The sequence below is a fragment of the Nerophis ophidion genome, linkage group LG18 (genome assembly GCF_033978795.1).
Source record: "Nerophis ophidion isolate RoL-2023_Sa linkage group LG18, RoL_Noph_v1.0, whole genome shotgun sequence".
NCBI classification, from domain to species: Eukaryota; Metazoa; Chordata; class Actinopteri; order Syngnathiformes; family Syngnathidae; genus Nerophis; species Nerophis ophidion.
Window position 1 is genome coordinate 961,782 of NC_084628.1, and position 62,409 is coordinate 1,024,190.

Sequence of the window (62,409 nt, forward strand, 5' to 3'; positions counted from 1 at the left end):
ACATATATATGTATATATATATATATATACATATATATATATATATGTATATATATATATATGTTATTAATGTTTCCCACTTACATTAAAAAAATATATATATACACGCACACACACATATATGAACATATATGTGTGTATATATCTATGTAAATATATATATTTATACATTTGTGTGCGTACATACTGTATAAATAAGTGGGAAACATATATATATATACAAGCATATATGTGTGTATATATATTTATACATATGTGTGCATATATACTGCACAAACAAGTGGGAAACATATACATATATATATACATACATATATATATATTAATATATAAGTATATATACATATATATATACAAATATATATATGTTATTAATGTTTCCCACTTACATAAAAAAATATATAGACGCACACACATATATGTACATATATGTGTGTGTATATATATATATATGTAAATATATATATAATTATACATATGTGTGCGTACATACTGTATAAACAAGTGGGAAACATATCTATACACATATATACACGCATATATGTGTATATATATTTATACATATGTGTGCATATATACTGCAGAAACAAGTGGGAAACATATACATACATATATATATATATACAGTATATAAATATATATATTAATATAAGTATATATACATAAATATACACACACACACACACACACACACATATATATATATATATGTTATTAATGTTTCCCCCTTCCATAAAAATATATATATATACACGCACACACACATATATGTACATATATGTGTATATATATATATATGTAAATATATATATTTGTACATATGTGTGCGTACATAATGTAAAAACAAGTGGGAAACATATATATGTATATATATATATACACATATATACACGCATATATGTGCGTATATATGTTTATACATATGTGTGCATATGCGCTCACTGCTGTGTACAGTGAGTGACCTTGAAATTGTGTTTTTGTTGTTGTGTGTCTTTGCATGTTGCGTAATCGTATGTGCGTAATATGGAATATTGCAAGTTTTTGTTTTTTTTCCGCCATTTTAACCTTTGTAAAATGGCTGTATGTTGCCGCTGAAGAGACAACTTTTGTTCTTTCATGTCCCTTATGTTCTTTGATGTTCCCAAATTATTTTTTACCTTATTGTTTGTGGAGTTTTTGGAACTGCACAGCAGCCACATCATTTCCCCAATGTGGGATAAATCATGTCTATCCTATCCTAAGATAACAGGCCTTATTTATTGCTCATTTTAGATTTTTTTCTGTTGCTTTACTTTTGTAACTGTATGTAGAAATGGTGCCGCCGAAAAGTTAGCTTGTTGCATCAGCTCTGTGCTCTTTTAATGTCTTTTTTGCTCTTTAATGTTTCCCGCTTGTTTTATACCAAGATGGCGCCACGGTACTGTGCTCTCTTGTAGTTGTTTCCTTTTCTCCTGTTTCTTGTATTGAACGGCGGGCACCGTGTACCAAGTCAAATTCCTTACATGTTAAAAGTACTTGGCCAATAAATACAATTCTGACTCATTCTATAATTAACATTAGTTTTATCTATTTTTATTGTATTTAGTCTCATTCAAATTATGTTAACATCTTAATTTTTGGATAAGTAACACAGTAAGCAACTTTTAAGCAAATTAATTATTGTAAGTGGAACAATGTGAAAGATTAAATGCAAACAAAATATCAGTAATAGACAGTAAATAAGCTCTGCTTCTTCCAACTCCTTTTCACAAATGCAAATTGGTTTTAAAGTGACCACGCAATGTTTCTTTATGCAAATTGTCGGAAACAAATCAATACGAACTTGTACAATAAGACGACGTGAGTGCTTTATTGATAAACCAAAACGTATTTTATTCATCATTCCATCTCAGCTGGCACGCCGAGGCCTGCAGGAAAAGAACAATTCGGCTGCTTTTTTCCTGTGCAGTCTGTTTTGAGGTTGTTGGCGTCCAAATGTGACATCAGCATCGCATCATTTTCTCATTCTTACAACATTTACACCTCCTCCTCCTTGCTAGTTGTGGCGGACATGCGCGGAAAATGACTGCGTTCGCACTTCGTACGCAAAACGTGCGCGGAGAGTCCTAAAAACAACGAAAAAGAAGATAACCTCGATCATGTCCGTGTCAGAAACAAACCGCCACATATTTTTTTGTGTAGAGTTTTAAAAAGTCACAGTGCCGTGAAAGTTTGTTTTAGGCGCTTTTGCTAGCTGGCTAACGTGAGGTGCCTTAGAAATCCATTTTTGAGGGTGTTAGCATAGTTTTTAGACAGCACACAATGTTTGTTTTGTACTCATATGAAGTGAAATGACTGCCAAAACTCCAAATACACCAAAAATTTTTTACTCACGCCCAACGATTTGCAGTTAAAAAAAACTAATTTCTTCACATAAAAATGATTTGCAAGTAATATTTGAAAGTTTGACAGTAATATTTCACAAACTTGCACTCACAGCAGCCATAATTCACACTCTACAACAACTGGTGGTGCTGATAAGTTAATTTAAAGCTGTCAGAGCTATTGTTATTTGCGCATGGTGCCGTCTGCCAAAAATAACAAAGGAGAACAGTTTTTTACTTGGGCATTGTTCTTTTTTAATCAAACAAAAATGTGATTTTTTTTAAACTTGCTAATCATTTGTTTGACTTGCAAATAGTTTTGTGTACTTGAGAATTGTTTTTAATTGAAGAAAATTGTGTTTATACTTGTAAATTCGTTTTTTTACTTGGAGAAAAGTGTATAAATTGTTTTTGTAATTGAATAAAATAGTTGTTTTTTTACTTACGGATCATTTTTTTTTATTGAAGAAAATGGTGTTATACAGGCACATTGTTTTCTACTTGTAGAAATGAGTATACTTGCAATTAGTTTTTATAATTAAATACAAAAATATTTTTTTTTTTTACTTGTGAATCATTTTCTAATGAAACAAAAATGTTTTTTTATACTTGCAAGTATTTTTTTTTTAAATAATTTTTTGTTTTCTACTTGCTAAAGGTTTTTTTAATTGAATAAAATTGAGTTTATACATGGAAATTGTTTTTCACTTGCAGAAATGTGTTTTTATACTTGCGAATCATTTTTTCCTGAAGAAAAGTGTTTGTGTACATGCAAATTGTTCTGTAATTAAAGAACTTTTTTTTTTTTTTTACTTGCAAATCCATTTTTGAATTGACGGAAAATGTTTGTTATACTTCCAAAACATTTTTGCTAGCAGAATTTTTTTTCACTTGCAAATCACGTTTTTTTAACTTCTGAATAGTATTTTTAATTGAATAATTATTTTTAACTTGTGAATAGTTTTTTTACTTGCAGAAATTTATTCGAATACTTGCCAATTGTTTATAATTGAATACAATTGTTTTGTTACTTGTGAATCTTTTTTTTAATTGAACAAAAATGTTTTTTTAATACTTGTAAGTAATTGTTTTGCTTGCAGAAAGTTTTTCTTTCAACTTGCAAATGGTTTTATTTTACTTGTGAATTGTTTTTAATTGAAGAAAAGTATGTTTATTGTTGTGAATTATTTTTTACTTGCAGAAAATCGTTTGTATACTTGCATATAGTTTTTATAATTGAATACAATTACTGTTTTTTTTGTTACTTGTGAGTCATTATTTTAATGGAACAATTGAAAAAATGTTGCTTGCAGAAAATTGTTTTTTTTAACTTGCAAATTGTTTTGTAATTTAAGAAAATATTTTTTCATAATTTGCAAATCATTTTTTTAATTTAAAAAAATGTTCCTACATGCACATTGTTTTTTACTTGCAGATTTTTTTTTTATACTTGCAAAACGTTCTTTTACTTGCAGAAAAGCGTTTGTATACTTGAAAATCTTTTGTGAAGAAAATTGTTTTTCTTTTAGTTGCAAATCTTTTTTTAATTTAACACATTTGTTTTTAGCTTGCAGTAATGTTTTTTCACTTGCAAATCGTTTTTTTTGACTTGGGAATATTGTTTTTTAATTGAAAATTTTTATTTTCTTGCAGAAAATTGTTTGTATACTTGCAAATTGTTAGTTTTTTACCTGTAAATATTTTTTTTAATTGAACAATAATGTTTTTAATACTTGCGAATAATTTTTTTGCTCACAGAAAAGTTTTTTACTTACAAATTGTTTTTTTAATCAAGGAAATTGTTTTTTTTACTTGAAAATATATATTTTTTTAATTGAAGAAAAATGTGTTTATTCATTTATTGTTTTTATTTGCAGAAAATGGTTTGTATATTTTCAAATTTTTTTTACTTGCAGAAAAGCATTTGTATACTAGCGTTTTTTTATAATTGAAGAAAATGTTTTTTTTTAACTTAATCATTTTTTATTGAAGAAAAATTGTGCTTGTCCTTGCAAATCATTTTTTTGTATGCATAAAATTGTATTTATAATTGAAAACATTTTTTTTACTTGAAAATGTTTTTTTAATTAAACACAAATTTTTGTTATACTTGCAAATACTTTTTTTGCTTGCAGAAAATTGTTGTTACTTGCAAATTGTTCGTTTTACTAGCAAACATTGTCACACTTGCAAAAATATTTTTTACTTGCGAATTTTTTTTTTCATTGTTGTAAGGTTTTTTTTACTTGCGAATCGTCGGGCATGAGTAAACGCACTTTTGCGTGTTTGTGGAGTTTTGGCAGTAATTTCCCTCTATATTTATTTCGTGTGACGTTCCAAAAATTCACAGTGCTGTAAAGAAGCCATGTTTGTTCTGGGTGTGTCTTAATTAACACTAAGGGCCCTCGAAATGCGTTTTTGAGGGTGTTAACATCGCACACAATGTTTGTTTTGTATTCATAACTGTTGGCGTACTTCACTCTTGTACAATTAGCACACTCGCCATGTTAGCTTAAAGCAATTTGGGGCCGAGTGGCACGTTTAAAGGCAGGAACCAAAACACTTGGTTCCCCACCCAGTCTGACACGCAACATCATGACAGCTGAAGCAGTCCTGCTTCTGATTGTTGTCTAAATGACTGACCCATTCATCCGTGTTCTCGCTTGCACCCGCTGCCGACACCGGAAGGGGTCGCCGCCCCTCTGCTTCGTGCCTGGAAGACGTTTAGTCACGTGACGCTGACAACAGTGGGAGAAACCTGAGCGCTGTGACGGACACGCACAATCGAGGGTCCCCGTAAGGGAGCCCGTTGAAACGATGCCGCTGATTAGGGGCATGACAAATGAAGAGTGTGTAGAAAAACAAACAGTGCTTGTGATAACAGTCAGACAGGACTAGCATGTTAGCATTCATTCAGTTTGGCATAGTAAGCTTGCTCTACTAACACGTGCGCGCGCACACACACACACACACACACACACACACACACACACACACACACACACTCACACACACACGCAAACGCACGCACGCACGCACACACACACAAATGGGACAGCGCGAGCTACTTCTTGCTAACCTTCCTCCGCACTTCCCTGGATGGCCAGCAGGGGGCGGAGCCTTGTGTTGAGGGCAGGAAGAGAAGAATAAGTCAGTTGAGTTAAAGTTCTTCCTTCCTGCATGTCAGCTTCCGCCCACATTGGAGGGAGGGGGGAAAAAGGAGGCGGAACTTATGACGAGTCGGCAAGTCGGCCATCATTTTTTCTTGCCGCTCTTCTCCGAGCGCTTTGTCTCCGCCTTGCCTGCCCGGTCCGACCTCTCGCCCCTGTCCTTCTCCCGCCCCCTGTCCTTCTCCTTTTCCTTGTCCTTCTCCTTGTCCCGCTCGGCTCGCTCGATGCGGTCGGTGCGGTCCGAGCGCTCGCCGCCGCGCTCCGAGCCGGCCTTGCTGCCGTCGCGACGCGTGCCATCGTCGGTGGATGAGGTAGTTGCTTGGGGCAGTCCGCCCTTGGACAGGTCCTGGTGCTCGCTGATGGTGCTGCTGATGCTGCTCACCCACGTCTTCAGGTCCTCCTGGTCATCCACAGGACAAGCTAGGTCAGAGGTCACAAAGCCCACAAGATGCTTGTGGTGTCAAGAATAACTCACCTCGTCTTTTGCGTGGAACAAGAACTCGCTGCCGTCTTTTGTCCTGTGACCAGAGCAGAGGACCATCATGTCAACTTCACACGACAACAGATGACTTTGGACTCGTTCAAGAGACTTCAGAGACTCATTGGACCAACTGAAGACACCTCAAAGACACTATGAACCGGTCTTTGGGGACCTTGGAATACTTTGAGTCTTTAAAGAATATTTGGATCAACGGAACAGTCTTTTGGACCACAAGCCATTTGAAACTTTAGACCAACTGAAGAGTATTTAAAGACTTTTGTGGACCAAAAAGTCAGTCTTTAGAACCTGTTATGTTCGATTCTACTCAGAACGTGTGGTTGCCGATATAATTATGGGATTATATAATTTGTTTTTGGAACGATATGATCTGAAACAATTCAGTGAGTTGAAATCAGATAAATAACTTTTTAGCAAAAAAAACCTCAACCAGTGTGACTTCGTTAGATAGACAGTCCTGCTTAGTAGCCTTGTGGTTAGAGTGTCCGCCCTGAGATCGGTAGGTTGTGAGTTCAAACCCCAGCTGAGTCATACCAAAGACTAAAAATGGGACCCAGTACCTCCCTGCTTGGCACTCAGTATCAAGGATTGGAATTGGGGGTTAAAATAAAGTTAAAGTACCAATGATTGTCACACACACACTACAGTGGGGCAAAAAAGTATTTAGCCAGCCACTGATTGTGCAAGTTCTCCCACTTAAAATGATGACAGACGTCTGTAACTTTCATTCTTAGGTACACTTCAACTGTGAGAGACAGAATATGAAAAACAATCCAGGAATTCACATTGTAGGAATTTTAAAGAATTTATTTATAAATTATGGTGGAAAATAAGTATTTGGTCACTTCAAACAAGGAAGATCTCTGCCTCTCACAGACCTGTAACTTCTTCTTTAAGAAGCTCTTCTGTACTCCACTCGTTACCTGTATTACTGATACCTGTTTGAACTCGTTATCTGTATAAAAGACACCTGTCCACAGCCTCGAACAGTCAGACTCCAAACTCCACTATGGCCAAAACCAAAGGGCTGTCGAAGGACACCAGGAAAATAATTGTAGACCTGCACCAGACTGGGAAGAGTGAATCTACAATAGGCAAGCAGCTTGGTGTGAAAAAATCAGTTGTGGGAGCAATTATCAGAAAATGGAAGACATACAAGACCACTGATAATCTCCCTCGATCTGGGGCACCACGCAAGATCTCATCCCTTGGGGTCAAAATAATAATGAGAACGGTGAGCAAAAATCCCAGAACCACACTTGGGGACCTGGTGAATGACCTGCAGAGAGCTGGGACCAAAGTAACAAAGGTTACCATCAGTAACACACTACGCCGACAGGGAATCAAATCCTGCAGTGCCAGACGTGTCCCCCTGCTTAAGCCAGTGCATGTCCAGGCCCGCCAGAGAGCACAGGGATGATACAGCGGAGGATTGGGAGAATGTCATGTGGTCAGAGGAAACCAAAATAGAACTTTTTGGTATAAACTCAACTCGTCGTGTTTGGAGGAAGAAGAATACTGAGTTGCATCCCAAGAACACCACACCTACTGTGAAGCATGGTGGTAGAAACATCACGCTTTGGGGCTATTTTTTTGCTAAGGGGACAGGACGATTGATCCGTGTTAAGGAAAGAATGAATGGGGCCATGTATCGTGAGATTTTGAGACAAAACCTCCTTCCATCAGTGATAGCTTTCAATGGTTGACCAAATACTTATTTTCCAGCATAATTTACAAATAAAGTCTTTAAAATTCCTACAATTTGAATTCCTGGATTTTTTTTCACATTCTGTCTCTCACATTTGAAGTGTACCTATGATGAAAATTACAGACCTCTGTCATCATTTTAAGTGGGAGAACTTGCACAATCGGTGGCTGACTAAATACTTTTTTGCCCCACTGTAGGTGTGGTGAAATTTGTCCTCTGCATTTGACCCATCCCCTTGATCACCACCTGGAAAGTGAGTGGAGGGGTGGGCAGCAGCGATGCCGCGCCCGGGAATCATTTATGGTGATTTAACCTCCAATTCCAACCCTTGATGCTGAGTGCCAAGCAGGGAGGTAATGGGTGCCATTTTTATAGTCTTTGGTATGATTCGGCCAGAGTTTGAACTCCCAACATATAGATCTCAGGGGGGACATCGGTAGGTTGGGAGTTCAAATCACCAAAAATGATTACCGGGCAAGAGTATACATTCTCATGCAGTTACTTTTAGCTGCGGGCATTACACTGCATGCGTTTCCCAGTCTTTGTTGTCTCTCCTTCTCACAGAGACTTAAAACAAGCGCACCTTCTAACATAAGTCACATGTGCAACGTCACACGCTCCCGCGGAGCAGACAGGTAGCAACTAAAAAGTATTGAAACTTTTTGTTACAAGTGAAGAGTTTTGAAAAATCTTTTGGACCACTTGAACAGTATTCTAATAGACAAGTTCAAAAGTCTTTTGATACTTTGGGTAACCAGCTGATAAGTATTTCGATACTTTCTGTACCAAGTAGACACTCTTCTGAGACTTTGGACCAATTGAAAAGTACTAAAGAGACCTCGAGATACCAAATGACAATTCTTTAGATGTATTCTTCAGTACCCGTAAAGTCTTTGAATACTTTTTGGTCTAAGTCGATATACTTTAAATACTGTACTTTGTTAGACCAGTTCAACAGCTTTCTAAGATTTTGGACCACTTAGAAAGTATTTAAATATTTATACATCAGACCAAACATCGATCCCTTTTCTACCGGTTATTCCCTTTGGGGTCGCTGGTGCCTATCTCAGCTACAATCACCCTGGACAAGTCACCAACTTATCGCAGGGCCAACACAGATAGACGGACAACATTCACACGACCAGTTGAAAAGTATTTTGGGACTTTGAGGAACCAGCTGAGAAGTCTTTAGATACTTTCAGTACAGACTTAATAGTCTTTGAAGACTTTGTCCACCTAAAGAGTTTTGAAAGGCTTTTTAGACAAGTTGAACAGTCTTCTGAGACTTTGGACCAGTTGAAAAGTTTTTGGAGACATTGGGGAACCAACTGACAAGTCTTTAGATACTTCTTTAAATATGTTTTGTGCCAACTAAATAGTCTTTGGAAACATTTGGTCAACGTAAGGAGTATGGAAAGACTTTTAGATTAGCTCGACACTCTTCTATGACTTTGGATCACTTGGAAAAGTCTCAAGAGAATTTGGGGAATGAACTGAGAAGTCCTTAGATATTTTCTGTAGCAGCTGAATAGTCTTTGAAAAAATATTGGTCATGCAAAGACTCTTGAAATACTTTAGATCAGCTGGACACTCTTCTGAGACCTTAGACCAGATAAAAATAATTGTTGAAATGTTTAAATAATCCAGACTGGGGCAAGCTAGCGCTTTAGCACCTTAGCGAGGACAAGTAGGACGTACTTGAGCGTGAAGACATTCTTCTTTTTCTTGTATCCGTTGGTGACGTCACAGTGACATTGGGCCAGGTTGAGCAGCGGCTCGTTGTTGTACGACGTGGCCGTGTTCTTGGCATCCTTGTAGAAGCCCAACTCCCCCTTGTTCAGCACGCAGTACAAGTTGACCCAGGACCTGCTGAGGTGCGAAAGGACGAGGGAGTAGGGTGCACGGGGGTGGGGTAAGGAGGGAGGAGAAGGGGAGGAGACGCAGCGAGTTAGGGGGCGCTGCAGAGTAGCTGCTGCTAACCTGACACCTCACTCACCTGAGCTTACAGGTAGGTGGGCAAGAAGGACCAACACCAAGAAGGGAGTAGGAGAAAACACACTGCTGTACAAACACGGGACGGACGCCAAGGGGGGTGTGGGAAAACGTGCAGGGGTCTACATACAGCCTGGGGCGGGAGGCGGGTTGAAGTAGTTGGGGCTTAAATAGGACTTACCTTGAGGTGTAGGGGGAGGGCATCAGCCAGCAGCAGCGAGCACGGAAACGAGAGAGCAGAAACATTTGGTTAAAGTACAACTTTTAAAAACTTCCAACATGGTGGAGCTGCGGTAAACACCCTTGCTTCCATGCACATTTCAGGGAATGCACGTGGAAGACATCTGTCCATGCGATAAAGAGGCCATGAGGTGCACGGTGCGAGATGAGCTGCTTTGTGTGCGTGAGGTCAGCCAAGCCACAAGGGGGCAGCGCAGCGCAAGAGTGTTGGTTCTCTCTGGAGGAGGCAGCTAGTGTGTGCGGTCATTATTTGAAGTGCTTGAACACAAAGCATCATGCAAACCCACCTGTTGGTACTCTTCTTCAGGCTCTCGATGTCCAGCTTGCGGAAGAGGAAGCCCTCGTGGTGAGCGCTGTGGCTCGGTGGCTGCGTAACTGCCGGGCCGCTCTGGGCGGGAGCCGACCGGGACCGCCGCGCCGTATCGCCCGACTCTTTTGGCCGCGGTCGGCGCCGCGGTTTGGGTCTGTCCCGAGCACGAGGCCGGTCGGAACGGGAAGACTTCTCTGGTAGGCCGTTGGGTAGGCGGGGCACCTCGCCTCGGGCCTGAAAGGGGCGGGGTCAGAAACATGAATATATTTACATAAAAACACTGCATTTTTAGAACAAGTGATTGCAGAAATCTCTAACCTGGGCTGCTTCTCTTTCCTGAAGCTGCTCCACTATTTCTGCCATGGTGGGTCTTCTCTCTCTGTGCAAAAAAATTACTTTTATTTACACCAACAGATGAATTGTTTGTACCAACCAAGTATTTTTACTTACACCAACTACTTTTATTTGCTCCAACATATTACTTTTATTTACACCACACAATTAGTATTATTTACAACAAGAAACTAATTTTGTTTACACACACCTACATTTATTTATACCAAGAAACTACATTTATTTACAGCAGCAAATCATTTTTATTTAAACAAACAGACTACTTTTTTTTAACATTGACAAAAACTACTTTTAGTTCCACTAACAAAATACTTTCATTCACACCAACATATTACATTTATTTACAACAAAAAACTACCTTTATTTATATCAACAAACAAAATTTAGTTCCAACAGCAAAGTACTTTTATTTACATCAAGAAACACATTTTATTTACACAAAACTACTTTTATTTACAAAGAGATACTACTTGTATTTACATAAACAAACTACTGTTATTTACACCGGCAAACTTGTTTTATTTACACCAAGAAACTACTTTAATTTACATAAACAAACAACTGTTGATTACATTAATAGACATCTGTTATTTACACAAACAAACTACTGTTATTTATGCCAACAAACTACTCTTATGTACACCAACAAACTAATTCTATTCACACCAACAAACTACTGTTATTTAGACCTACAAAGTACTGTTATTTAGACCAACAAACTACTTTTATTTACATAAACAAACTACTGTTATTCACATAAACAAACAAATGTTATTTACACCTACAAACTGCTGTTATTTACACCAACAAACTACTGTTATTTACATCAACAAACTACTGTTATTTAGACCAACAAACTACTTTTATTTCCATAAACAAACTACTGTTATTCACATAAAAAAACAAATGTTATTTACACCAACAAATTAATGGTATTTACCCCAACAAACTACTTTTATTTACATAAATAAACTACTGTTATTTACACCAACAAACTATTGTTACTGTATTTGTACACCACCAAAGTACTATTATTTAGAACAACAAACTACTTTTATTTACATAAACAAACTAATGTTATTTACACAAAAAAATGTATGGTATTTACACTAACAAACTACTTTTATTCACATAAACAAACTAATGTTATTTACACAAAACATTTATGTTATTTACACTAACAAACTACATTTATTCACATAAATAAACTACTGTTATTTACACCAACAAACTACTGTTATTTACACCAAATAAACAACTTGTATTTGTGGTAATCTGAAATTTCCTTGCTCATTCCTGTTTTGTCTGCACACCATATTCACTCTCTCTCTCGTCCACAGTATGGAGTGGCAGCCTAATTAACCTGGCTGCTGACAGCAGGTGAGCGCCGGAACTTTATCCACTGCTTGCAACAGACAGACATGTTGTTGGTCTTGCCAGAGGACTCCCTAGTTCGTCTTGCGCCTTTTTCTCAGGTTTGCCTGTATTTTTCTAGCCTTGTCTAGTGTTCTTATTTTGTACTTTGTTTTTCTGTTTTACTTCTTTTTAGAAGTATTTTTCCTAGTCTTGTCTAGCGCTTTTTGTTTTGTATAGGTTAGTTCTCTTAGTAGTTTTTTACATGGTGTGTTTTTGTCTTTTTCAACATCACCTTTGTTTTGTTACTTTGTGCTTCCTCAAAAATAAAAGGAAGAACTATTGTCCACAAAAAATACGTCTCTGCATCCTTGGGATCCACCTCACCAGATCGTTACAGTATTCACATATACAGACAACTGTTATTTACACCAAGAAACTAAAGTTATTACCCCTCGGAGCACTTTAAAGAAGCGTCAGCGACATTCAAAACAGCTTCAAGATCTCACCCTCCCCCTGAGCGTCGGTCGGAATGTTCCTTCCCGGTGTCGTGCTCGCTGGACTCCTGCCTCTCCAGCCGCTGTCGGTCCCTCCTGCGTCCATCGAGGCTCCCGTGGCCTTCCTGCTCGCTGGATGTTTGTCTCTCCAGAGTCCGCCTCTCCCGCCGTTCGGCGTGTTCCCGCCACACCTCCTGAGGAAGCTCGTCCCTGCGTGCCTGGATCAGCTGCTCGCTGGACAGCTGGCGTTCCAACTTGTGTTCCCTATGAGTCTGCACCTGCGGCTCAGGGTTAGTCCTGGAGGGACGGGACCCTCTGACGGGGTCGCCGTGGAGCCTGTCCCGGTTTGGGTCCTGGAGAACCACTTCGGCCATGACGGCCACCTCGGCTCTCTCCGTCATCATCTCCCGGCCTTTCTCCCTGGTCTTTTCCAGCCTGCTGGCTACTACCAGCGGCGTCACCGCGTCACCCAGGTGTTGGATTTTCGGTCGCCGGAGATAGGGAGACAGTTTTGCATCCACCTCTGCCGCCGGATGAAGAAGAACCTTGCTGGTGCTTTCTCGCGCCTGATTGGCGGAGACAAGCATAGCGGCCGTGGCGACGGATAAAATGGAAGAAGGAGCAGGTTGGCGGAGCCCCATGCCTACCACGCCCCCATGAGGCGCTTCCAGGCCGTGGCGGTAACTGCTGTCGTTCGTCACAGGCATGTAGCCGGCCACTGTGGAACCCAGGCGGCGGGCCGCGGCCGAGGGGGACGGCGTGGGGGTGGCCGGCGAGGGTGATGGTGGAGTGCTGGCCTCGTTCTGTTCATAGATGGTCTGTCTCATGACGGGGGAGAGCGGAAGGCGGGGGAGGGTGGAAGGAACGGGGGAGGCGTCAAGAGGGTCCAGGAAGACTTTACGACCCAGTAGAGGTGTCGCGGGTTGTTTGCTTTGCTCCGCTTTCAGCTTCTCCACCTGCACACACCACCAAAAGATCATCAATTTCAACAACATCTTTCATTTTAGGATGAGATTTAGTCGAGCAGAACTCTTTAATCACGACACTGACATAGCAGAGACTGAAACTGAAACTAAAAATCGCTTACATTGTATTTACACTAAGAAACTACTTTTTTTACATCACAAAACTACTTTTATTTACACTAAGAAACTACTTTTGACACCAAAAAACACATTTTATTTTCACAAACAAATTACTTTTATTTACACCACCGAAGTACTTAAAATGTCACCAACAAAGTACTTTTATTTACACCAAGAAAGTTCTCGTATTTACACCAACAAACTACTTTTATCATACCACAAAACTACTTATATTTACACCAACAAAGTAATTTTATTAACACCAACAAACTACTTTTATTTACACCAACAACCTACTTTAATATACTTCAACAAACTATTTTTATTTATAACAACAAAGTAATTTTATATTTTCCAGAAAATACTTTCATTTACACCAACAACATACTTTTATTTACATAAAGAAACTACTTATATTGACACCAACAAATTACTATATATATATATATATATATATATATATATATCAACTGACTACTGGTGTTTACACCAACAAAATACTTTTATTCACACAAACAAACAATTTACCTTTTAATTACATTAAACTATCTACTTTAATTGACTCAAAAAAAACTATTATTCAAACTAACAAAGAAATTACATTTATTCCAACAAAATACTTTTTTTTACATGACTAAAGTATTATATTCATACCAACAAACTACTTTTATTTATAACACCAAACTACTTTCATCTATACTAAAAAAACTACTTTTATTTACACCACCAAACTACTTTTATCTATACCAACAAACTACTTTTATTTACACCAAAATGTTAAACTAATTTTATTTACAGCAACAAACTTACATTTACTTGGGAAAGAGGAAAAAACACAGATTCTTTCCATTTGTGAATATTTTTATCTGGACGATATTGTAGTTACGGGAGTTCAGTGTTGTGTGTTTCTGAGCTGTGATGCAGGCGTTGGCCTGTAGGATGTGTAGTTGTTGAGCCGCACTGGTTGCATTCCAGTATCTTGCTGTATGGCAGGGGTGTCCAAAGTGTGGACCAGGGGACATTTTACGGCCAAAACTAATTTTTATTGGCCGCTGACATGTTCGGAAAATTAAATGAATTCATTATGAATGAGGTATATCAACTACTGTGAAACCTCTCTATTTGCAAACTTTTAGATTAAGCCAAATATGCCTCTGTGTACGAGCGCTTCTGCCATTCATTTTGTGTGCCGCTTAGGGATGTCACTTCATATGCAGCCATTTTGGAGCGGCCACATCTCAGCATGTTTCTTTTCTCCCCAATTCACCAAGTTTTGTCTAATTTACTTACTCAATATGGGTCCAGAAAAGCCAACAAACAGCCTGGACTTTTGTCGAGGCTAGAACCAATTATTCATGTTTACATTGTTTCTTACAGGGAACTCTGCTTCACTGTACAAACTTTTCGATGTACAAACCATGTTTAAGAACCAATTACATCTGTGAATCGAGGTTCCCCTGTATTTGTTTTGTCACCTAAAACACAAAAGCTAAGATATCGATGTTTGTTTTTCAAATAGCTTAGCATATGGTGATGCACATTGAATTGGTTATAGCATATTTAATGCACAAAATGTGCCAAAGTGGCCTTCCGCGTTCTTTTTTTTTTCAGTATGCGGCCCTCTTTGGAAAAAGTTTAGACACCCCAGCTTTAAGTTACAAAGGGCTGTTTTGTAGACGGTAAAAACAAGTAAATACTTTATACTCTTATTTGCATTACAATGACAATAAAACTTTTATACACACGCAAATCTTTCTTCCGTTGGCTAACCATGGAAAATAAATATTTAAGTTTAGGTTAATACTACCATGCTTTTATTTTGACGTCTATTTTGCACTGAATAGGAAGTCTGTGTTTGTTTCAACTGGACAGTAGTTATGTTGTGGCTGGTTAGCACTTATGAAGAACTGTGTAATACTGAACATGTCAACATAAACGGAACAATAATCTGACACCTTTGTCTCAAAAAGCAGTTGACCGTGTATGTCGACGTCGACTTAAGCGGGCGTTTAAGCAAGGCAATGAACCCCCGACCTTTACAGTCTACATGTACGCGTTTGTCAGTTGTAAATGTCGCCTTCGTCCTTGTATAGTGTAATAAAAATACCGTGGTGAGGCGGCGCAGTGAGCTGAAGCGCTCCTCCCAGGTGGCGGCGGCTTTCCGGAAGGCTTCGTGTCGTCGTATCAGCTGCTCCACTTCGTCGACACTGGCCCCGAGTTCATTGCTGTTGACCAGGGGCTCCTGGGCCGTCAGCCACGCCTCTGCCACCACCGCCTCCTGAGCAAACTGATGGACCTCCAGCACTGACATCACCACCACAAGGACAACACCAGACAACCGGTTAATCGTACACAGCATGACTTGTTAGCCAATGTCTGGGTTTGGGCCCTCACGTTGCTGCAGGACCTCCCAGTGCTTGTCCCACTTCTCAGACAGCTCGTGTTGCTTAGCAACTACCTTGTCCAGCTTCTCCTTGATCTGCAGGCAACATCAACACGGTCACCATCACAGACACGACTTAGCCTAACACACAGGTGTCGATTTGAACTCAAGGCCTGAGGGCCAGATCTGGCCTGCAACATCGTTTAATTTGGCCCGTGACACCAACTAAGGTGGCACACCCACCGTGTAAGGGTCGGCCTCCACATTAATTAAGGTGGTCCGCCACATCGTTAAAGGTGGCCCGCTACATCCTTTGATGTGGGCCGCCTATCATTGAAGTTCGCCCGCAACATTAACTAAAGGCACCCGCCACATCAATTAAAGTGGCTCGGCTATCGTTTAATATTACTCGCAACATCAATTAATGTGGTCCGCCATTACATTTAATGTAGCCTGCTCATCATTTAAGGTTGCCCGTCACATCAATTAGGTCAGGAATATCATACATGCGGCCCATGAGGCCGGATCAGGCCCGCGAGATGAAAGTGCTAAGTATACAATTGAGCTGCATTTTTAAATTAAAGAAAGTGCTGTTCTAAAAGTGTCCATTGGATGTCACAATAGCAATTCTGTTAGGCAAGCAAATGGTTTATATTGGTGAGGGCAATTATACCAAGCAATATGTACACGGTAAAGCGGGGCTTCGACTCCTCCCCCTCGACTCACCGTTAACCAAACAGTAGTAAAATAAACAATTGGAAACCTCACTTAAAATGCTGCAGGAGACACTGCACAATTGGTACAGTTCTGTGAAAATGATTTTCTTACGTGCAAATTTAAAGAAAGTCAACAATGGAAATTACAAATAAAGTAGTTGATACATAAAAGTGTTTTTATTGATGATTAATTTTGTTTTTGTTCAATCATAGATGGGCTGTGACTTAAAGTTGATTTGGTTAGTAGAAACACTGAGATTAAGTCTAATTTCATTGTGTTCTTCATGGTGTTTTTGAACTACACCACTTTTTCCCTCAGAATGTTTTACTAACTTTAAGTTTTTTGTCAAGAGGATTATTTGTGATATGTACATTTTCAGAATGTCCTTGTTCTATTTTGTGCCAATGTAAATCAAAGAAAACAATCTGAAGTTGTCATAGTTGTATTTTTAAGTTATTATGCCATGATTTTACCCGTCCAGCCCACGTGGGAATAGATTTACCTTCATGTGGCCCTGAGCTAAAATGAGTTTGACACCCCTGAATTACGTGATGCCTCTGTTTAGAACATTAATCAAAGTTCCTTGAACACACCACAGTTATGTGCTATAAGATGCAAAAGTGAAATGTAAACATACATTTGTCCGATGCTGCCACAAATAGATTTGTTATATATTTACTTTCCTTCTGGCACCTCATACTTGTTCCCAAATATCGGTGTTGTGAGTAAATGAGGTGAGCTTTGAGTGTGAAAGGAATGAACCATTTTATTTTTTTGCAAGGAGGTATGGGGATTGTTGCACATTCTTATTTTTGATTCCTAGAACAAATTCACAGCAAAAGATTTTTTATCTTAAGTTTTATGATGACTATTTAGAACTGACGGATTTTAATGAAAGAAAAAAATCCTAATAATGTGCCCCTCACCCAGTGTTTTAGATCCACGTACATGCGTTTTAAGTTGTCTGTCTGTCCCTAATCAGAAACAACCCCCGATAAGCTGTCTACTTACCTACATTTAACCAACAATGAAAGACACCACACAATTTAAACCAATCAGAAACAACGTACAGCTGAGGTGTGTAAAAGAGAAACGCCTTACGTTGTTTCTGATTGGTTTAAATTGGGTAGTGTCTTCAGTGGTTGGTTAAATGTAGGCACAGTGATTGATTGCTTGGTCTGGGATTGATAATTTCAAACGATCCATCAGAGTTACCCGCACTACGGCAAGTTGCAAAAAAACTAAGTTTATTACTATGAAAAAAATACAGAGTAGTGAATGGAGTTATATAACCATGAGAAATGTCAAGTGTGGCGCGAGAAAGGGTTACGGTTACGCAATACCATGATGATGGCTGCAAAGGCGCCAACTAGTGGTGCGTATTTGGAAATACAAGGTGGCGTTACAGACAGACAACTTATTTTACACTCTGAAATCGCTGTATAGACAGACAACTCTTCCACGACAGAAGTAGGGCAAAAGTCACGTGTAAAAAAGGCAGCCAATCTCACAAATCATGAGCAGATTGTATTACACGCATGCGCGTCCTCTTGTTGCATTACACGCTCACAAATCTGGATGGCCTTCGCTCAAATCGTACACGGCAGAAGTGTCGCAAAAAGTCACGTGTAAGTAGACAGGCTATCGACAGTTCTTTCTGATTTGGGACAAACAGACAATTTAAAATACACGTACGCGGATCTAAATACACACACTCGGATTGATATAAAGACACACAAATTATTATACACGCTTACAAATTGGATTACACGTTGGCAAATAATTTTGCTACAATATTACTTCCATAATCTCACCTCTTGGGCGGCGGGGTTGCGAGCAGCCAGCAGCGTCTTCCCCATCTCGATACACTCCACCACGCTGTGACTGCGAGCATCCACCTCGCTGTTCAGACTCTGGTGATAGTTCATCAGCACCTCCACGGACGACACGTCCCTGCAGGCGACGAGGACAAACATGGACACTAGATAGCAGAAGGACGTCATTGCGGAGAAGAAGTGACATCTACCTCGGCTTTTCTCCCGTCCCGATCTGACAGATGATCGAGTCCATCCACATGATCTGATCCCGCACCAGGCTGAAGAACCTCAGCTTGTCCGTCTCCGTGGTGATCTGAACCCGACACTCCTCGCAGGACGTCAGCAGCTCCTTCCAGCACTGCATGACCTCGTGCTCGCGGCAGGCTATGGCGTCCGCCTTCTCGCCCGCGTACACTGTCCTGAGCTGGGCGGCGCTCTCCTGCAGCTGCCGCACCTGATGGAGGACAAGGGGAGACGGTTTAGGGAGCACCAGGTCGGCACCAGGAAGATGTTGGAACTTTTAGCCGCTGTACCTGCGTGACCAGCAGCTGGATGTCCTGCTCAAAACCTTGGAGGAGTCTCTGCAGCGTGCTGGTATTGGACGTGCTGCTCTGGCGACCACGGACCTCCGGTAGCCTTCGATGCTTGTCCGCAATCTGGCACAGAACCTACAAAAACAGCATAATGAATCGTGTACCTATCAAAATCATCGCACATCAAATTCATGATCCTCCTTCTCACCTCTCTGCAGTCGGAAAAGAACTTGTGCAGGTGGTGCGAGGCGGCCAGCATCTGCGCCCGGGTCTCCATCAGCTCCAGAAGGTCGGCCCAGGACTCGTTGACGCCGTCCTTCCATTCGGCAATGGTGGCGGCCTCGGCGTGTCCGTAGTCGATGAGCTCGTCTACCATCTGGTTGACAGCCGTCACTCGCTCCTGGCCCACGTTGCCCGTCTCCGACGCAAAGTCCGTGAACTTCTCCTGGAGCAGCTACAGAGGGGGAGAATGCTTCAGATTAGAGTCGATTCGATGGCGAAGTTTCAAATAGCAGCATCAACAAAGGCACTAGAAGACAGGAGTACTAGAGCAGGGGAGTCAGACTCGTTTTTTAAATTGAGGGCCACATCACAGTTATGACTGTCCGCTTGTAACAACTTGCCTATGCATTTTATTATTATGCATCATTTTTAAATACACTGTCAAACATATTTAGATTTTACAGTAAAAAACAACAAAGTCACCATAATTTTACTGTAAAATATGCGTTACTTTTTTATAAAATTAATTAGTTTTCACCAATTGTCCCTTTTGACTCTGTAAATAAAAAAGGTACCACTGTGGGGGTTTTTTTACAGTAAAAAAATGGTAGTTTTGTCGCCCAACTTTTACTGTAGAATGTACAGTGTTTTTCACAACATATTACCGTGAATGGAAAAACAAAGTAGCTAGTTTTTGACAGTGAAAAAACTGTGGTACCATTTTTCCATTTACATTAATACACCGTAAAATATTTTATGTGGAAAACCTGTCTGCTCAGTCACCAGAATTTCACAATAGAAAAAAAAAAACTGTGGTAGAGTTTTTAAATTTACACTAATATGCTGTAAAAACCACTGTAAATGTCACTGTAAAATCTATTTTTACAGTGTACAACTATATAGATAACATCATAGGTCAAGCAGATATTTAAGTATTTATTCTTAGTTTAACATTAACAGTGTGGAAAAGTATGAACATATAATATTTGTTAGAATATTGAATAATATTAAAGTTTAAAATGTATGCAATTTCATGCAGTACATGTATTGTTTCTGTCAAAATGGAAAGAACTACCACATTTAGTAAGAAAATATTAAGTACTTTATTGATGCATAATATTTCCAGGCGTTCAAGGGTCATATAAAATGATGTGGCGTGCTATATCTGGCCCCTGGCTCTTGAGTTTGACACCTATGTACGAGAGTAAGTTCAGTATATATTAAATAGGAAAATAAAAAAACAGTTATAAAAATACAATGAAATTAATGTGCATTGTTAAATTTAAAGAAGTATGTACAATGGTACCTGGGGATGCCAGTTTAATTGGTTCGGTGATGCAGCTCGTACTTCAAAAAACTTGTATTGTAAAAGTGTTATTTGTGAAATTTTACTAAAATCAATTTAATATGTGCTCGCACCCCTCCGAAACAGCACAATTCTAACATGTAGCATGCCTTTTGAAAAAGAATAAACAACTTTTACATCAGGGGTTCTTAACCTTTTTGACACCAACTTTTCCACAACAGAGGAGCTAGGTGCCCACTCAAATATTAACAGTGAATTAGAAAACTTACTCTTGATTTTTTTGTTTATCGTATTCAATAATTATATCTAACCGACTTACAGTTCAACAGGATAAACTTTGTCGAATGATATGTAACCATGTGTTAATCACAAAGATTATCATCAAGGCTTAGGTCAAGCTGATAATAAAACATTTAAATCAAATAAAAAAGACTATCAAATAAAAGTATACTGTAAAAGAAGCAAACCATAAAAACTGATAAATAAATTATAACTAACAGATACTTTTCTTAAATAAATTGTCAATAAAATTTAAATGCAAATGAAAATACAGCTTTACCACTTAAGAAACTTTTCTAACTATGATATTAGCGATGTCATGCGAAACCAATATTTTTGGCAGCCCTCTATTGTTAAGAAACACCATTTTAGATAACAATATTGTATAAAACAATACAATAGAATGTACTACAAACAACTACAGCAGTTTTATGAAGTAATGTTTTTTTTGTACAGCAATTAGCTTGGAGAGCGCACTTCGTGTTTTTCAGTCAAACACGACATCAGCAGCCTCTCCATAGTTTCATGGATAGATGATTGCCATTTAGATATTGTTTTATCACCTTTGGCTGGTGTTTCTGACTCATATTGACTAAACATAAGCTTCATATGGACTTATCGACTGCTTCAGTGTGGTGCAGACCACACTGAAGCATATGCTCTGTCATTTTTTTTAATTGATATATTTTTCTTCTTAGTTTCTTCTCAGCACTGTCCTTCGCATTCCCTTTCTTTGTTCCCATGGCTGGAAAACAAAGTGATGTTGATCTTTAGCTATAATTTAATGCCAGCGAGTGAGACCGGATGTTTTGGTCAGAAATTGGTCTTAGAACAAGTGGTAAGGAAGCTGGTATTTCAAATTTTTTGTAAGATGTGGCACTCGTAAAGCCAATGTCACTCTGAACCCCGCCAGATTTGACCAAATCATTTTGTGTCACGCCATAGCTGACACAACCATGGGAAGAAAGAATGTGGGGGTGAAGGACAAGTGGATGATAATCATTCAATTATTATTATATAATACATATTATTATAATATTAACTGAGTGTGTAGTTGGCTTGGTAAAGCACCATTATGAGGCAGAATGAGTTGATAACATCTGAATGGCGGACATTTATTCATTAAAATATGAAGAAGCTGCTGATCGTGGTTTTGACAGAGAAGCTATTTCGAAAGAAATACTGTAAAAGTCCCTCTCTAAAGTAAATGCTGTATATTGTTAATATATTACCTATTTTTTTTATACAATATTCATTATCTAGATGTTCGCTTCTTTCATTAAAAAGCATGTTACATGTTAAAGTGGTTCGAGGGCCAAGCATGGAATGGAATAATTAGATTTCAGTTCATTTTGATGACAAACGTTTGGAATAAGAGTATTTTGGGTTACTAGCTCCGTCACAGAACCAATTAAAACCGTAAGCCGAGTTACTACTCTAATAGTGGTGCTTCATGTTCAGTGTTAATTATTAGAGGTGACCTTATACAACATTTTCATATCCGATATGTTGCCGATATTGAAGCCGAGAGTATTAACTGATACCGATATTGACCCGATACTATATCAGCACATGCTTTTATTATTTTGTATTGTGGAAGGTACAAACCCCGTTTCCATATGAGTTGGGAAATTTTGTTGGATGTAAATATAAACGGAATACAATGATTTGCAAATCCTTTTCAACCCATATTCAGTTGAATGCACTACAAAGACAAGATATTTGATGCTCAAACTCATAAACTTTATTTTTTCTTGCAAATAATAATTAACTTATAATTTCATGGCTGCAACATTTTGCATTAATGGTGCCTTCACAGATGTGTAATTTACCCATGCCTTGGGCACTAATACACCCCCATACCATCACAGGTGCTGGCTTTTGAACTTTGCGCCTATAACAATCCGGATGGTTATTTTTCTCTTTGTTCCGGAGGACACCACGTCCACAGTTTCCAAATATAATTTGAAATGTGGACTCGTCAGACCACAGAACACTTTTCCACTTTGCATCAGTCCATCTTAGATGAGCTCGGGTCCAGCGAAGCCAGCGGCGTTCCTTGGTGTTGTTGATAAGTGGGTTTTGCTTTGCATAGCAGAGTTTTAACTTGCACTTACAGATGTAGCAGCCAACTGTAGTTACTGACAATGGTTTTATGAAGTGTTCCTGAGCCCATGTGGTGATATCATTTACACACTGATGTCGGTTTTTGATGCAATACCGCCTGAGGGATCAAAGGTCCGTAATTTCATCACTTACGTGCAGTGATTTCTCCAGTTTCTCTGAACCTTTTGATGATTTTACGGACCGTAGATGGTAAAATCCCTAAATTCTTTTCAATAGCTCATTGAGAAATGTTGTTCTAAAACTGTTCGACAATTAGCTTACAAATTGGTGACCCTCGCCCCATCCTTGTTTGTGAATGACTTAGCATTTCATGGAAGCTGCTTTTATACTCAATCATGGCACCCTCCTGTTCCCAACTAGCCTGCACACCTGTGGGATGTTCCAAATAAGTGTTTATTGAGCATTTCTCAACTTTATCAGTATTTATTGCCACCTTTCCCAACTTCTTTTTCACGTGTTGCTGGCATCAAATTCTAAAGTGAATGATTATTTGCAAAAAAAAAGTTTTATCAGTTTGAACATCAAATATGTTGTCTTTGTAGCATATTCAACTGAATATGGGTTGAAAATGATTTGCAAATCATAGTATTTTGTTTGTATTTACATCTAACACAATTTCACAACTCATATGGAAAGGGGGTTTGTAAGAAAAAGGTTTGAACAGAGAACGATGGTAGGTATGAAAAACACTAACCTATGTATTGTTACTGTTTACAATTGTCTTATTTGGTGTGGTAACTTGATTTTAGGCAACCCCCAGTGGTCACAATAATTAGGTAAGTTTAGTTTATGGCCCAGAACATTCAGTGATGCAGACACATTTGTTTTTGAATACTTTCTAATAGGCTTCTGCCTTGGAGACTTGTATGTGTCAGTAATATGCAACTATAATTATTTGATACTTGTTCATATTGACAAATGTGCTGTTTTAGACTGCAATATTGTTCTATTAAAGACACCTGTTATGTATGTCTAACTTGTAGAGGTAAACATAATCGATGTTTAGATGCATCGCAATTCGGACATGGACGATTATAGAATTGATTAGTAAACGTTATTAATTGATTGTTGATTTATTTATTGTAAATAAAGTAATGCAGACAGTTCTAAAATGTGGCTGACTGCAGCGAGCCACCTCACCGAGAGATCCGAACAGCTCCTTTATTTTAGGGCACTTATGGTCCAGTTTTGCACACAATTTTCATTTATTTAATAAATGTGGGAATAAATTTAACTATTTCTTATTACAAATTAATTGCTTTTTAAAAGCTGCAAGTGATTGACACTCTTTTAGGGAAATGAAAAGGAATGCAAAACTGCATCAATATACATTATTTAAATATGCATCAATAATCGATTTTTAATCAAATCGTAGTTTCTGAATCGGAATCGAATCGTGAGGTGGCCACTGATTCTAGTAGCTCGTGTGCTATTGTTTGCTTGCCTGTAGTGTAGCTGCTAGCTTCTCGTAGCCTATAGCCTTCCATGTTTACCTTTGTAAATGAAATGTTAACTGGCTGTTCAGCCTGGCACAAGCAAACACGCTGCTGGACTGCTTGTATCTGAGTTTTTTTTAAATGTACTTGTTTTTTTTCTGATATCAGACCAATATCTGATATCAGAGTAGCATTGGGACACTCCTAGTAATTATTGTTGCTGTACAATGACTCCCATCCTTACTGTGACATGCTCAAAGTCCTGGCCCAGTTCGGGCGAGCTGGCCACCACCTCCCTCTGAGCGATCCACTGTTCCAGCTCGTCCACCTCCCTGTTGAGCTGGTAGAGCCAGTACTGCTGCTCCAGACGACTCTTCCTCTCCTCCACCAGGTCCTTCAGCGACACGTACAGGCGGTCGATCTGCGATTGCCGCTTGCTGATCTGCTCACTGTGGCCGACAGTGCACAGAATGTGAGGATACATATGTAACGTTGTGTGTGTTTGAGCTAACCAATCAGGGTGTCCCATTTCCAGCAGCTGCCGACATTGTTGTGAAAGCAGGCCAATGGTCTCAGCGTAGTCCTCAATGGTCTGTTCCAGGACCAGGTGCTTCTTCAGCAGCTGCAAAGTACTCGGTTCGTCCTGGAAAGACCCGGATGAAGGTTGAACCCAAATATACCTTTTTATGTTCTTAATTCTTTTTACTCACCTTCCCCTTCTCCTCGTTCATCATGTGCAGCTCCTGCTCACTCAGCCAGGCCTCCACCTCGGCCATGTCAAAGTAGTATTGCTGCGCCTGGTACATGGCGTCCAGGACCAGCTGCCTGCGCTCGGTCTCCACCCATAGCAGAGCCCACAGCTGGGCCAGCTGCTCGAGACCCGCCCTCACCATGTTGCCCTCGGGGCTGCGGATGGAGGCGATGATCCCTGCCCTCTCCAGAACCTCCTCTACTCGGCCGTGGTGCCCCTGGAGCTCGATCTGGAGGGTCTGCACAAGAGCGAGGGACGTTTCAGCTCAGTATGCTTTGAGGGCGATCCTGATGGTCTTACCTGGTTCTTCTTCATGAGCTGCTGGACCGACTGCAAAGAAGAGCCGTGCTCTTGACTCATGGCCAGCGGGAGGCGTTCTTGCACCCACAACTGCAACAAAATGCCATGTATGAGAGAGTAGGGATGGGAACTGAATTTGGTACTTTTACAGGCACCGACTGAATTCCGTTGTTACCACTACTATTACTGTGGTACCATATTTTGATACCTTTGCTGCACGTGACGTGAACATAAACGTACGTAAACAATCACTCAAGCAGCACTCAAGACGGACTCAGCCAAACTCCCTTGGAGATTTTAACACAAACGAAGCAAGTCTGCCAAGTAGAAAATGCCCAAACCTAAAGTAAGGCTTCTCTCTTTCAAAGTGCACTTGGTTGATGCTAATTTACATTGGATTTGCCATAGACAGGCTACTCTTAGCATCAGCAATTTTAAAATGCGATTTCAACACCTCCGAATTTGGAAAAGGAAACTATAACTAAGATAAATGTTACAATCAAACAGATAGTGTGTAATAGGCACAATACTTAAAGCATACAGACTTTGTAGGGCACAACATAACACATTCAGTTTCCTGAAAAAAAAGCTACTTTCTCGTTAAACATACCATAGATAGCCTATACCGGGCCTGGGCAATTATTTTGACTCGGGGGCCAAAATTAGAGAAAAAATGTGTCTGGGGGCCGGTATATTTGATTTGTAGGAACACTAATACAAAACCTCACAATAATGTCTGATTGAATTCCAAAAACGTTATGACAGACTGCCTTGAAAAACAGGATGGAATTTCATTTTTTTTTACTGAATGAGAAACACAGAATGTACAGAACATGGCATTTACAATATTATCTATGAACGATAAAACACTGAATATTGACAACATAGGGTCTTCTACTTCGGTCTTGCCTCTGGTGGAGGCGGTCGCAATTTTCTCCGCTCCCTCCTTCCCTGCTTGCTCTGTGTGTCTTGTCTTTGTCTGAACTTTTCTAAAGCCTCCTTCTTTGCGCTGTCCTCTAATCTAAACATCAAATATGAATATGATCACCTGGACTCTCGACGCAATTGACACAGTCTTTTCGACAAGGAAAAGAGGTTCGGGGGAGCCTGGCTGCCCTGATGGAACCATTGCTGCGGGGTACGTGAGAGACTCCTGGGATAAATGGAGGATTATGTGCCTCTCAGCCCTTTCCATCGAGGACGTCGAAGACATCTACCTACTTGGAGCTGTGATCTCGGGGCACTTGCTGATTGGGCTGGGCATTGCTCTGGTGTATCGACAAATTCGGAAGACGATGGCAGCCACTCAAGGGGCCCAACGGCTGTTCAACACAATGGAAGGATTGGGTTGGGCTATGGGAACACAGACTGGGGCGATTTCTGAGTTGAATCGCAAAATGGATCTCGTCTTGGAAAAGCTTGCGGAGAAGGAATAATTAAATTGTAATTGAAGAAATCCAGCATGGACAAACATAGAAAATAAGTCACTATTTTGTCTTCTCAAAAAAAAAAAAACTTCTTAATCTACGATTTGAATCCCTCAAATGGCACATAATCCCGAGGACTCCTCAAAGATGGACGCTTTTGACCTTCCTTTCTGACAACAACACCTGTGGTCGAACTTTGATATCGGCCTCAGTCCATATAAAAACATTTCATCATCTCTCCCAAGTTAATTGGGTATATATGCACACACGACCCCCACCCTCGAATCAACGCCTTCATCACCGCTTAATTCCTCTGGGGCTGTGGATGATTGAGCAGTGCTATATAGCAGCAGCGGTGTATCCTCAAACCCATCCCTCCCTCTGTTGAAAGCTGGTGTGATATACATACCATGTTTATTGTGTGCCATGCTACGTGAGATTTTTTCCTTGGACTCAGTCTGGACCCCTCCTGAAGGTGTAGCCTTAGACTGATATTTTTTTTACTCCTCACCTCTCCCAATGTCACCCATTTCTCAACTTTTTAAGGAGCGCCGTAAGTGGCTGATCCGTTGGCGGTCTCGTCTTGTCCCCCCCTGTAACGTATGTCTGCTCTTAGCGGGACTGTGACGAAAATAAAATTTTGTTGTACTTCTGCAATGACAATAAAGATCTATCCTATCCTAAAGATCCCAATATCTCATTTTAAAACCCGTGTAGATCTGGCATTCCAGGCTATAGGTCCCTGACTCTAGAACAATTTGCACCAGTCCCTCTGTGATCTTGACTGTGTTGAAACTTTCATTTGAAAACTTCTCCTTTTAGTAAAGCTTTTAGTTAATGCACCTTACAACTTTCATTTTTAATCCACTTTGTATCCTTTTTATGATGTTGCCCCTGTTGTTTTAAATGTATTTGTGGTTTTACTTTACCTACGTTTTGTACAGCGCTCTGTGGTTGTATCTGTGAAAAGCGCTTTCTAAATAACATTTACCTACTTATTACTTACTTACTTACTAAAAAAAAAATCCCTCCTGTGACGATTATTACCATTCTAACTAATTAGATTACCATAGTAACTAATTAGATCACCATAGTAAATAGTATATCATGCACAAGCGCAGATTCCAACCATTGAAATAATTTGCATACTGTAGTTCAAGACTTACGGTCATTTGAAAACATCACTACACATCATAATGGCAGCTATATTTTTGATCTTAAAAATCTGAAACATTTTTTTGGTAATGTCCGGCAGGCCAGATTAAAAATCTTAACGGGCCGCATGTGGTCCCCGGGCCTTAATTTGCCCAGGTCTGGTTTATAGAGTACTGCCATCAATGCTTGGAATTGCAACTGCCTTGCAAATGAGACACATGTAATCAGAAAACAAAATATAACAACTGTACAGCAATTATCAAAATCAGCTAATTTTTAAATGTTACAGGGAAAAAATAAAATTTTATTATCAAACAATTACCATTTATTAAATACCAACAATTGCTATCTTTGAGTACTGGTATCGATTCCCAGGTACCATATTGGTTCAAATGTAAACGGTACCCATACCGAATGAGATATCATTGTCCATATTTACACCTAGAAAGCAGGACTCACCATTTCGTCCTCCAAATCTCGTCCCACTTGGTGCACCTCCTTGGACGCCAGCAGAAAGCGTCTCCTCTCCTTCAGGGGCTCGATCAGGCGCACCATGCGGGCCTCCACCGCCGCTTGTTGCTCGGCAACCGTCTCCTTGACCCGCGCCTGCTGCGGTACGGAGGAGGCCTGGACCTGCAGGTGCCCCACTTCCTTGTACCACTCTTCCATCTGGAACTCCATGGTCTGAGGAGGCATACAGAATGGTGTTAAAAAGTGCCACCATACCTGATACAGTGGAACCTCGATTTACGCACCCTCTGCATTTACAAACTTTTTGGTTTACAAACTTTTGGGTAGCTGCAATTATGCTTCATTAATGCATTTTGTGTCCGTCTTGCAGCCATTTTGTGCTTGATTGTATTAAAGAGATTAATGAAGCCGGCACACCAAGTTTTTTAATTGTGATGGGAACTGACTTTTCTGGAAAAATATGCCAAAGCGGATTTATTGCACACCCACTTTCTCCGCCTCTGTTTGCTTCATTCTGGTGAGCTGCTTCTTTGCCGATGTTAACATACTGTGAGTGGATTTTACTTTTTAAAATGTTTATTACTGTAGCAATATGGTTATTAATTAAGAATTTCTGATTGTTTGTGCGGGCACCCAAGGGATTTATGTGTGTGTTGTATGTCCCAGGCCTTGTGGATGTATTCTGGGAGTAATATCGGAGTGCAGGCCGGCCTGGCCACCTTCTGTCTCTCTCTTCTCTCTCGCTCTGTCTCTCTCTCGCCCTCTGCCTTGTCTGCAGGAGACACAGCTGCACCTCAATGGGGTTAATCGAGTGGGGGATTTGAGCTAGGATAGCCATGACCTCATACTTGCTCTGTTCTCCTCTGACTCTGATTTATGTTAGCTTTTGCTTTATCAAATATTATTTTGTGCAAGTTTTACTTCAGTCTGGACTCCCTCTTTGTCGTTGCAGCCCTGAGTCTCCCGTAAATGTTTGCGTGTGTTGGCAGAGCAGCGCATACAGCACAGTTCAGCTTGTCGTTGTTGTTTTAGCTTGTCAATAAAGAGATAGTTAATTCATCACAATGTTGCTATGTTTGTTTGATACTGTATATAGTACTGTAAAGCACATTATGTTGTATTTAAAGTGAAACAACCTTGACTATAATACAGACTTTTGTCAAGGCTGGAACACATTATTCATATTTACATTGTTTCTTATGGCGAAATTAGCTTCATTATACAAACTTTTCGATTTCTGAACCTTGTTCAAGAACCAATTAAGTTTGTAAATGGAGGTCCCACTGTATTTTGGACAGTGGAGAGCATGGTTCTCCGCCATCCGTGTTATAATATTAAAGGAAATGCTAAATACCTTAGCATGAGCGCTAATTGAATTCACTTGCCACAATAATGAAGTCATAGAACATCCATCCATCCATCCATTTTCTACCGCTTATTCCCTTTTGGGGTTGCGGGGGGCACTGGCGCCTATCTCAGCTACAATCAGAGGACTACATATATCGCCGCCCCGGAGGAAGGCGCTGGCATTGCATTTTGTTGGCACAAATGCTTGGAGATGGATGAGCATCGCAGCAAAAAAGAAGTAAAAAATACAAATGTAGTGAAGGTTACTGTACCCGTGAGTATGAGGAGGAGGTAAAGCACAGCTAATGGCAGCCTGCTAAAGGAAGCTGAAAGCAGCATGCTGTGGGAGAGCAAAGATGTCTGGTGAAATGAGTATAAACATTGGTGCCACCTGCTGGCTGTTGGTGTAACTACAGCCCCAAATGCAAATGAACGGAAGGTGATGCCAGTCTTCTGCAGTGCAAACCTGCAATTTTTTCAGCTGCCTGTTGACGGTGCTCAGATCCTGCCCTCGGTCTACAAAGGCCAGTTGTCCCTCCAGCTGGCCCAGTCTCTGGTCCAGGCTGTGGTAGCTCTGCACCAGGAGGTCGGCCTTGTTGGCCTGGAAGAGCTGCTGGGCTTTGGCCTGTGTGGTGCTCTCCAGGTCCTGCCAGCACTCACGGATCTCCGCCAGCTTCCTCTGGACCATCTGGCCCAACTCAGGCTTCTCATGGATCAGCTGCTGGCCCTCCTAGAAACAGTAAAACGCGTCAATGGAACGTACATGATCGGCTTGGATGAGCATCCATTCACGTAAACAAAGAGGACTGTGACCTTGCATTTTCATCAACTGGGTGTGTGATGGAGGGAGGGTCAGAGGGGAGAGCAGGGTGTAGAGAGTGGGGGAGTGCAGATAATGTACCATTAGATCACACACACATGCGCACTCACTCACTCACTCACACACACACTCACACACACACACACACACACACACACACACACACACACACACACACACACACACACACACACACACACACACACACACACACACACACACACACACACACACACACACACACACACACACACACACACACACACACACACACACACACACACACACACACACACACACACACACACACACACACACACACACACACACACACACACACACACACACACACACACACACACACACACACACACCTGCTTCCTCCCTCCCCCCCAGCCAAATGTTCTTCAGTATTTTTCCCCAGAAAAAAGAGGATGTAGGTATGGGTACCGAATTTGGTAATTTTACCGATCACATTCCATCGGGGCTATTCACGTAAAATCAAACTGTGCCTTATTTTGATACTTTTGTTGCATGTGACATCACGTCCAGTTGCAGCCCGGTCAGTGACGACGTGCGATACCACTGATTTTCTTTCTGATTCGATTTTGAGTAAAATTCAGGCTGGTATCGGTGACACCGATCCAATAGCGATACTTTGTGCAAATATATCTAATGTTTGTGCTGAAATTTAAAACGTTTTTTTCTTTTAAATAATAACATAAATCAAAATACAACAATAATAAACAATGTAAGATAAGTAACTGCACAATAATATTTTCATACAGGCAGAATTTTTGACAACCCGGATATGCAGTTACACAATCGTATTACTATTTTATTCTATTTTTACATGAGGTAAAAGCAACTGTAAAATGTAGCAAAAATAGCACCAAATAAAGCGGTATGTAATGAGAAAACCCTCAAAATGTTGTAGCTAATAATTAATAATAATAAACTTAGGCACCTATAATGCAAAGTGTACACAATATCTGTCTTATAGCATTATGGTGGAAAACTTTTGGATAACTCTGTACTTAAGTATTAAAAGTATCGAGATTCTGATCAGAGACTTGATATTAGAGCATAAATATCTGGTATCGGCAATATCAATAGGCACATCACTGTTCGTCAGGTCCGGTTGCAGGATAAACAATCACTTCCGGTGCACTCAGTGCTGACTCAGCAAAAAGCCCTCAAAATAATTTTGGGATTTTCAACACCAAAAAACAAAGTATGCTTGGTAGAAAACGCTTGAACGTAAAGTAAGACCCTACTCTTCCAAAATGCGCTAGCTTGATGCTAATTTACACTTAATTTGCCATAGACAGGCTACTATTAGCAATAGCGATTTTACAGGGAGAGTTCAACACTTCAATATTGATTTGGTAATGAAAACTACAAGTAAGATTATTGTTAAAATGAAACAGCTGGTGTGTATTAAGTACTATACTTACAATTTAAACACTTAAAATGACACAACATAATACATTCAGCTTCCTGGAAAAAGTTAGTCCCTAGTAAGACAACGTAACATAGATACCAGTAGCCTGTACAGCACTGCCTTGTAAAGTCTTGGAAGTGAGACTCATGTAATAATAGAACAAGCTATAACTGGACGGCACAGATTTCATTATCAGCGCTTTTTTAAATTTAAGATTAAAAATAAAATTTTGCTATCAAACAATTAACACTTATTAACACACACAAAGATACCGAGAATTCGTACCATTCAGTACCGGGAATTGTTACGGTTCAAATGTGAACGGTACCCATCCCTATCACTCACACAATGTTTGTTTCGCTCATTAAAAATGGCGAATATTACTTATTAGAAGAAAGGGAGGAGTCATTATGTTTGAACCATTTGCAAAAGCAGCAGTCGTCTTTACAGATCAATATGTTCAATACAATTCTAGCCAAACATTTAATAAAGTCAAATACAAATAGGAGAAGTATCCAGCACTGCTCTTTTCTGAAGGAAATCTGTACAGCAGATATGATCATCTACATCAACAATATGATTTGTCTGAGTGACTGGACAGGATAGGTTGAAAAAAACAAACATCAATTTTGGAATTTTATTTTAAACGATTACAAATCGTTCCAAAAAATAATCGTGATTCATCAAAAAAAAGTTGGAAAAGTCCAACATGTTTTTAACATTTTTTCCTAAAATCCAGTCTTTTGCTCTCATAATTTTTCAGCTCTATTTTGCAGTTTACCAACCAGTACAGAGGCCTGGAAGTGCCAAATACTTTAACATTTCATGAAACAAATGACAGAAACCACAAAAAACAAAATGGTCCATGTACCTTCCTTTCATTCTATTTCCAATTCTTAAATTCAAATCAAAAAAAAAAAATTCTGGTAATTTTTCATATTTTTAGTCCTAAAACAAAAGTTGGACAACTATTTAATGACACTTTTTTAAAACGACAATAGGACTCCTGTTAAACTAAGATGTAACCGTTATGCTAAAAACATGCTAAAGTTATTGCAGAATAGTTTGTGTCCAGGGTGCTTGTCACCCTGGACACAAACGATACTCCCCTCTCCCCTCAGGCAGGAGACTACGGTCCATCCAGACCCACACCCCCCGCCACTTGAACAGGTTTTTCCCCTCGGCCATCAGGCACATGAACAATAACAAGATCTGATAGCTAGGTTACAGCTCATGTTATTATTCTATTCTGTGTTATATGTCTTTTATGTTGCACGATTCCACCAAGAAAAATTCCTAGTTTGTGAACCCGTTCTCAAACAATGGCAATAAAAAACTATTCTGATTCTTTCCGCAAAGGAAAGGCTACAATACTGCTTCCGGTTCAATTTGTAATCACACAGATAAACACGCATGTTTGCATTTTGGATGAACATTTTTTAAGATTTTTATGTCTATCTGAAAAAATAAAAATCCATAAAACGAAAACAGCACAAAATTTAATTTTATGGCAACATTTTAATGAAAATCAACCCTTTTTTGTTTGATTTAAAATCTGCCATATATAATAAAAATCGAAAACCGTCCCTTTTATAGTTTTTTGATTTGCGTTTCAGAATTGGAAATAGAACGAACAAAAGATACATGGACTTGAAACAACTAACAATGTCAAAAAACAAATGAACAAAGGACAAAACATCGTACAATTTCTTAAAACAAAAGACAAAACAATATCCAGTTCCAAAAAACACAAACACGGTCCGTGTACCTTCCGTTCATTCTATTTCCAATTCTGAAATGCAAGTCAAAACATGAAATTAGGGCCGTTTTTTGATTTTCTTTATATATGGCAGATTTTAAAACAAACAAAAAAGGGTTGATTTTCATTAAAATCTTGCCTTTTATGGATTTTTATTTTTACAGATAAACATGTTCATCCAAAATGCGTGTTTATCTGTGAGATGACACATTGAACCAGAAGCAGTATTTTAGCTTTTCCTTTGCGTTTAGCATGTTTTTAGCAGAACGGTAACATCTTTGTTCAGCAGGAGCTCTATTGTAATTTAAAAAAAGTTTAATTAAATAGTTGTCCAACTTTGGTTTCAGAAATGAAAATATTATTAAAAATTGGTCCGAAATTAGTTTTTTGATTTGCATTTAAGAATTGGAAATAGAATGAACGGAAGGTACACGGACCAAACACAAAAGTCAAAACAATTTAAAATAAAAAAAAAAACAACAAAAGAAAAAACAACTTACATTTGATAAACCGTAAAAGAAATGTCACAAAGACTGACAGCTAAACAAACTCATCTTTTTGCTCAGATCCGCTGAGTCTTCACTTCCGCATTCGGGCTCCGCGAATATGATTGGCTGATTTAGCTGTCAATCTGTGCTTTGGGGTATTCCTCTTCCCGTTTATGAAATTGTAAATTGTTTTGTCTGTTGTTTTTGTGTTTTTTTAAATTGTAAACAGTTTTGTCTTTTTTTTTTCTGAAATTAAAAAGTGTTATGTCTTTTGTTTTTGTGTTTTTGAAAACTGTGAAATGTTTTGTTCTTTGTTAATTTGTTTTCTGGAGTCGTTTTTTGTTTCGTGAAATGTTGAAGCGTTTTGCACTTCCAGGTGGTGTGGATCACTCAGCTTGGAGTCGGAATGTCCTTATTTGCACCCTGTTTAGGCAGCAGACTAGTTGGGCATGTAGTAGTAACGCCCTCTGCTGGTGATCATTACTGCTTACAATGGAGAGGAGAAATGATTCCACTTGTTTAGTGGTGAGCACGCTTCAAAGCGAGGACAGAAATAGTCGGCAGACTCTCAGAGGACCTCGCTGAGAGAACCAGGACGGCGAATAAACGGCCCAATCAGAAGCAGACGTGAAAATGTTGCTGCTTTAATCAGAATATTCTGATTGGAGAGCTCTTCAAAGGCACTGCCATAATGGCTCCTAATATTGAATACCTGACCACACATTTTTCGCCTGCTGAACATCAGCTGTGTTTTATTTATGCAGGCACCAAATATTTCCTGCCCTCAAGCAAGTCATGGTCTGCCTCCGCTCCAGTGCACGTGAGACCAGCGAACGCATCGGCGTGCTCAGCGCTCCCTCTGCTCCCAGCGGGGGAGTTGGGTTTCAGCCCTGCCCACTTCTACACTGCAGAGGAAGACGCGTGGCCTCATTTTTCCGTAAATTTTACTGCGGCCGCGCGGCCTGACGTAAAGCTGCGACGTTTCGCGCTGCGGAAAAACAAGCCACGCTCCGCTTGAAGTAGCATTAACATCAGTTAGCCTTCTAACGCGCTATAAAATAAATATTATCTTATTTTGTTGAATTACAGGAAGTGTGGAAGAAAAGCAGGACAATACCGAATAATCCAGACCGGGCATGATATGCTGCTTGAGAAGAAAGGTCAGAATAAAGGATCTAGATCAGGGGTCATCAAAGTTTTCCAGGTCAAGAAAACTGATGAAGAAATTAATGGTTAATCATTGGCTGACAACTGGCACGCTAATTGCTAACTGATACTAAGCATGTTAATCGCCAGCTGACAACTAGAGGGCTTATCGCTAGCCGACAATTAGCACGCTAATCACTAGCTGACAACTGGTGAATATAATACAATACCATAATACAATCACTAGCTGACAACTGGTGAATATAATACAATAATACAATACAATAATACAATCACTAGCTGACAACTGGTGAATATAATACAATAATACAATACAATATTACAATCACTAGCTGACAAATTGTGTGCTAATCGCTAGATGACACTTTATTTTTATTTATTTATTTATTTTATTTATTTTTTTCCGCAATCTTCACATAAAACAAAGAACAACAACAAAAAAGAAAAAAAGAAAAAAAAAACACTCATTTGAGCAATGATTGAGCCGAAAGGGTGTAGGTTGAAGCAACGCTTATATAAACCTACCCATCACAACAAGAACAAGGTTCAAAATATATAAAATCTAAAACATGCTTCACTTATATTACTTTTTTTTTAAACAATATATAAGCAACATATATGTAACACACGTCTCGCACTAATCGCAGCTGACACGTACTGCATTATTCTCTATCTGACAACTAATGCGCTAATCACTAGCTGACAAATGGCGCGTTAATCGCTAGCTGTCCACCGGTGTGCTCGTCTCTAGATGACATGTAATGCATTAATTGCCAACTACCAACTAGCGCCGATTGCTATGTGACAACTGGCATTTTATCGCTAGCTGACAACCGGTGTGCCAGTCGCTCAATGACATTTAGCATACTAATCGACAGCTAAAAACTAGCATGTATCGCTATCAGACAATGGGTGCGCTAATCGCTATCTGACAACTACTGTGCTAAACGCTAGCTGACAACTACTGCGCTAATCACTAGCTGACAACTGGTGCGCTAATGGCAAGCTGACCACAAGTGTGTGAATCGGTAATGGCACATAGCGCGTGAATCGCTAGCTTACAACCGGCGCGCTAATGTCTATCTGACAACTAATGTGCTAATCACTAGCTGACAACTGCCGCGTTAATCGCTAGCTGTGCACTGGTGTGCTAGTCCCTAGATGACATTTAATGCATTAATTGCCAGCTACCAACTAGAGCCGATTGCTATCTGACAACTGGTGTGCTAGTTGCTCAATGACATTTAGCACGCTAACCTCTAGCTAATAACTACCGTTTTGTCAACTGCTGACAACTTGTGCGTGACTTGCTAAATGACACACAGCGCGCTAATTGCTAGCTTGCAAACTGTGCGCTAATCTCCATCTGACAACCAATGCGCTAATCACTATCTGACAACTAGTGCGCTAATCGCTAGCGGATACTTAGCACGGTAATTGTCAGCTGCCAACCGCTAGCGGATACTTAGCACGGTAATTGTCAGCTGCCAACTGGTGCGTAAGTTTCGAGTTGACACATGGCGCGCTAATCGCTAGCTAACAACTAACGCTCAACATTATCTGGCAACTGATACGGTAATCGCCAGCTCCCAACTGAAGTGCTAATTGCAAGCTTCCAACTAGAGCGGGGATTACTAGCTGGCAACTGGTGCGGTAATCGCTAGGAGGGAACTGCCATGCTGATCGCTACTTCACTACCGACATGCTCATTGCCAGCTGACAACTAGTCCAGTAATTTTTACCTTCCTAATGCTAACATGAATGTAATAATACAAAAATTATGTTTTTATTTAAAAACCTGCAAGGCATAGTGAGTAGGGTGTGCATGCCATGTCTAAACTACAACACTGTGTGTTGGATCAGTCAGAATGTGCATTTACAGATATTTACATTTGTGGAAAGATTTAATCAACCAAAACTTCTATGACCCCTGCAGACCCCCTGTTGAGGACCTCTGATCTACAAAACCCAAAACCAGTAAAGTTGGCACGTTGTGTAAATGGTAAATAAAAACAGAATGCAATTATTTGCAAATCCTTTTCATCTTATATTCAATTGAATATACTGCAAAGACCAGATATTTAATTTTCGAACTGAGAAACTTTGATATTTTTGCAAATAATCCTTAACTTAGAATTTAATGGCATCAACACGGCGTGGCACAGTGGGAGAGTGGCCGTGCGCAACCCAAGGGTCCCTGGTTCAAATCCCACCTAGTACCAACCTCGTCATGTCCGTTGTGTCCTGAGCAAGACACTTCACCCTTGCTCCTGATGGGTGCTGGTTGGCGCCTTGCATGGCAGCTCCCTCCATCAGTGTGTGAATGTGTGTGTGAATGGGTAAATGTGGAAGTAGTGTCAAAGCGCTTTGAGTACCTTGAAGGTAGAAAAGCGCTATACAAGTACAACCCATTTATCATTTATTTATTTTAACACATTGCAAAAAAGTTGGCACAGGGGCATTTTTACCACTGTGCTGCATGGCCTTTCCTTTTAACAACACTCAGTAAACGTTTGGGAACTGAGGAGACACATTTTTGAAGCTTTTCAGGTGGAATTATTTCCCATTCTTGCTTGATGTACATCTTAAATTGTTCAACAGTCCAGGGTCTCCATTGTGGTATTTTACGCTTCATAATGATTTTCAATAATTTTCAATGGGAGACAGGTCTGGACTACTGGCATGCCAGTCTAGTACCTGCAGTCTTTTACTATGAAGCCAAGCTGTTGTAACACGTGGCTCGGCATTGTTTTGCTGAAATAAGCAGGGGCGTCCATGATATCGTTGCTTGGATGGCTGCTCCAAAACCTGTTTGTACCTTTCAGCATTAATGGTGCCTTCACAGATGTGTAAGTTACCCATGCCTTGGGCACTAATACACCGCCATACCATCACAAATGCTGGCTTTTGAATTTTGTGCCTATAACAGTCTGGATGGTTCTTTTCCTCTTTGTTCCAGAGAACACAACGTCCACAGTTTCCAAAAAACAAATTGAAATGTGGACTCGTCAGACCACAAAACACTTTTCCATTTTGCATCAGTCCATCTTAGATGAGCTCGGGCCCAGCGAAGCTGGTGGTGTTTCTGGGTGTGGTTGATAGATGGCTTTCGCTTTGCATAGTAGAGATTTAACTTTCACTTACAGATGTAGCGACTAACTGTAGTTACTGAAAGTGGTTTTCTGAAGTGTTCCTGAGCCCGTGTGGTGATAGTCTTTACACACTGACGTCACTGTTTGATGCAGTACTCCCTGAGGGATCCAAGGTCAATGTTACGTACAGTGATTTCTCCAGATTCTCTGAACCTTTTGATGATATTACAGTCCGTAGACCTTTCAAAAGATTGTTGAGAAATGTTGTTCTTAAACTGTTTGACAATTTGATCACGCATTTGTTCACAAAGTGGTGACCCTCGCCCCATCCTTGTTTATGAATGACTGAACATTTCATGGAAGCTGCTTTTACACTCAATCATGACACCCACCTGTTCCCAATTGGCCTGTTCATCTGTGGGATGTTCCAAATAAGTGTTTGATGAGCATTCCTCAACTTTCTCAGTCTTTTTTGCCACTTGTGCCAGTTTTTTTTTAACATGTCGCAGGCATCAAATTTTAAATGAGCTAATATTAGAAAAAAATAACATTTTCAAGTTCATATGTTAAATATCTTGTCTTTGCAGTCTATTCAATTGAATATAAGTTTAAAAGGATTTGCAAATCATTGTATTCTGTTTTTACTTACGATTTACACAATGTGCCAACTTCACTGGGTTTGGGGTTTGTAGATTGACAATGGTGTCACGTGCTCTGTTTGTTGCACACCACGTGTTTTTAGCCACACTTAGCACGACCGGAAAAGGCAGAACTCACCCGTTCGATCTTCTCCAGCCATTCTTTGTTCTGGGCCAACTCGGCCATGAAGGCCTGATGCTTCAGCCATTTTTTGTGGAGCTTCTGGGTCTCGTCGTGGCTGCTGTCCCTCGCCATCAGCATCTTCTCGCATACCCAGTCCCCCAGCTGGACGAGAGGGAGGAGAAGACCCGTCAATCACGGCTTATATAACACACACACACACGCACACGCACACACACACACACACACACACACACACACACACACACACACACACACACACACACATTAGGCATGGCATGAGGCGTGTGTGGGATGATTTTGACTCCAAAAATATGTATAACTTATAATAATAAAAATTGGCGGAAACCAAAGTGGTGTGATGGAAACAGAGTTACGTTTTAGGGAAGTCAGCACAACTTTAGTACTTTGTCACATTGCTTTTCTTCCGCTGGACTGTTGACACACTCATATTTCTATTCTGTAATTATCTTGGTACTTACCAGTAAAAAAACAGGCAGTTTAATTGCTAGGAGAAAAAAAAATAACAATAGTGTGAACCTCGGTTTACGAATCCCTCTATTTGCGAACTTTCTTGTTTAGGAGCTTTTAGATTGCGCTAAGTGTGGCTTATTCATTCACTTTAGGTCCCGCCGGCAGCCATTTTGTGCTTGCTCATATTAAAGAGATTGAGGAAGCCAGATTCGAACCAAAGCAATTTTTAATTGTGATGAGAACTGACTTTTCTGGAAAAAGATGCCAGAGCGGACTTGTTTCACAGCAGAGGAGAAAACACCAATATATTTTGCGGACTATTTTTTCCCATCGATTTGCACCCTGCAACTTATAAAACTGTGCGGCTAATGTATGGAGTTTCCTTCGCTAATGGCCATAATGTTTTGTATTGAAATAGTTTTCATAAAACACAGACAGAGACATTGAAAAGGTGTGTTATTGTTTGTGCTATGGCGCCATCTTTTGGGCAAGTTTGCTCATTGCAGGTGCTTCGGGTTTAAAATGTACTTCCTGTTTTGAAAAAGGAACGTTTCATAACGTTTCTGCTCAAAATTATTCTTCATTCATCGCTCCTAACGATGATTGTACGTTTTACAATATACCTAAAACAATTCTTATTTATCAAACCGTCCCATGTGTGATGTCTGTAGGAGTGTTCTTATGCATATTTGTACATGCGATCGTAAGGTAATCAAGCTAGCGTCGTTAGCATTAGCTAATATGCTAACATGCTTACAAGTGTTTGCATTCTTTTTGTATTGTTTCAGTTGTGAAAATTCACAAAGATGTCACCACGGAGTTATTGAGTCTGTGTAGCTATTTGAAGAGCTCGCTTCCGCAGTTAGTGGGTCCTTGACGATGATCGTTTCAATGCCGCCAGACAGGCCCAGGTATGTAAATAAACATTTACAAAATCTTTCTTACATATGTGTGTGTATATATATATATATATATATATATATATATATATATATATATATACATATATATATATATATATATATATATATTATATCAGCTTTGTAGTCCAGTGCAGCTAATGTATATAAACATACATATTTCTTCTCAAATTTGGTGGAACCGGCATAATTAACGGTGCACTCTATAGGCAGGGGAAATATGATACCTCTTGTTCAGCGTCGCCTCTTCCAAAAGCCTGTAAGTGAATTTGACTTTTTTAAATGTTTATTATTATAGGAATATGGTGGTTAAAGTTAAGGATTTCTGTGATTTCTGATATATCGTGAGGGCACCAAAGGGACTTCTAGTGTGTGTGTGTGTGCGCGTGTTAACTTGTTAATAAAGAGATAGCTCTTTGGTATGTTTTTTGATGTACAGTACTGTATAGTTGTGTTCAAAGTGTATAAAGCTTCACTGAAATATGGACTTTTGTCGAGGCTGGAACCCATTATTCATATTTATATAGTTTCTTGCAGAAAAATTTGCTTCACTATACAAACTGAGTGACAAACCCTGTTGAAGAACCAATTAAGTTCGTAAATTGAGGTCCTAAATGTACTTGCTTAACACAAAAGCAATTTTAGAGAAGAGTGTTGTACAAGGTGAAAGACACACACATGAAGCAGGACACACACTTATAGTCGCACAAACGTGTGCCAGTGAGTGTGGCAGGAATTCCCCCCCACACACACACACACACACACACACACATTCACGTGTGCAGCAGGCATGCCTGCACTGACAGCATCATGACACATTTAGGCAAGCATCCCCCGTCTCCCGGCAACAACATCCTCACAGCCACATGCTGCATCTCCTCCTCCCGCTTCCCCATGCAAACACGCTTTTACCGGCGGTTTTTAGCAGTAATGGCCCGATCGGAAGGGTGTGAGGCAGGCGCTGGCGTCTGCTGGCGTCCGCATCCCGGCCCCGGACGCGCCCCGCCGCAGGGAGAGCGATGGAGCGGAAAAGGAGGGGAGGTGTCCGCACTAAAAGGTGCTCTGACACCATCGGCTGGAAAACGGACGTCAAACGGAGGCGGCGCTCCCTCACCGGGAAAGAGGCGGGGCTGAAGCGTGACGAGCACGAGGGCACGAGGACAGGATGGACCGGAGCAGAGGAAGAAGAAGAAGAAAAAGAAGAGGAAAAATCCTCCCCCCTTTCTGAAACAATAAAATGGCAGGCGGCCCAGATGATGCACTGGCCCCTCCCCTCTGCCTCCTACCTTCAGTAGGCGGGTTAGCGAGAGAGGGAGGAGCAAAAACTGGATTTATATTTTTGGAGGGGTGGGGGTGCAAGTTTACTGACACAGCTGATGGTGCTATGGCATCATGGGGGTGCGGGGAAAGTAGGCAGGGGGACGGAGGAGAGCTTTTTAAACACAAAAGACACACACACACACAAACACACACGCGCATGCACGCCAAGCACCCACCCCCACCATCTCTGCAGCAGCTGAGGAGCGCCCGAGCTGCAGTTGTGTGATCACACGTTTCGACGTGACCGCTATAGCGCTGGACCCCGGCGCGTGTTGTTGACAGACGCTCGCTACAAACGACGCTAACGTGACTATGAGGAAACGTCGCGTGTTCACCCACATCCATGGAGACGCACGAGCACAAAGACGGTCATGGGGGTGACAGAATGATGAGCCCCCTGAGACTGTGAAAGAATTGTATGGGGACGGGGACAGCGGAGGGACATAGACTGGTTGGAGTAGGTAATAAATCAGCAAAGAAAATAGATAGTACTTTATGTGTGTGTGTGTATATATATATATATATATATATATATATATATATATATATATATATATACATATGTAAACACATAAATTAATATACATACATATATATTAATATGTATACACACATATATTTACATATATATACATACATGTATATATATATATATATACATATAAAAATAAACAATATATATATACATACAAATATATGTATATATTTGTGTATTTATATACATATATACATGTATACATACACACACAAACAAACACACAGTCAAATGACTTGTGTACAGTGTTTAAAGTTCACACATATTTTTTATCAGCTCCTACCTCTAGCATTATGTTGATCCCCCATACTGTACACACTGCACATACTGTACATGCTGTACATACACAGAGTGAGAGCCACTCTTCATCTCGTGAATTAGTGATGAGAAGCAGTGCTCATGAATAATTCAGCACTGCCAAAGAGCGAAAGTTGCAGAAACTTCACGAGATTTTGGGCCCCGCAGGAAGACGCCCGGCAGGGACCACGCCCCTAAAGTACACTTTTTTTTTAGGAAATTTTACCTATTGTTTACAATCATTATGAGAAACAAGAGCACACATGTCTTGCTGTGTTAGGATCAGTTTCCCATTAAACTCAGTGACTCTCCGTTCAGTGCAAAATAAGCCTCAAAATTAAAGCATGTTGGTATCAAGCAGGATTCTACATCCATTCATATATTGCCTTGTTTTATAAGATTGTTAATGAAGACTGCCGCTTGCGAGAGAGTTTCATTGTCACTGCAGTCGAGACATATAATTACCAAAGCAGCTCTGTTGGATAAAAGTTTGAAAACTATGGTAAAATTAAGAAAAACATGTAAAAAAATATTGTAAAATGAACAGAGCATTAAATGATAGCACGACTTAAACTACGTCACAAAACACGTACACATTCCGAATGCCCTCAAAGCATAAGGATGTTTTGTTATGGAAATACCGCAAAAAGGAGATTCATATGACCCCATTTATCGCGGTTTACCTGACACATGAAACGTGACGAATTGGAAAGGTGCATTATCCACATTAGCTGACAGACAGCAGTAGCGTGTTGAATATGGCAATTCCAACTTTGATCACAGTGTCAGTTACTATATAGAGTGGCACTTTTTCATAATTTTCAGGAGACTGCATTGCAAAATGATTAACATCCCGCCTTCCCTTCACGCGAGATCAACCCCAGGAATAAGGCCGTGTGAATCCCTTCCCTACTTCAACTAGAAATACATTATTATCACTACATGGCTGACATATCACAGATATATCATATGTTCAGAGACTTACATGAGTGAATGTTAAAATAATAAGTGGCACTAGCTCGCTCAGTTATTTAATATTCCACAACAAAAATTGCAAGGTCTGTGGCCAAAGACCCAAATAAATGTGCTAGTAATAGCTCGTTGCTGTTTCAGTTATTGCAACAATCGCTTCAGTCAGCCAGGCGTCGATATAAGCGGCTTCCACTGTAAACCACAACAAACCATGTGACATCTCTCTCTCTGCTTATTGGCCCGTTGAGTGTAAACAGGAAGAAGGTCGGGTGCACAAACTAGGGAGTAAAACCAACAAACGCTAAACAAACAGCAGGTTTTAGGCAGACCCACCTCGTGACAGTCCTGGAGGAACCTCTGAAGTGCCCACTGGTCGTTGAGCTTGTCCAACCACTGCTGGGCCTGCTCCCGGTTCTGGTTGCCCCTGAGAGGAACAAACAAGTAATTTATTTCAACGTCGGGCACACTGAACTCCAGCTTTAAATTTCCCTTCTAGTTGAAATACGACAACTAGAGATGCAGGATGGTCACGTGTTTCCTTTTCCAAACAAAACCAACCGGACACATCATGACAAATCAGCGCTAAAAAGTACCAATGAAGTAGAGATGTGCCGATCAATTGGCCGATTTTTATGAAAAAGTACAAGATCGTCATTGCCGATTGATGCCGATCACAAACACGGACTCCCTTTGGCTGTCTCCGTATTTATTTTGCTCGCAATTAATCATGTATCTGGGGGAGCTACATGTCTTCGTATTCTAGGTAGATAGTAGTAGTTAGAGGAATATTTCTCATCTTTGAGCAGAATGGAACACTTAAGATATGACTAACTTTGGCCTTGGTTCTGCTTAAAGAAGTTAAACAAAATGAATGCACCGTTGCAAATACACACACATTGTAATTAATTTAGGTTCCGGAGGAAAAGGTACCAGGAACGAGACCAAGGGAAGTGGACAGAGATGTGCATGCAACCACACACACACGGCCAGTTAAGTTTCGGTTTCGATTATCGCTACACCTTGGAAAATGTTTTTTTTTTTACTTGAAAACAAATTAAGGTAACATAATATATTGTAGCTCCCAAGGAAATCACACAAAGTCCAACACTATTTTTAACTTTTATTACCAATCTTATGATAACAAACGACACAATTCCAACAGGTTTTACCTTCCGTGCACACAACAAGATTTCCTCATTCTCCGCCAATCATCTTTAAGACACGGATGGTGTGTTTGCAAACATGGGAAAAATTTACATCAACTCCATACCACACGAACATAAAGAGTTAACATTAGCTGGTCGTTACAGTATCAATTTACATATATGGCCTATAACGTGTGTATTATTGACAAGTGATGTACCTAAATCTTGACCACCGAAAAAAGACTTTGATCATCGAAAACCGCGCTATCAAAAAATGCACGCCGTTATCTGGAGCGTTGTCAGCATGTCTGTGATGTGGACAAAATTTTTAATATTTTCCAAATATTTTCCATCTAAAGAAATTGCAAATAGTAAAACGACAGTGGTGGCTTTTATGAAGAGACAGTCCAACTAGACCAGGGGTGGGCAACCTTTACCACTCAAAGAGCAATTTCGACCCATTTCACAAAATAAAGAAGACAATGGGAGCCACAAAACTCTTTTGAAATTTAAAATGAAATAACACAGCATAAAGAGTTTTTTTTTTTTTGCTTTGTGCTATGTGTACACCAGGGGTCTTAGATACACGGCCCGCACCTTGATAAGATAATTGAAAGTTAGTGCGGCCCGCGACTCTTTATATGAATGCCGCTTGACAACATTACACTTATCAACACTCAAGTTTTTCAGGAAGATCCCGAATTCTCAAAGCAACTATTCTCACGATTATCTGCTGTTGATCACCCAGATAACAAAACTAAGGGCGAGATATGAATCTACTGCTTTTGACACCTTCTACAACATGTACAAACGGCTTGACAGCCCAGTAACATGTCATATATGGCTTCCGCAGACACACATACTCGACTGCAAGGCATAGTTGTTCAACAGCCATACAGGTTACACTGAAGGTTGTGATATAAACAACTTTAACACTCTTACTAATATGCGCCACACTGTGAACCCACACCAAACAAAAATGACAAACACATTTCGGGAGAACATCCTCACAGTAACACAACATCAACAGAACATAACAAATACCCACAATCCTATGCATCCGTGACTATTCCTGGCTGTATTATATACCCTGCTAGCACCAAACAACCTTCAGTGTAACCTGTGTGGCTGTTGAGTAAGTATGCCTTGCAATCTCGTACGTGTGATGACAGAAGCAGCGAAATGCATGGGTCCGGCTGGCACGCAGATAGCATGGTGTAAAAACGGGCGCGATGACATGTCGCAGAGGAGGATAAAAGTAAAGCCATCACAACATGCCCTCAACATTGTTGTCCGAGTGAAAATGGGGGACTATTAGCCCCGGGTGATGTACGGGAGAGGCACCAAAAATCCGGAAACCTCCCGAAATAACCGGGAGGGTCGGCGATTATGCAGCTGAGCCACATCAGAGTGGCCAAAGACCCGTATGCGGCTCCGGAGCCGCGGGTTGCCGACCCCTGAACTAGACCAACAGCGCCAAGCAAGTGTGACGTCATGCTCCCTGCAGCTAGCCTCGTTCGTCAGGGACATCGAAGGACAGAAGTAGAGTCTCTAAAAACGAGTACATTTAATGATAACACTAGAAGAAGATGCTACATTTATTGCTAGTTCGTTTTAATAAAAAAAATATTAAAAGTCTCTAGACTATTGAAAAAAGTTAAGATTTTGGTTTATCTGCCAAGGTGATACTGCAAGTTGGACAAAAGCATATACGGAGAGCGACTGTTTTAAGATTGCGCAAGACTTTAGACAGCTCGGTCCTTTCTCCAGCGCTGGTATTGCTATTGTTTGTACTTGCTCTTTTGTATTGAATAATTTCTTAATCTTTAATCCTAGTCACATCTCATTATTTCAGACAGCCTTAGAATTAAATAATCTGGGTGGACTCTTCCCTCCAATTATATGTTACACCCTGAAAGAAAGACAGGTGCAAGCATGCTAATAGCCAAGCTAACCGCTAATCTAACTTGAACACAAAGGAATAAATGCTTGGTAGAGTTTAAAAAGTGTGGATGGAAGTGTGTTACAGCAAAAAGTAAGCAGTTATTAACATCAAATCAACAAGTACTGTAGATTAGTAAGAGTTAAGTTAAAAGTTAAAGTACCAATAATTGTCACACACACACTAGGTGTGGCGAAATTTGTCTTCTGCATTTGACCCATCCCCTTAGAGGATAATATGACAATAACTGTTAGTTAGCATTGTCACAGTCGGTACACGACATGTCAAAAGAGGGCGGGTCCATCCATAAATCGGCGCCGTCGATACCAACGGTTATATCAGTTTGATCGATACTCGAGTGGTTAGGTCGATACTTGTATTTTCTCAAATTTTTACAGGGAATAATTCCCAAAACACAGGTGGACTTTGAGGGTAAGAAACACAGGACTTTTAATGTGTAGAAGATACTTGTAGGGCTGTGACACTTTGGGCACCACATGATTTGATCCGATTTTTTGGGCTAACGATTCGATTCAAAATCAATAAAATTTTAATAACATTGGTGGTGCCAGTTCTATGATTGACCACATTCCTCAGTAAAATAGGTAAACAATTCTGATACATTTCTGTACACTTAAAAGAAAACTGGTTTAATGAAATTCTATCCAAACATTTAATAAAGTCAAATGCAAAGCAACAAGAGAAGTATCCGACATTTCTCTTTTCTAAAGTAAATCTGTACAGCAGATATGGTCATCTTCATCAGGGATGTCAAACTTGTTTTCATTGAGGGCCACATCGCAGTTATGGCTGCCATCAGAGGGCCGCTTGTAACAGCGAATAATGTAGGAATATGCCTCTGGATTTCATTATTAATCTTATAAATTGTTTTAAGTAGACTGTCGATTTTGAAGTAATAACTATATATTTACAAAATTTTACTGTAAAATATAGTGTTTTTTTATTTATTTTTATTTGCAACATTTTACGGTAAATGGAAAAAGAGTACCATGTTTTTTTTTAGTTGCCCAAATTTTTGTTTTTTATATAAATGATAAATGGGTTGTACTTGTATAGCGCTTTTCTACCTTCAAGGTACTCAAAGCGCTTTGACACTACTTCCACATTTACCCATTCACACACTGATAGAGGGATCTGCCATGCAAGGCGCTAACCAGCACCCATCAGGAGCAAGGGTGAAGTGTCTTGCTCAGGACACAACGGACGTGACGAGGTTGGTACTAGGTGGGGATTGAACCAGGGACCCTCGGGTTGCGCACGGCCACTTTCTCTCTGCGCCACGCCGTCTCTTATATACATTGGTTTTTAGAACATTATATTGTTAATGGAAAGAAAGTACAAGTTCTTTTATTTATTCTGGCAACTCAGTTGCCAGTTTTTCTACCATAATAAACAAACGTACCATCTTTCTAGTTACAGTAATACACCGTTAAAAACAACAACCGTAGATTTTACAGTCAAAAACTGGCAGTTCAAGCAACAGAATTTTACCGCAAATTTTTAATTTTTTTTTCAATTTACAGTACTATGCTGTAAAGGACACCGTAAAATGTATTTTCATTTTTATTAATTTAATGGGTAATTTGCTGTAAAACCATAAGTCAAGCAGATATTGAAGTATTTATTTTTATTTAGACCAAAAATGTTTGGAAAGTATGCTAATATACAGTAATATTTGTTGCAATATTGGATACTATTAAAGTTTAAAAGGTATGCAATTTTAAGCAGTACATATATTTTTTTCTGTCAAATTTAAAAAAATGTATTACATTTAGTGAGAAAATATTAAGTACTTTATTCACACATATAATTTCCAGGTGTTTGCAAGCCAGATCTGGCCCCCAGGCCTTGAGTTTGACACCTGTGATCTACATCAACAATATGGTTTGCCTGAGTGGCTATACAGGACAGAAAAAAATCATTTTTTTTTTTTAATCGATTAAGAATTGTTATAAATAGGACTTGCAACTCATTCGAAAATCAATTTTTTTATACCCACAGAAGATAAGTAGTTTTTACTTTAGTTATTTTGTACTATTGACTTTGTTTTGCAAAAATAATCTTATGTGATAAAAGAGAATGAGGAACTCGGTAAAATATCTTGTTGATATTGTTAAACTGTCAAAAGCACTCACAACAAATATATTGAAAAATCTACAGCTAATACACGAGATCGGTATCGGCCGATACCACTCATGTATGGTCGACGAATGATGATAAAACCCTGACAGGAATATCCCTAGTTGTTACACAATTACATCTCTTGTGTTAAATTCATGTAAATGTAACCTTGAAACAAACCATAGCTGGAGACACACAACCACCAGAACCCCCCACGGGACACACTTAGCCCTGCCCTCCACACACACACACACACACACACACACACACACACACACACACATCAGATTGATTTCATGGCCAGGTGTCAGTTGTGCGCTTGGTCGTGTTTTTGCTGCTCATGCTTATTGTTGCGAAACAGCGAGCAACAGCTGCGCTCGCTTTAAAAACGTCCAGAAGCAGCGGTGTCAAACGTACGGTCCGCTGGCCGCATCAGTCCCGTGAACAGCTTTTAGCCGGCCCGGGAGATGAGTTTGCTAGGTATAAAAATGAGCTGAAATGTTTGAATGAAACAAACTGCTGTTCTCAATGTGTCCACTTGATGTTGCGATAGCAAGTATTTGGCATTACTTCAGAGGGGGCGGAGCTATGTGCCATGTTAAGATAGAGGCAACGTTTCCATGTTTGGACACTACGTACTCACGCTGCTTATTAGTGATAGTATACAAAATGTGGAATGTCACGTTCATGCCTTGATTGTCAAAGATATCGTTGGTAATGGGGACACATCTTTGGGTGCACATAAATATGCTATAATATGTATCCCCTTGTAACTTCATGTGTGATTCATGACGTGAGTCCAAATTCACACGTTTTGTTGTAGATGATGCTACACGTACAGTATGTATGCACAAAACAAACCACATGATGTTAGTACATCAGTTGAGGAAAATGAGGAAATTACATAAACATCCCGTAATTTGACTATAATATTATTATTCATTTCCATCCATCCATCCATCTTCTTCCGCTTATCTGAGGTCTGGTCGCGGGTGCAGCAGCCTAAGCAGGGAAGCCCAGACTTCCCTCACCCCAGCCACTTCGTCCAGCTCTTCGCAGGGGATTCCGAGGCGTTCCCAGGCCAGCCGGGAGACATAGTCTTCCCAACGTGTCCTGGGTCTTCTCCGTGGCCTACTACCGGTTGTACGTCCCTTAAACATCTCCCTAGGGACGCGTTCGGGTGGCATCCTGACCAAATGCCCGAACCACCTCATCCGGCTCCTCTCGATGTGGAGGAGCAGCGGCTTTACTTTGAATTCCTCCCGGAAGGCAGAGCTTCACACCCTATCTCTAAGGGAGAGCCCCGCCACCCGGCGGAGGAAACTCATTTCGGCCGCTTGTACCCGTGATCTTGTCCTTTCGGTCATAACCCAAAGCTCATGACCATAGGTGAGGATGGGAGCGTAGATAGATTGGGAAATTGAGAGCTTTGCCTTCCAGCTCAGCTCCTTCTTTTTAAATGAACAACAATGGAACATTTTAAATCTCTGCCAGACTCAATCCCACCTTTTTAACTAATGAACATTGTCACATAATTTAATCAGAAAGTATAAATAATGAAAAATAAAGACAGAATACTGTCAACAACAACATGTAAGTGTAATTATAAAGAAAAAACAAAACATTGGTTGGTACATTTTCAGAATGGGCTTGCACTAGTTTCATCATCATCATGGGGTATCAGGCCTGTTTGCAGGCATCGATGAACAGGGCTCTGCAGTCTTCTCTGTTGTCCGCTCTTTGGATGAGTTCTATATTAATGATATTTCCGTTAAAATTTCTAAGGCTGTTGATGGATGTTTTTCGTTGTCGACCTGGAGCTTTCTTTCCTACTAGTTTTCCTGGTAACATCAGTTTTTTTTAAGCTGTCTTTTCAGAATTTCGGCTGCCTATTTCTAATCGTTGCAATTAAAGATCTTCTTGTTTTTACCTTTGCCAATACCTCTTCATTACGTTTCTTTTCAGTCCATGATATGCGGAGTATTTTTCTGAAGGACCACATTTAAGTTGCACTATTTAAGAAAAAAAGGAAATCTAAAGTTGTCTTTACTTTTAGGTTATCATGCCATGATTCTACCAGTCTGGCCTACTTGGGAATAGATTTTACCCCTTGTGGCCCATGAGCTAAAATAAGTTTGACACCCCTGATCCAGAGTGAATGTTGGACAACAGGAGCTCTTTAGAAAGCCCGCATTAAAAAAAAAAAAACACTAAGAAGGAACTCGGAAAATACATTTTTGTGTTACCTGTTGGCGAGCGTGTCGACGCGCTCCTTGATGCGATCTGAGTAGATGTTGTTCTGGCTGATGAGGCTCTCTCCTGCCTCAATCACAGCCTTGATGCGGTGCAGGTTGAGCTCCATGGTGGTGGTAAAGTCCTTGTGCTTCTTGACTGCCGCCTCCACTGTCTCCACCGTGTTGGGGAGCTCACCGTGGGCCAGCGCCGACTCCTAAGACACGCACATGGGCCAAGAGAGAGTTGGTCGGACGTCGCGCCAGCAGCTCGGCATCCCGGTCCCCCTCACCTGGTTGTTGATAAAGGACTCGGCCTGCTTGACGTCTCGCAGGAACAGGTGGAAGATGTGAGCCTGCACCAGAACGTCCCTCCGGCTCTCCCACATCTCCAGCAGTTTATTCCAGCCCACGTCCAGCTTCTGGAGCCACTGCTGCAGGGCGGCCTGCGGCAGCGGCGCTTCCTCCGACTCCAGCAGCTCGTTCATGGCCTGGAGACGCTCGTAGTCTTCTTCGTACCTGCGGACACGGAACCCAGGGTTGAAGGACCATTCCAGAAGACGTTAAGGGCGGCATTGCGACGATGTACCGGCCAATCTCCTCCTTGAGGGCGGCGTGCTTGTTGATGAGTTTCTCGGCTTCCTCCAGGTCATTGGGCAACTGATCCGAGGCGGCGGCCGTTTGCGTTTGGACCAACCAGGTGAGGAACAAATCCAAATCCTGAAAAGACGCATGAATTACAGTACATGTGTGAAGTTGGCCTCCTGAAAATAACACTGCCATTTGTTTTTGCTTTAAAAATTTTCATTTGTGCCGTTACGGTTTTTAAGTTATTCTAAAATGTATTTTCTGACTAGCCCCCCCACCCCCCAACCATGCCAAAATCTCCCCAAACCTGTCCTTTTTGTTTGTGCCGCAAACATTTTTTCTAACAATGATAGCTTTTATGTTAGTAACATTTTTATATTATTAATATGTTATTATTCATAGCCATGACCATAACATAAAAACTATAATAGACAAAAAAATGTGCAGCACATTTGGGGAGATTGACAAGGTTGGGGGGGATGGTTATGAATAATAACACAATATAATAACATAAATGGCATGATCCCTCATGGATATTTTGGTTTTATTATCAACTTCCTTTGTTTAGAACCACTTCCTGTCCTAGTGCTCTTGTTTTGTCGGCATTACCTGTTAGGTCTCAGTTTTGAAGCACCTTTACTTTGTCCTGCCAGTACACCTGATTCTCATTGATTTGTTCTATTTACTTCCACCACTCCTTCAGTGCTGGATCATTTTACTTTATTGACGGTTGCTTGTTTTTGTCACCATTAAATCTAGTTTTACTCGGATTCTGCCTGCCGTTCACTGCATCTTTGGGGTCACGTTGCAAGCAACATTCACCAGATCGTGACAATCACAACTTTAAACCGTTAATAACAAAAAAACTGGGATAGTTAGACAAAAAACATTTTCCCAGCACAAACGTATCACAAAGCAAATGGGACGAGTTTTGGGGGATTTTGAGAAGATAGCAAGGCTGGCTATGAATGATTACATTTAAATACCACACAACTATAAAATGTTAATATTAAAACTCTAATAGTTAGACAAAAAAATCAGTCGCAAAAACGTTTAGGACATCTTTGGGGAGATTTTGACAAAGTGTGTGGGAGGTTTATGAAGAAGAACACATTAGTAATATAACAATTATAATAGTTAGACAAAAAAATTTGCAGCACAAGCGTAGCACAAACGTTCGGGGAGATTTTGAAAAGGTGGTGTAGGGGAGACTGGTTATGATTAATAACACTTTGTTAAGATAAAAACTATAATACGGGGCTCCGTCTTAATGTAATTGAATATTGCGTGCCACCACTGCTTTATTACTACCACAACTTGTATTTTTTTTTTTTTTTTACTTGAAAACAAATTAAAGTAATATAATATATTGTAGCACCCAAGGAAATCACACAAAGTCTAACAATACATTTTAACTTTCAATACCAATGTCATGATAACAAACGACACAATTCCAACAGGTTTTACCTTCCGTGCACACACTTTTGTGTCGTGAGTACGCGCTTCCCCGGACACGCAACAACACTTCCTCATTCTACGCCAATCATCTTTCAGGCATGGACGATGTGTTTGCAAGCACGGGAAAAATTAATGTTCTCAGTTTTCAGTTCGAACATTAAATATCTTGTCTTTGCCGTATATTCTATTGAACATAAGTTGAAAAGGATTTGCAAATTATTGTATTCTGTTATTATTTCCAAATTACACAACGTGCCGACTTCACTGGTTTTGGGTTTTGTATATACCGTATTTCCTTGAATTTCCGCAGGGTATATGGTATGCGCCTGCCTTGAATTACTACCGGGTCAATCCCGCTTCCCAAAATAATTAGCGCATCCTTAGTATTACCGCCTGGTCAAACTCGTGACGTCACGAGTGATACTTCCCCTGTCATAATTTTCAAAATGGAGGAGGCTGATTTCAATACCGGTAATTTGAAATCGCATAAAGGGAAGAAGATTAAGAGCTATTCAGTAGGATTTAAGGTCCAAGCTTACATCACACTCAAATTTTTACTGCATACCTTTGGTAAGTGCCGGAGTGAGAAGAGGTTTTAAAATAATTAGCGCATGCTTAATTTTACCGCATGCCTTTGGTAAACGCAGGAGTGAGAAGAGGTTTTAAATTAATTAGCGCCCCGGCGGCAATTCAAGGAAATACGGTAGACTGAATTTATATATATATATATATATATATATATATATATATATATATATATATATATATATATATGTTATATATATATATGTTAATATATATATATAACGGTTTAGCTCGGTTGGTAGAGTGGCCGTGCCAGCAACTTGAGGGTTGCAGGTTCGATTCCCGCTTCCGCCATCCTAGTCACTGCAGTTGTGTCCTTGGGAAAGACACTTTACCCACCTGCTCCCAGTGCCACCCACACTGGTTTGAATGTAACTTAGATATTGGGTTTCACTATGTAAAGCGCTTTGAGTCACTAGAGAAAAAGCGCTATATAAATATAATTCACTTCACTTCACTAATACGAATACTTTAAGATGTATGTATACATGTTTTTTAGCTTTTTTAAAGTAATATAATATATCATAAAAAATTATTCGATACCGTCATGGTGACGAAAGCCATAACTACTCCCCCCACAAAAAAAAATGCAGCATAAACCATGTTTGGGGACAAGAATGGCTGGTTATGAGTAATAACAAATTTAAAACATAAAAACTATAAAAAGTCAACGTAAAAACTATAACAGACAAGACATTTTTTCTACCACAAACGTGGCACAAAAGAATTGGACAGGTTTGGGGGGGGTTTGACAAAGTGGGGGCTGGTTATGAATAATAAAACATTAATAACATAAATATTATAATAGTTAATAAAATCAAAACTATTATAGTTAGACAAAAAAAAATATGTCGCACAAACCAGCACAAACGTTTGTTATACGTTTGGGGAGATTTTGACAAGGTTGAGGGGCTGTTTATGAATAATAACACATTAACAACATAAAAACTATACAAAGGTTAATAATGTTAAAACCTTATTAGACGAAACATGTTTGCAGCACAGACGTAGCACAAAAAAATGGGACAAGTTTGGGGAGATTATGACAGGGTGGGTTGGGCAACGGTGGTTATGAATAATTAAACGTTAATAACATAGAAACTATAATGTTAGTCAATTTTTTGCGGCAAGAAATAAATGGGACAAGGGGCTGGTTATGAATAAAAAAAACATTTATGAACATAAAAACTATGATGGACAAAAGTTTTTACAGCATAAACGTAGCACAAATGAATTGCAATTTTATTTTAACATTTGCAATTACAAGGCTGGCTGACTTCACACAGATGATGTGTGCCTAATGTAGTGACCTGCTCTGGATAAACTACGCCCCTGCGACCCTATAAGGGACAAGCGGTAGAAAATCGATGGATGGATGTGTGAGCGCCACCTGCTGACCTGAATGAAGCTCTGCAGCCTGCTAGCCACCATTAGCGAGTCCTCGCAGCCCTGCAGGGTCCTCTTAAGCTCCTCCCACTCCACGCTGATGCCATCAAAGGGAAGTAGAACCTCCGTGGCCCGACCCGGGTGGGCTGTGGCCAGATGCTCCGCCTCCTCCTATACATCGGCAAACAGCAAGCGCTTACTACAGAGATGGTACGTTTCCCGCACCCCCCCCCCACCTTTCCCGCCCCCATGTCCCACCTGCAGGTGCATCAGCTTGGGCTCCAGGACAGACAGCGCCCCCTCCATGGTGGAGAGGCGCCTCTGCAAGGCCAGGACCCCGCCCAGGTCGCTGCCTGCGTACTGAGTCGCGTCGATGGCCTTCCGCTTCTCCTGGATCTGGGACTTAATCTCAACGCACTCCAGCAGGTAGTTCTGCAGACGCAACATGGAGTCCAGCTGGTCCTTCTTCTGCTCCACCAGACCCACGATGCTGTTCCACCTGGCGGGGAGCGGACGCCAGTCGGGTTACGAGAAATGAATGGTGGTCACGTGGCCACCGCCACCACAGATGGTCGCGCTGCGGGGCTGTAAGGCTCACAGACACCCCGTGTGACGGATTTATGTTGTTAGTGAAAATGACTGAGGCGAATCGGAAAGCCAATCAGACGTGGCCACTTTTAAAATGGGCGGGGGATGTTTGATTGAAACATGACACACCCACAAAGAAGATGTTCTTCGATTTGACACCGATTTTATGATGCATGAACTCAGACCCGTGATGGACATAATGTCCCAAGTCACCCGGGATAGGCTCCAGCCCCCCCATCACCAAGAACAGAAATAAATCCCCATTCTCTAAATCGGGGGCCCGGGGGGCATTTGCGACACGCACAGATTTTGTTGGCCCGCAGTATATTGTTGAAATAGAAGCAAAAACAACAAGTAACAATGCAAGAAAAAAAAAAGCAATACGACAAAGTAGTGAGAAAAAGCTTGAATTTTAATAACAATAAGGGTGTCCCAATATGACATTGGTATCGGCTATCTGTCCGATACAAGCAAGGAACTTAGCACAAACTTGACATACATAATTAATAGGGGCGTCAAAAAATATATATATTTTTAATGAATCGTGATTCTTATTTGTAACGATTCTTAAACAATTCAAAAAAATCAAACACCAATTTAAAAAAATTAAGTTTTTTTTTTTTCTTTCTTTTTTTTAACGTGTCCTGTCCAGCCACTCATGCAAATCATATTGATGTGATGATCCTATTTGAAGTACAGATTTACTTTAGAAATGAGGAGTGTTGGATACTTCTCTTGTTGCCTTATTTGTATTTGACTTTATCAAATGTTTGGGTAGTATTTTATTAACAGAAAATGTTTTCTTTTAAGGCTGTTTTTATGGAGGAATGTACTTAATCAGAGAACTGGCACACAATGTTATTAAAAAAGTACTGATTTTGAACCGAGAATCGGTTGACTTGAAAATAGATCCTGAATAGAATCATCACACCAAAGAATCAAATCATTGTTCTGTTTGACTAATTTTACTTAATCCAACCTTTTGTAACATTCCACACTGCAATATGATATAAGTATGTATCATTAGTGCTGATGTTGTATCTGATTAATATTGGTATCGGCCAACACAAAAGCTACAATATCGGTGTGGTATAAGAATAATATTAAAATAATGATACAACAATAATAATAATACAAAAATGATACAAAGTTCTATCTTCAAATATGTATCCTTTTTTGGGGGGCATTTTGTACAAAAACGAAAAAAAATATATCAAAATGGCCCCCGCAAGCTCGGACTTTTCAGTATGCAGCAAACATTTTGGACACCCGTGCTCTAAATGCAGCATGTTTGAACTTGCATGTGCTGAACAGTCCTCATGGCATCAAACGTGTCTCAGTACCTGGAGTTGAGGTGGTCCTGACACCCTCGGACTTCCGTAGAGGACGGATGACCACCATCAAGAAGCTGCTGAACTATCTGGTTCACGTCCAGGATCCGTCCCATCAGGCTGTTCATCTCCTGGTCCAAGGACTCAAATCTGCACCAAGAAGACATGCTTTAAAAAAAAAAAAAAAAAGGTACAGCAGTCCCTAGGTTTTTGTTCGGCTCACGTGTTCTATGATTCAGTTTTCAAGGAAAAATATTTGCCCTACCTTTGCCTCGGTTTTCACATGCCACACATGTTCATAGAAGGCACAAAGAACGATGAACAACTAAGTGTCTTCTTATTTAGTATTGCAGCAGCATCACTCAAGCACTGTGCTCTTGGGTTGTCACGAGACAAGATGATTTTCGCTATTTAAAAATAAAAAAACTGCATCAATGTACTTTTAATCTTAAAACTTTATTGAAAACTGTTTCAAAGTGTCGAGTATTAAAATAACTTGGGTTTTTTGTCATAAAAACAGGGATTTCTTCAACAAAATGACATAAAACATTGAAAAAATAAACCTTTATATGAATAAATCTGAAGTTAAACTAAAGATTTAAGACTTGAACTTATACTTGAAATATAAATAAATAAATAAATGGGTTGTACTTGTATAGCGCTTTTCTACCTTCAAGGTACTCAAAGCGCTTTGACACTACTTCCACATTTACCCATTCACACACTGATGGAGGGAGCTGCCATGCAAGGCGCCAACCAGCACCCATCAGGAGCAAGGGTGAAGTGTCTTGCTCAGGACACAACGGACGTGACAAGGTTGGTTCTAGGTGGGATTTGAACCAGTGACCCTCGGGTTGCGCACGGCCACTCTTCCACTGCGCCACGCCGTCCCAATATATATTATATGATTTATATTTTCTTGATCCGTGGCACCAAACTTGAGGGGAGCCCTAAAGGTTAAAACAAAATCAGTATATTGTATCGGTTTAAAATAAAAAATGAACAAAATCAAAATGTCAACCACATGCTTTGATTTTTCAGTGTGCGGTCCGAATTAGCGAATAAATGCATGACATAAGACACAATCCACTCTGTCACTTCCTCCTTTTGTTTCACTTTCAGCGTCTCCCTCGATAAAGCGGCAACACAAATGTGTAGTGTGGTGAAATTTGTCCTCTGTATTTGACCCATCAACCTCACTCAATGGGAGGTGAGGGGAGCAGTGAGCAGCTGTGGTAGTTGCGCCCGGGACTATTTTTTGGTGATTTAGCCCCCAATTTCAACCCTTGATGCTGAGTGCCAAGCAGGGAGGTAACGGGTCCCATTCTTATAGTCTTTGGCATGACTCAGGCGGGTTTGAACTCACAACCTACCGATCTCAGGGCTGACCCTCTAACCACTAGGCCACTAATGATTCATACTGCCACAGTTCCATTATAGTGTCATTTTTTTATGAGCGAGTGAAAAATGCAAGCGCCAAATACATATTTGTGGCAGGTTGACACAAAGAAGTATATATACTTATATAGGAAAAAGCCAATATACTTATATGGTAAGAAGTAAATATACTTATATAGGAAGAAGTGAATATACTTATATGAGAATAAGTATTTATACTTATATAAGAAAAAGTCAATATACTTATATAGGAAGAAGTAAATATACTTATATGAGAATATTTAAATACTTATATAGAAAAAAATAAATATACTTATATAGGAAAAAGTAAATGGAAAACACTCTCTCGTTTTTTTTAAAGAGATCCGACGTAAAATGCTGCGTGCTCACATGCCAAGAATGGATGTAGCTTGCCAAGGAAAATTTGTTGAACAGTCTTCTGTAACAACGATACTGAAAAAAGCTGGTACCAATGTATTCTTAGGTGTTGGTATCAACTTGGTGTCAACTTAGTATCGAATGTTATGTGGATAGTATTTTAGCTTTGTTATGTTATGTTATGTTACAGAGAACAAGGAAATAGGATAAAATTGCTATGGTATGAAAAGGGGGAGGATTAAATAAGATCAGCTTCTTCCTACTCCTTTTTGGATGTGCTGTAATGAAACAATTGGAAATATGTGATGAATTACATTGTATTGTATGAGTGTTCGAAATAAACTGAAACTGAACTGAACTGAACAAGTACGACTGCAAAATAATCCACCATGGGGCCAAATAAAGTTGTGAGTGAGAGCACTTTGATAAAGAAGGTGAGAAACACTATTTAATTGCAAAGTAGTAGTTCTCCCCTCTTCATTAAAGATTTAAGGGGTTGTTAAATGTTTATTTACAAATGATAAATGATTAATGGGTTGTACTTGTATAGTGCTTTTCTATCTTCAAGGTACTCAAAGCGCTTTGACACTACTTCCACATTTACCCATTCATACACACATTCACACAATCATGGAGGGAGCTGCCATGCAAGGCGCTAACCAGCACCCATCAGGAGCAAGGGTGAAGTGTCTTGCTCAGGAGACAACGGACGTGACGAGGTTGGTACTAGGTGGGGATTGAACCAGGGACAGAGGGACACTCTACCACTGCGCCGTCCCTAAAATATATCTATTTCATTTGGCAATTTTATATAGTTTACATTGTTTTCAGCATGTACAGTAATAATTATTCAATATATCTACTCTGAATTGATTTGTTTTTTGTACAACTTGGTCTTTTGGGGCTAACATAACCGGAGTAAGATTAGGGATCACACCCACCTGTGCGCCACCACCTCCACGTCCTCTAGCTTCTCGGGAATCTCCATCTTGTTCAGCCACTGCTCCTTCTCATCGATCCACAGCTCGCAGGCGTTGACCTCGCTAAACATGCGGTAGACGGCGAGGGCGTCGTGAAGCCACTGCTGACGCAGCACGCCCACCTCCACCACCTCCGTGTACAGCTGCTCCACCTCCACCATCCTCACCAGCACTTCCTAAACATGCACAAGGTAAAGATGATGGAGAAAATGGCAGCTTTTTGTTGTTGTTGTTGCAGCCCACCTCTTGTTCGCTGTACCGCAGAGGCAGCGCCACCATGTGTTTGCGCAGTGCCACCACGTGCAGCCGATGTTTGTCCACGTCCTCGCTGACCCCCCGGTGCTTCTTCAGGAGCGACTGGGTGGAGTACTCGTCGTGGCCGAAGTCCTCACTGGACACCAGGCGGTACGCGTCCTGCAGCCAGACCACCAGATCGTCTGTCTCTGTGGAGAACTGGAAAAAGTTGAGCGCCTCCTGCAGGTGGCCGAGACGCTGAGCCGCCTGGTCCTCCAGCGTGGTCCACTCGTCCTTCACGTCCATGATGCGCTCCTGAATGCCCGCCGTGTCAATGCTCTTCTCGCTGAGGATTTGCTGTCCTCGCTGCATGGTGGTCTGCACAAATGAATGGAAGAACTGAACGAGACCCCCACCAAGGCATCACAATTCTTTGGTTGAACTCTTACACTCCTGTCCTGTAGGTGGCGATAAAGCACATCAAAAACTTTTTTCATCAGCTGGATTTGTCGTGTCACCAAATATTAGGATAGAATTTAGGCTCTTTTAAGAGACCCGTTCAAAATTATTTGCTCTTTTTGTTGTTGTTGTTTTTTTTAAATAACTTGTGTTTATCAAGAAAAAGATCACAGGTAGCAGTTACAAAACACTATTTGTATGTATTTAAAATTTAGACTTTCAATTACAAATATTCTAAAATATGCATTTTAATTTAATTTGGCAGTCGGGTAGTGCGTACATTATGGCTTTGCGAGCTGTTTGCATGTAATTTGCAAATAAACGGCTCGCATCTTTGAATCATTGTAGGGTCAAACGGGACAAAATTAAATAACGAACTAGCTAACTAACTATTTAAATGCGTTGTTGCTTACCTAAATAATTGGAATTAAATACATAAATGTTTTATTAAATGGGTCATTAGATGATTTAATGTAAAACCACATGGAACTATTTAAATATTTCATAATTTAATTAATTATTAATTTCATTATGTATGATTTAAATATGAAATTTATGACTTAAATAATTATTTCACATTTTAATGAATTATTTCATGATTTAATCATTTTTTTATTTAATAAATATTAAGTTTCATAATTACTTAAATGTGTCACTTATTAATTACAATTGGATTTAAATCCATTAATGTGTTATAAAATGTTTCGTTAAATAATTGTGATTGGAATCAATACATAAATGTGTTACTGAACATGTCATTAGTTTATTTAATGTAAAAGTATGTTTAACTATTTCTATATTTATTTATTTAATTATTGATTAAATTATGTCATGATTTTATTATTTAATAATAGCTATATAATCAATTAATTATTTCATGGCTTGGTTAATTATTTCACAATTCAATTAATTATTACCTATTTTATTAGTTATTTCATTATTTAATAAATAAATAGTTACTTAAATGTGTCATTCATTATTTACAATTTGGAGTAAATACATAAATGTTCAATTAAATGGGTCATTAATAAATTATAATGAAACAAATGCATAAATGTGTTATTGGATGTGTGATTAAATCATTGTAATTGATATAAATACAAAAAAAGTGTGAATAAGTGTGTCCTGAACTTATCTAATGTATATTTAATATTATCTATTTCAATATTTAATAGTTATTGATTTCATTGTGTTATGATTTAATTCATTATTTCATGATTTTATTAATTATTTCAAAAACGTAAATAATTATTTCATGATGCTGTATGGCTGTATTTTATGAATGCATTTTACCTGTAAAACTCAATGAGCAGATACGAACAACTTTCACAGTATCATGTTAGACCCGCTCGATATCCATTGCTTTTGTCCTCTCCAAGGTTCTCATAGTCATCATTGTCACCGACGTCCCACTGGGTGTGAGTTTTCCTTGCCCTTATGTGGGCCTACCGAGGATGTCGTAGTGGTTTGTGTTGTGGTTTGTGCAGCCCTTTGAGACACTAGTGATTTAAGGCTATATAAGTAAACATTGATTGATTGATTGATTGATTAATTGATTGATTGGCGTTCTGGTCGATACCTTGATCTAAAAGTGCAGAAATACTCCAACAACTTGAAAAGATTCCCCTACTTGAAATGCTACATGGTCTGGGTC

The 62,409-nt window shown here is 39.9% G+C and overlaps 1 protein-coding gene across 4 annotated transcripts; it reads right to left on the reverse strand.

The window, feature by feature from the left end:
* Positions 1-1,847: 1,847 nt before the first annotated feature.
* Positions 1,848-60,669, reverse strand: LOC133537474 (spectrin beta chain, non-erythrocytic 4-like). 4 transcript variants are annotated; one of them, XM_061878519.1, is made up of 28 exons: positions 60,306-60,669; positions 60,024-60,238; positions 57,319-57,456; positions 55,646-55,886; positions 55,400-55,558; positions 51,960-52,090; positions 51,664-51,889; positions 51,386-51,588; positions 44,244-44,334; positions 39,390-39,536; positions 30,309-30,572; positions 28,484-28,708; positions 25,443-25,532; positions 25,102-25,380; positions 24,904-25,034; positions 24,636-24,840; positions 19,230-19,475; positions 19,022-19,156; positions 18,698-18,942; positions 18,486-18,624; positions 15,966-16,050; positions 15,679-15,875; positions 12,499-13,442; positions 10,601-10,661; positions 10,260-10,516; positions 9,439-9,606; positions 6,009-6,051; positions 1,848-5,933 (listed from the first exon to the last, which is right to left on the reverse strand). In XM_061878519.1, the coding sequence occupies exons 1-28, from the start codon at positions 60,666-60,668 to the stop codon at positions 5,619-5,621; spliced, it is 5,943 nt and encodes a 1,980-aa protein (XP_061734503.1). In that variant the 5' UTR covers position 60,669; the 3' UTR covers positions 1,848-5,618. The 4 variants fall into 4 exon arrangements, with proteins under 4 accessions (XP_061734503.1, XP_061734504.1, XP_061734505.1 ...); XM_061878520.1 differs by lacking the exons at positions 44,244-44,334; positions 51,386-51,588; positions 51,664-51,889; ... (4 more) ...; positions 60,024-60,238; positions 60,306-60,669 and adding an exon at positions 41,699-41,948 and having other exon boundaries at positions 9,439-9,609; XM_061878522.1 differs by lacking the exons at positions 1,848-5,933; positions 6,009-6,051; positions 9,439-9,606; ... (4 more) ...; positions 15,966-16,050; positions 18,486-18,624 and having other exon boundaries at positions 18,694-18,942.
* Between the last annotated feature and the right edge of the window lie 1,740 nt (positions 60,670-62,409).

Bases quoted from the DNA above. Each gene is read 5' to 3' on its own strand.
- LOC133537474 (XM_061878519.1), bottom strand. From the start codon at position 60,668: ATGCAGCGAGGACAGCAAATCCTCAGCGAGAAGAGCATTGACACGGCG. The intron at 51,589-51,663 runs GTGAGGGGGACC...TGCGTGTCTTAG, and splicing joins AGTCCTTTATCAACAACCAG to GAGTCGGCGCTGGCCCACGG. The intron at 15,876-15,965 runs GTGAGGGCCCAA...TGGTGATGTCAG, and splicing joins CTGGGAGGTCCTGCAGCAAC to TGCTGGAGGTCCATCAGTTT.